Source organism: Hyperoodon ampullatus (assembly GCF_949752795.1).
Source record: "Hyperoodon ampullatus genome assembly, chromosome: 13".
NCBI lineage: Eukaryota > Metazoa > Chordata > Mammalia > Artiodactyla > Ziphiidae > Hyperoodon > Hyperoodon ampullatus.
In genome coordinates this window covers 53,614,277-53,686,365 of record NC_136926.1, presented here as the reverse complement: position 1 = coordinate 53,686,365, position 72,089 = coordinate 53,614,277, and positions in this window count along the sequence as shown.

Here is a 72,089-nt window from a genome sequence, read left to right as displayed (position 1 = left end):
AAAAGAATGAAAAGAACAGAGGACAATATCAGAGACCTCTGGGACAACATTAAACGCACCAACATTCGAATTATAGGGGTTCCAGAAGAAGAAGAGAAAAAGAAAGGGACTGAGAAAATATTTGAAGAGATTATAGTTGAAAACTTCCCTAATATGGGAAAGGAAATAGTTAATCAAGTCCAAGAAGCACAGAGAGTCCCATACAGAATAAATCCAAGGAGAAATACGCCAAGACACATATTAATCAAACTGTCAAAAATTAAACACAAAGAAATCATATTAAAAGCAGCAAGGCAAAAACAACAAATAACACACAAGGGAATCCCCATCAGGATAACAGCTGATCTCTCAGCAGAAACTCTACAAGCCAGAAGGGAGTGGCAGGACATAATTAAAGTGATGAAGGAGAGAAACCTGCAACCAAGATTACTCTACCCAGCAAGGATCTCATTCAGATTTGATGGAGAAATTAAAACCTTTACAGACAAGCAAAAGCTGAGAGAGTTCAGCACCACCAAACCAGCTTTACAACAAATGCTAAAGGAACTTCTCTAGGCAAGAAACACAACAGAAGGAAAAGACCTACAATAACGAACCCAAAACAATTAAGAAAATGGGAATAGGAACATACATATCGATAATTACCTTAAATGTAAATGGACTAAACGCTCCCACCAAAAGACACAGATTGGCTGAATGGATACAAAAACAAGACCCATATATATGCTGTCTACAAGAGACCCACTTCAGACCTAGAGACACATACAGACTGAAAGTAAGGGGATGGAAAAAGATATTCCATGCAAATGGAAACCAAAAGAAAGCTGGAGTAGCAATTCTCATATCAGACAAAATAGACTTTAAAATAAAGACTACTAGAAGAGACAAAGAAGGACACTACATAATGATCAAGGGATCGATCCAAGAAGAAGATATAACAATTGTAAATATTTATGCACCCAACATAGGAGCACCTCAATACATAAGGCAAACACTAACAGCCATAAAAGGAGAAATCGACAGTAACACAATCATAGTAGGGGACTTTAACACCCCACTTTCACCAATGGACAGATCATCCAAAATGAAAATAAATAAGGAAACACAAGCTTTAAATGATACATTAAACAAGATGGACTTAATTGATATTTATAGGACATTCCATCCAAAAACAACAGAATACACATTTTTCTCAAGTGCTCATGGAACATTCTCCAGGATAGATCATATCTTGGGTCACAAATCAAGCCTTGGTAAATTTAAGAAAATTGAAATTGTATCAAGTATCTTTTCCGACCACAATGCTATGAGACTAGATATCAATTACAGGAAAAGAGCTATAAAAAATACAAACACATGGAGGCTAAACAATACATTACTTAATAACGAAGTGATCACTGAAGAAATCAAAGAGGAAATAAAAAAATACCTAGAAACAAATGACAATGGAGACACGACGACCCAAAACCTATGGGATGCAGCAAAAGCAGTTCTAAGAGGGAAGTTTATAGCAATACAATCCCACCTTAAGAAACAGGAAATATCTCGACTAAACAACCTAACCTTGCACCTAAAGCAATTAGAGAAAGAAGAACAAAAACATCCCAAAGTTAGCAGAAGGAAAGAAATCATAAAAATCAGATCAGAAATAAATGAAAAAGAAATGAAGGAAACAATAGCAAAGATCAATAAAACTAAAAGCTGGTTCTTTGAGAAGATAAACAAAATTGATAAACCATTAGCCAGACTCATCAAGAAAAAAAGGGAGAAGACTCAAATCAATAGAATTAGAAATGAAAAAGGAGAAGTAACAACTGACACTGCAGAAATACAAAAGATCGTGAGAGATTACTATAAGCAACTCTATGCCAATAAAATGGACAACCTGGAAGAAATGGACAAATTCTTAGAAATGCACAACCTGCCAAGACTGAATCAGGAAGAAATAGAACATATGAACAGACCAATCACAAGCACTGAAATTGAAACTGTGATAAAAAATCTTCCAACAAACAAAAGCCCAGGACCAGATGGCTTCACAGGCGAATTCTATCAAGCATTTAGAGAAGAGCTAACGCCTATCCTTCTCAAACTCTTCCAAAATATAGCAGAGGGAGGAACACTCCCAAACTCATTCTACGAGGCCACCATCACCTTGATACCAAAACCAGACAAGGATGTCACAAAGAAAGAAAACTACAGGCCAATATCACTGATGAACATAGATGCAAAAATCCTCAACAAAATACTAGCAAACAGAATCCAACAGCACATTAAAAGGATCATACACCATGATCAAGTGGGGTTTATCCCAGGAATGCAAGGATTCTTCAATATACGCAAATCAATCAACGTGATACACCATATTAACAAATTGAAGGAGAAAAACCATATGATCATCTCAATAGATGCAGAGAAAGCTTTCGACAAAATTCAACACCCATTCATGATAAAAACCCTGCAGAAAGTAGGCATAGAGGGAACTTTCCTCAACATAATAAAGGCCATATATGACAAACCCACAGCCAGCATCGTCCTCAATGGTGAAAAACTGAAACCATTTCCACTAAGATCAGGAACAAGACAAGGTTGCCCACTCTCACCACTCTTATTCAACATAGTTTTGGAAGTTTTAGCCACAGCAATCAGAGAAGAAAAGCAAATAAAAGGAATCCAAATTGGAAAAGAAGAAGTAAAGCTGTCACTGTTTGCAGATGACATGATACTATACATAGAGAATCCTAAAGATGCTACCAGAAAACTACTAGAGCTAATCAATGAATTTGGTAAAGTTGCAGGATACAAAATTAATGCACAGAAATCTCTGGCATTCCTATATACTAATGATGAAAAATCTGAAAGTGAAATCAAGGAAACACTCCCATTTACCATTGCAACAAAAAGAATAAAATATCTAGGAATAAACCTACCTAAGGAGACAAAAGACCTGTATGCAGAAAATTATAAGACACTGATGAAAGAAATTAAAGATGATACAAATAGATGGAGAGATGTACCATGTTCTTGGATTGGAAGAATCAACATTGTGAAAATGACTCTACTACCCAAAGCAATCTACAGATTCAATGCAATCCCTATCAAAATACCACTGGCATTTTTCACAGAACTAGAACAAAAAATTTCACAATTTGTATGGAAACACAAAAGACCCCGAATAGCCAAAGCAATCTTGAGAACGAAAAATGGAGCTGGAGGAATCAGGCTCCCTGACTTCAGACTATACTACAAAGCTGCAGTAATCAAGACAGTATGGTACTGGCACAGAAACAGAAAGATAGATCAATGGAACAGGATAGAAAGCCCAGAGATAAACCCACGGACATATGGTCACCTTATCTTTGATAAAGGAGGCAGGAATGTACAGTGGAGAAAGGACAGTCTCTTCAATAAGTGGTGTTGGGAAAACTGGACAGGGACATGTAAAAGTATGAGATTCGATCACTCCCTAACACCATACACAAAAATAAGCTCAAAATGGATTAAAGACCTAAATGTAAGGCCAGACACTATCAAACTCTTAGAGGACAACATAGGCAGAACACTCTATGACATAAATCACAGCAAGATCCTTTTTGACCCACCTCCTAGAGAAATGGAAATAAAGACAAAAATAAACACATGGGACCTAATGAAACTTAAAAGCTTTTGCACAGCAAAGGAAACCATAAACAAGACCAAAAGACAACCCTCAGAATGGGAGAAAATATTTGCAAATGAAGCAACTGACAAAGGATTAATCTCCAAAATTTATAAGCAGCTCATGCAGCTCAATAACAAAAAAACAAACAACCCAATCCAAAAATGGGCAGAAGACCTAAATAGACATTTCTCCACAGAAGATATACAGACTGCCAACAAACACATGAAAGGATGCTCAACATCATTAATCATTAGAGAAATGCAAATCAAAACTACAATGAGATATCATCTCACACCAGTCAGAATGGCCATCATCAAAAAATCTAGAAACAATAAATGCTGGAGAGGGTGTGGAAAAAAGGGAACACTCTTGCACTGCTGGTGGGAATGTGAATTGGTACAGCCACTATGGAGAACGGTATGGAGGTTCCTTAAAAAACTACAAATAGAACTACCATATGACCCTGCAATCCCACTACTGGGCATATACCCTGAGAAAACCATAATTCAAAAAGAGACATGTACCAAAATGTTCATAGCAGCCCTATTTACAATAGCCCGGAGATGGAAACAACCTAAGTGTCCATCATTGGATGAATGGGTAAAGAAGATGTGGCACATACATACAATGGAATATTACTCAGCCATAAAAAGAAATGAAATTGAACTATTTGTAATGAGGTGGATGGACCTAGAGTCTGTCATACAGAGTGAAGTAAGTCAGAAAGAGAAAGACAAATACTGTATGCTGACACATATATATGGAATTTAAGAAAAAAAAAGGTCATGAAGAACATAGGGGTAAGACAGGAATAAAGACACAGACCTACTAGAGAATGGACTTGAGGATATGGGGAGGGGGAAGGGTAAGCTGTGACAAAGTGAAAGAGCGGCATGGACATATATACACTACCAAACGTAAGGTAGATAGCTAGTGGGAAGCAGCCGCATAGCACAGGGAGATCAGCTCGGTGCTTTGTGACCGCCTGGAGGGGTGGGATAGGGAGGGTGGGAGGGAGACGCAAAAGGGAGGGGATATGGGAACATATGTATACATATAACTGATTAAATTTGTGATAAAGCAAAAAATAAAAAAAAAAATAAATAAATAAAAAAAAATAAAAAAATAAAATGGTATATAAAACCCAGTTCAGTCTACCTCCTGAGTAGGGAAGAACCCACTTCCTCCCTACCATGTTTCTTCCTTGTCTGTCTCCTTTACCTTCACAGAGAACACTTCACTTCTGACACTTGTGGTCGCCAAATGTGTGGAAGTTTTTCCCCACACCAAGCAATTCTTTTCAACACTAGCTAGGTGTTATATAATTCAACTCAACTCTGACACTATCTACTGGAGATAGCATTAGACTCACAGGTTAAGACTCCAGTCCCACAAGGCTGCCCCCCACCACAAACACACACATACACACACACACACTTTTGACACTAGTCACAAGTCCAGGTTATCACCTGTAGTTCTTTCCAACCTGTTATAGATTGGAGGTTCCAACAACACCTTCTTTGGGGTTCAGATGGCAGTTTCAAGTCCAAGTTGTCACCTGCACTTTTGACTGACCGGCTGTAAATCAGAAGTTTCCACAACCTCCTCTTTGGGTTCCATTAATTTGTTAGAGCAGCTCAAAGAATCCAAGAAAAGTTTTACTTACTAGATCACAGGTTTGTTACAAAAGGATGTAACTCAGGAACAGCCAGATGGAAGAGATGCACAGGGCAAGATAAGGGAAAAGGGTGCAGAGCTTCCATGCTCTCTCAGAGCATGACATTCTTCCCAAATCTCCACATGTTCACAAACCAGGAAGTTCTCCAAACTCTGTTCTTCCGGGTTTTTAATGTAGACTTCACTACATAGTCATGATTGATTAAATCATTGGCTTTTGGTGATTGATTCAAACTCCAGCCTCTCTTCCCTCCCCAAAAGTTAGGGGGATAGGGAGCTGGGGGCAGTACTGAAAGTTCCAAACTTCTATTCACCTGGCTGGTTCCCCTGGAAACCAGCCCTCATCTTTAGGTCACCTAAGGACTTTCCAAAAGTCACCTCATTACCATAACAGAAGACACCTTTAACACAGGAAATTCCGAAGATTTTAGGAGCTCTTGCCAGGAACTGGGACAAAGATCAAGTACATATTTCTTATTATAAGTCACCATATCACAGTATAACATTATAGAAATTCAATTAGCTTCAAAGGCTGTAGTAGAGCTTCCCTGACCTACACTGATGAGTCACTAGGAGTATGGTGTGAACACACACACACACACACATACACACACTCTTTGACTGAAAAATCCTTAAAAAGTACAAGAGCACTGGATTAGTGAAATCTGATAGAGAAGAGTGAAGGAAAAATGAAGATAACAACAACAACAAGAAAAGGCAAACTGATGGAGTGAGGATGATACAGTGGTAAAGTCTGACCTTCTGACGAAACAATACTGTAGATCAGACCTAATTGGCACCTAAATTCCCTAAAGATAAATGGTATCAGACTGAAGAGAGGAGGCACGTTTTTACTCAATTAGAATCATAACAAATGTATGTCTGTTATGGCATCATTCATACACAATATTGGTTTTGGATGTCCTTATTTCTATATGGTTCCTATTACAGACTATGTTTCCTCAGTGATGAATAGAACTGAGCACATTCAACCAGCATGAACAAAATGTACCCAGCACCACTCTCTGTCAATTCGAGGAAACAGACCAGATTGGAAAATGACAAATGCAATTGATGTGTATAACAGAAGAAATAGCCTGATAAAGAAGGAAGCATATATACCTATATGCATGAACCTCATCTAAAGAACTCCTTCCATTCAATTATATAACACATATAGTAAGTCATTTCCTCAAATCTGTATTTCTCGTCTTAGTTCCAAACCTTACTTGGAAATACCTTCAATTACTGTGAGACTGAAATTTAAAAAGGAATATAAAAGGGTTTTCTTTGAAACCAATTAGCATACATCTACAGCATCATTTTTAATGACCACTTTATAGGGATATACCCAACTTACTGATACAACAAATTATTGTTAATCATGTCTATTTTTTATAGGTATATCTCTCATATGAATAATGGAATTTAAAAGTTTCATACATATCTTTCTTTTCTTATCTAAATATTTAATTTGGAAACAAAATCATAAAAATATTATTAATATGTCAAAAGAGTTTTTTTAAATCAACATTATTGAGGAAAATTACATAACATAAAATGCACAATTTATAAGAATATAGTACACTGCATTTTAACAAATGTATGCATCCATGAAACCACCATGACAATTAAGATACATAACATTCTATAACCCTACACAAGTTGTCTTGACCCCCTTACCAATAAATTCTCATCCCCTGCTCCTTGCCCCAGAAAATCACTGATCTGTTTTATATCACTTAAATTAAGATCTATATTTATAAATGAAAACATGCAGAAAATAAGGTTTTTCATTTAGCTTCTTTTGCTCAGGATAATATTTTTGAGATTTATCCATATTGTTAAATTTACCATGAGTCTGTTTCTTTTATTACAGACTAGAAGTCCATTGAATGGATATACCAGGGCTGCTAAGAACAAGTCTTTGGGTAGCATGTGCTTTCATTTCTCTTGGGAAAATACCAAAAATTAAAATTGTACAATCATATAGTAAATGTAGATCTTCATTAGAAACTGCTTAATTATTTCCCAGAAGAGTTGTATCAGTTAACATTTGTCACCGGCAATGTATGAGAGTTCCACTTTTGTTCCTCATCTTCAACAAAACAATATTACCAGACTTTAAAAATATGTATGTATTAGCCATTCAGCTTCATTTATAGTGGCTATCTCATTGTGGTGTAAAATTTCATTTCCCCAGTGACTAAGGTTGTTGAGCATAATTTCATATGCTTATTGGCTGTTAATAGCTTTTTCTTTGAAGTGTCTTTTAAATACCTCTGCACATTTTTAATTGAATCATTTATCTTCCTAGATTATTTGAGTTATTTACATATTCAAGATACATGTATCTTTTTAATATAATAATTGTGATTCTCTTATATCAACTATATTTCAATTTAAAAAAATAAATAAGATAAAAAAGAATTGTGGGAGGAGACTCCTTCAAGATGGCAGAGGAGTAAGATGTGGAGACCAACTTTCTCCCCACAAATACATCAAAACTACATCTACATGTGAACAATGCCTACTAAACACTGGCAGAAGACCTCAGACTTGCCAAAAGGCATGAAACTCCCCACGTATCTGGGTAGGGCAAAAGAAAAAAAAAAAAAAAACAGAGACAAAAGAATAAGGATGGGACCTGCACCTCTTAGAGGGAGCTGTGAAGGAGGAAAGCTTTCCACACACTAGGAAGTCCCTTCACTGGCAGACACGGGGGATGGGCGGGGGGAAGCTTCAGAGCCATGGAGGAGAACACAGCAACAGAGGTTCAGAGGGCAAAGTGGAGAGATTCCTGCACAGAGGATCAGTGCCGGCCAGCACTCATCAGCCTGAGAGACTTGTCTGCTTACTTGCTGGGGCGGATGGGGACTGGGATCTGAGGCTGGGGCTTTGGAGGTCAGATCCCAGGGAGAGCACAGGGGTTGGCTCTGTGAACACACCCTGAAGGGGGCTAGTGCATCACAGCTAGTCGGGAGGGAGTCTGGAGAATAGTCTGGGACTGCCTAAGAGGCAAGAGACAATTGTTTGGGGATGTACAAGGAGAGGGGATTCAGAGTATCACCTAAACGAGTTGCAGAGATGGGTGTGAGCCACGGCTATCAGTGCAAACATGAGAGACGGGCATGAGGCTAAAGATGCTTGTGCAGCCACGAAGAAACCTGAGTGCAAGCACAGGTCACTATCTACACCTCTCTTCCTGGGAGCCTGTGCAGCCTGCCACTGCCAGGGTCCCATGATCCAGAAACAATTTCCCTGAGAAAACACATGGTGCACCTCAAGCTGTTGCACAGTCATGCTGGTCTCTGCCTCTGAGGTTCGCCCCACATTGCATACCCCTCCTTCCCCACAGCATGAGTGAGTCAGAGCAACCTAATCAGCTGCTTCTTTAACACTATCCTTTCTGGGGGTGGAACAGACGCCCTCAGGTGACCTACACAGAGAGGCAGGGCCATATCTAAACCTGAACACAAGGAGCTGTGTGAACAAACAAGGGAAAGGGAAATTTCTCCCAGCAGCCTCAGGAGCAGTGGATTAAATCTCCACAATCAACTTGATGTACAATGCATATCTGGAATACCTGAATAGACAACAAATCATCCTAAAATTTGGGAACAACTGTAGACTTGGGATTTTCTCTCTGTGTCTAATTTGTTTCTGGTTTTATGTTTATCTTAGTTTAGTATTTAGAGCTGCTTATCATTGGTAGATTTGTTTATTGATTTGGTTGCTCTCTTCCATATATATATATATATATATATATATATATATATATATATATATATATAAAATTTTCCTTTTTCTCTTTTTTTTTTTTTTTCAGTACATGGGCCTCTCACTGTTGTGGCCTCTCCTGTTGCACAGCACAGGCTCCAGATGCACAGCCTCAATGGCCATGGCTCACAGGCCTAGCCACTCCACGGCATGTGGGATCTTCCTGGACCAGGGCACAAACCCGTGTCCCCTGCATCGGCAGGCGGATTCTCAACCTCTGCGCCACCAGGGAAGCCCTCCTTTTTCTCTTTTTGTGAATGTCTATGTGTATGTTTATTTGTGTGATTCTGACTGTATAGCTTTGCTTTTGCAATTTGTCTTAGGGTTCTGTCTGTCCTTTAACTTCTTTTTGTAAACTTTTTACTGCTTGTTATCATTGGTGGATTTGTTTCTTAGTTTCATTGCTTTCTTCTGTCTTTCTTCTTTATTTTTTAAATAAATTTCTATTTTTAATAATTTTTTTATTTTAATAAATTTATTTATTTTTTTCTTTCTTTTGTTTTTCTCCCTTTTCTTCTCAGATGTGTGGCTGATAGGGTCTTGGTGCTCTGGTCAGGTGTCAGGCCTGAGCCTCTGAAGTGGGAGGGACGAGTTCAGGACATTGGTCCACCAGAGACCTACTGGCCCCATGTAATATCAAATGGTGAAAGCTCTCCCAGAGATATCCATCTCAAAGCTAATACTCACTCCACTCAACAACCAGCAGGCGACAGTGCTGGACAAAAAACTAGCAAGACAGGAACACAACACACCGATTAGCAGAGAGGCTGGCTACAATCATAAAAAGTTCAAAGACACCCCAAAATACACCACTGAATGTGGTCTTACCCACCAGAAATAAAAGATCCAGCCTCATCCACCAGAACACAGGCACTAGTCCCCTGCACCAGGAAACCTACACAACCAACTGAACCAACCTTAGCCACTGGGGGCAGACACCAGAAACAATGGTAACTACGAACCTGCAACCTGAGAAAAGGAGACCCCAAACACAGTAAGTTGAGCAAAATGAGAAAAAAGAGAAATACACAGTAGATGAAGAAGCAAGGTAAAAACCCATCAGAACTAACAAACGGAAAGGAAACAGGCAGTCTACCTGAAAAACAATTCAGAGTAATGATAGTAAAGATGATCCAAAATCTTGGAAATAGAATGGAGAAAATACAAGAAATGTTCACCAAGGACATAGAAGAATTAAAGAGCAAACAAACAACCATGAACAACACAATAAATGAAATTAAAAATTCTCTAGAAGGAAACAATAGCAGAATAACTGAAGCAGAAGAAAGGGTAAGTGACCTGGAAGACAAAATAGTGTAAATAACTGCCACAGGCCAGAATAAAGAAAAAAAATGAAAAGAATTGAGGACAGTCTCAGACACGTCTGGGGCAACATTAAATGCACCAACATTAGAATTATAGGGGTCCAAGAAGAAGAAGAAGAGAAAAAGAAAGGGAATGAGAAAACATTTGAAGACATTATAGTTGAAAACTTCCGTACTATGGGAAAGAAAGTAATCAAGACCAGAAAGCACAGAGTCTCATAAAGGATAAACCCAAGGAGAAACACGCCAAGGCACATATTAATCAAGCTATCAAAAGTTAAATACAAAGAAGAAATATGAAAAGCATCAAGGGAAAAGCAACAAATAATATACAAGGGAATCCCCATAAGTTTAACAGTTAATCTTTCCGCAGAAACTCTGCAAGCCAGAGGACAGTGGCAGAACATAGTTAAAGTGATGAAAGGGAAAAACCTACAACTAAGATGACTCGACCCAGCAAGGATCTAATTCAGATTCAATGGACAAAATAAAATCTTTACAGACAAGCAAATGCTAAGGGAATTGAGCACAACCAAACCAGCTTTACAACAAATGCTAACAGAACTTCTCTAGGCAAGAAACACAAGAGAAGGAAAAGACCTACAATAACAAACCCAAAACAATTAAGAAAATGGTAATAGATACATACATATGGATAACTACCTTAAATGTAAATGGGTTAAATGCTCCAACCAAATGACATAGACTGGTTGAATGGACACAAAACCAAGACCTGTATATATGCTGTCTACAAGAGACTCACTTCAGACCTAGGGACACATGCAGACTAAATGAGGGGATGGAAAAAGATATTACATGCAAATGGAAATCAAAAGAAAGCTGGAGTAGCAATTCTCATATTAGACAGAATAGACTGTATAATAAAGACTATTACCAGAGACAAAGAAGGACACTACATAATGATCAAGGGAAGAATCCAAGAAGAAGATACAACAATTGTAAATATTTATGCATCCAGCATAGGAGCACCTCAATACATAAAGCAAATGCAAACATCCTTAAAGAGGAAATTGACAGTAACACAATAATAGTAAGGGATTTTAACACCTCACTTTCACCAACGGGCAGATCATCCAAAATGAAAATAAATAAGGAAACACAAGCATTAAAATGTACATTAAACAAGATGGACTTAATTGATATTCATAGGACATTCCCTCCCAAAACAACAGAATACACCTTCTTCTCAAGTGCTCATAGAAATTTCTCCAAGATAGTTCATATCTTGGGTCACAAATCAAGGCTTGGTAAATTTAAGAAATTGAAATCATACCAAGTATCTTTTCTGATGACAACACTATGAGACTTGATATCAATTACAGGAAAAAAAAACTGTAAAAATTACAAACACATGGACAATAAAGAGTATGCTACTAAATAACCAAGAGATCACTGAAGAAATCAAAGAGGAAATTAAAAAAAATACATAGGAACAAATGACAATGAAAACACGATGAACTGACCCAAAACTTATGGGATGCAGCAAAAGCAGTTCAAAGATGGAAGTTTACAGCAATACAATCCTACCTCAAGAAACAAGAAACATCTCAAATAAACAACCTAAATTTATGCCTAAAGCAATTAGAGAAAGAAGAACAAAAAACCCACAAAGTTATCAGAAGGAAAGAAATCATAAATTTCAGATCAGAAATAAATGAAAAATAAATGAAGGCAACAATAGCAAAGATCAATAAAACTAAAAGCTGGTTCTTTGAAAAGATAAACAAAGTTGATAAACCATTATCCAGACTCATAAAGAAAAAAAGGGAGAACACTCTACTCAACAGAATTAGAAATGAAAAATGGGAAGTAACATCTAACACTACAGAAATACAAAGGATCATGAGAGATTACTACAAGCAACTATATGCCAATAAAATGGACAACCTGGAAGAAATGGACAAATTCTTAGAAAAACACAACCCTCCAAGACTGAACCAGGAAGATATAGAAAATATAAACAGACCAATCACAAGCACTGAAATTGAAACTGTGATTAAAAATTCTTCAACAAACGAAATCTCAGGACCAGATGGCTTCACAGGCGAATTCTGTCAATCATTTAGAGAAGAGCGAACACCTATCTTTCAAAAACTCTTCCAAAATATAGCAGAGGGAGGAACATTCCCAAACTCATTCTACGAGGCCACCATCACCTTGATACCAAAACCAGAAAAAGATGTCACAAAAAGAAAACTACAGGCCAATAACATTGATGAACATAGATGCAAAAATCCTCAACAAAATACTAGCAAACAGAATCCAACAGCACATTAAAAGGATCATACATTATGATCAAGTGGTGTTTATCCCAGGAATGCTAGGATTCTTCAGTACACACACATCAATCAATATGATAAACCAAATTAACAAATTGAAGGAGAAAAACCATATGATCATCTCAATAGATGCAGAGAAAGGTTTCAACAAAATTCAACACCCATTTATTATTTTAAAAACCCTCCATAAAGTAAGCATAGAGGGAACTTAACTTAATAAAGGTCATATATGACAAACCCACAGCCAACATAATTCTCAATGGTGAAAAACTGAAATCATTTCCACTAAGAACAGGAAAAAGACAAGGTTGTCAACTCTCACCATTATTATTCAACATAGTTTTGGAAGTTTTAGCCACAGAAATCAGAGAAGAAAAAGAAATAAAAGGAATGCAAATGGGAAAAGAAGAAGTAAAACTGTCACTGTTTGCAGATGACATGTTACTATGCACAGAGAATCCTAAAGATGCTACCAGAAAACTAGTAGAGCTAATCAATGAATTTGGTAAAATAGCAGGGTACAAAATCAATGCACAGAAATCTCTGGCATTCCTGTACACTAATGATGAAAAATCTGAAAGAGAAATTAAAGAAACACTCACATTTGCCACTGCAACAAAAAGAATAAAATACCTAGAAATAAACCTACCTAAGGAGACAAAAGACCTGTATGCAGAAAATTATAAGACACAGATGAAAGAAATTAAAGATGATACTAACAAATGGAGAGTTATACCATGTCCTTGGATTGGAAGAATTTACATTGTGAAAATGACTATACTACCTAAAGCAATCTACAGATTCATTGCAATCCCTATCAAACTACCAATGGCATTTTTCACAGAATTAGAACAAAAAATTTCACAATTGGTATGGAAACACATAAAACCCCAAATAGCCACAGCAATCTTGAGAAAGAAAAATGGAGCTGGAGGAATCAGTTTCCCTGACTTCAGACTATACTACAAAGCTACAGTATTCAAGACAGTATGGCACATAAACAGAAATATAGATCAATGGAACAGGATAGAAAGCACAGAGATAAACCCATGAACTTATGGCCACCTTATCTTTGACAAAGGAGCCAAGAATATACAATAGAGAAAAGATAGCCTCTTCAACAAGTGGTGCTGGTAAAACTGGACAGCTACATGTAAAAGAATGAAATTAGAATACTCCCTAACACCATACACAAAAATAAATTCAAAATGGTTAAAGAACTAAATATAATGTCAGACACTGTAAAACTTTTATAGAAAAACATAGGCAGAACACACTATGACATCCTTTTTGACTCACATCCTAGAGAAATGGAAATAAAAAACAAAAATGAACAAATGTGATGTAATGAAACTTAAAAGCTTTTGCACAGCAAAGGAAACCATAAACAATAAGAAAAGACAAGTCTCAAAATGGGATAAAATATATGCAAATGAAGCAACTGACAAAGGATTAATCTCCAAAATATATAAGTAGCTCATGCAGCTCAATATCAAAAAAAAACCCAAAAAACAAAACAAAAACAAAATCCAATAATGGGCAGAAGACCTAAATAGACATTTCTCCAAAGAAGATATACAGATTGCTAACAAACACATGAAAGATGTTCAAAATCACTAATCATTAGAGAAATGCAAATGAAAATGGCAATGAGGTATCACCTCACACCAGTCAGAATGGCTATCATCAAAAAGTCTACAAACACTAAATGCTGGAGATGGTGTGGAGAAAAGGGAACCCTCTTGCACTGTTGGTGGGAATGTAGATTGATACAGCCACTATTGAGAACAGTATGGAGGTTCCTTAAAAAAACTAAAAATAGAGCTACCATATGACCCAGTAATCCCACTACTGGGATATACTCAGAGAAAACCATAATTCAAAAAGAGTCATATACCACAATGTTCATTGAAGCTCTATTTACAATAGACAGGACATGGAAGCAACCTAAGTGTCCATCGACAGATGAATGGATAAACAAAATGTGGCATATATATACAATGGAATATTACTCAGCCATAAAAAGGTATAAAACTGAGTTATTTGTAGTGAAGTGGATGGACCTAGCGACTGTCATACAGAGTGAAGTAAGTCAGAAAGAGAAAAACAAATACCATATGGTAACACATAGTTATGGAATCTAAAAAAAAAAAATGGTTCTGAATAACCTAGGGTCAGGACAAGAATAAAGACACAGACATAAAGAATGGACTGGAGGACATGAGGAGGGGAAAGGAGGGGAAGCTGGCACGAAGTGAGAGAGTGGCATGGACATATATATACTGTGAAATGTAAAATAGATTGCTAGTGGGAAGCCACCACATAGCACAGGGAGATCAGCTAGGTGCTCTGTGTCCACCTAGAGGGGTGGTATATGGAGTGTGGGAGGGAGATACAAGAGGGAGGAGATTTGGAGATATATGTATATGTAAAGGTGACTCACTTTGTTTTACAGCAGAAACTAAAACACCATTATAAAGCAGTTATACTCCAATAAAGACATTTAAAAAAAGAAGAAGAAGAAGAATTGTGGATCTCCTGGTCTGCAACGTACTGTTTCATACACTTGAAAGTATATTTCAAAAATCAGAATTTATATCCATAAATGATCAATAGATAGATGAATTCCATTTTATGAAATTATTCTTTTTAAGTTTCATGATTTTATGTCTTCACAAATCTTTGTTTACCATAAGTTAGCAATATTTTTCTGTTTTTTAAATAAATTTTATAACTTATATTTTCATTTACAATTCATTCAACATCAACTTTTGTGTATACCAAATCTCTTCCTGCCATAAAAGCCAGGAGTTCCAGTAAGGAAAAATATTTAGACCTAAAATTTCTATCCACCCAAGCTACCATTCAAATATAAGAGATGAAAACTATTATTAGGCATAGAAGGTAAGAAAATTTGCAACACAAAACTGCTACATGGAAAATAGTTTGAAATAAAGAATTTAAATAACAGTAAGGATTAATCCAGATAATTATATTACACACACACACATATACATAAGTGATACATTTCATATACATAATATATACATTTTATATGATATAAGTGTACAATATATTATATCATAAAAATGTAATATATTATACATCCAATATATTGATATTGGGGTGTGTTGCTTTTAGAAGTAAGTAGGATATTGAGTAGAGTATAATTCTGTAATAACCTAAATGGGAAAGGAATTTGAAAAAGAATAGATACATGTATATGCATAACTGAATCACTTTGCTGTACACCTGAAACTAACACAACATTGTTAATCAACATACTCAAATACAAAATATATTTTTTTAAATGTAACTAGGGAGAAAGAAATATATCCATAGTGATCTAGAATTAAAAGCCCTGATAACCTCAATATGATAAATGTTGAAGTAAAAAGTCTAGGAGAAGTGAAATCACACTCAAGTATTTGTCTTAGCCTTTAGAAGATACAGATAGCACTTTTAACAATAGAAGTTAACAAAAGGATGCATATCAAGAGCAAGGCATCATGAAACAACAAATAAAGATGGTAGATTTCAACACACACTATCAATTGTTGACAGGACAGGTAGATAAATAAAACAGGAATTTGAAAGTTAAAACCAATATAAATAAGAATCTTGAACTATTGGCCATCTATAGTTTTGCAAGCAACAATTAGTGTACACATTTGTCTCAAATACTAATTGAACACTTACAAAAATATGATAATATGCCAAACCATCAGAAAGCCTCAAGAAATTTCAAAGAACAGTTTTAATTCCTATAATAAGCACATGGCTATGCACACTCATGTCTTCCTCTTCCCGACTCTAGACCAGAGGTCTAAAGTACAGGTAAAGGCATTGTTTTTCTCAATGTAATGGAAAGTAGAAAAACATGAATACATTCCAACTGTTCCTTTTGTCTTGTGTCTTCCTACGACTCACTTGGCAACTAACAGGCCTATGCTTAAGCCACTGCTCTCCTTATACATCCTTATCACTCCAGGATTTCCAGCAAATCCTAGAAAAGTACAGCTAAGAGTGGGGGCAGATGAGAGATACGTCAACACTTACAAAGTCTGAAATCCGACTTTGAGTCAGCTTACACACAATTACTATCTGCTGGGAAAAAAAAAATTAAAAATAAAAGTGCCATCCTCTCTGGAGGAGGAAAACATTACCCAAAATCTCTACAATTATTTTTATATAAAAAGTCCACTATTCAATGAAAACATGCATTCCAAAAAATTGGATCAAGAGGAAAAACAGATAATAGTAACAGACCCACAGTTAGTTATTCCAGGTATTATAGTTATCAGACTTGGATATTAAAATAACTGATTAACATGTCCAGAAAAATAAAAAAAAGATGAAGCATTTCACCCTAGAACTGGAAACTGTAAGAAAGAATCAAATGGGCATTCTAAAATTAAAAATTACAATATCTGAAATTAAGAAATCAGTAGATAAGGTTAACAGCCATATTGTCACAGCTGATGAGAGGATTAATAAAGTGAAAGACAGATTAGTAGGAAACAATCACAGCAAAGAGAGAGCTGAATGGAAATTTTAAAGAGAGAAAGAGAGAGAGGAAATGGGTCCTGGTGAAAAGCTATAATACATGTGTAATTTCGGCCTATAAAGAGAAATAAGAAAGAATGAAATAAAATAAATGCAAAGAGATCATAACCAAGAATTTTCCAAAAATTGTGAAAACCTTGAAGTCACAGATTCAAAAACCTTACAAACTTCTAAGCAAGAATATTACAAATACATACACCTATCTATGTTATCAAAAAACCTCTGAAAACCAAAGACCAAAACCAGAAAACCTAAAAAGCAGCTAGAGAGAAAATGACAAACAATGAGTAATGCTCATTTCTCACCAGATGATGTAGAAGCCAGTTAATGACATCATGATATCCTTGAAGTGCCAAAAGAAAATACCTGCCAACATAACATTCTAAACTGAATGAAAATGTCCTCCAAAAGCAAAAGTGCAAAAGTAAAAAAAAAATAATAATAATAATAATAATAATAAGATGTCCAATCAAACAAAAACTGAGAGCATTGTTAATGGACACCTGCACTAAAGGAAATATTAAAGAGAGTTCCTGAGAAGAAAAATTATTAAAGTTGAACTCAAAAACAATTGGGAAAGAATGAAATGCAATAAAAAGGGTAAATATGTGGATGAATGAAACTGTCTCTCCCCAAATATTTTTCATTTTTATCATATGTATATCTTAGATGATTTCTAGTCTTTTCTTCATTCTCATGCTCATCTCTGACTGTATTTACTTGTAAATCTTGCTCTTAAAATGTGAAGCTCATTAATGGGTAAGATATGACAGATCTAAACTGTCTTGTATAACATAGAAGTTCTCCTTCACAAATATAATCTTCATCTGAATGAGCTATGTTTTAAGTCATGACATCCTGATGGTTCCTAAGCAGTCACCTAAAATACCATTTCTTTTAATGAAGTAATACCAATGTACACCTTCTCAAACCACCCAACCCCTTCTCCTCAGTCACACATTTATATTGGTATGTTTCTCATCTTAACCACCTCCTGTCAATAAATGTTCTCTTCTCAACATCAATTTATTTCAGTTTGGCATGGTCCTAAATTCCTTGGTTTGAAGAAAGAGACAAAGTTCCCAGGACTTGCGTTAGAGACTTCCCACAACCTTCCAAGGCACATTTCATTCTGTTTACTGCTCCTTCTCTGCCTATGGTACACAATAAGGAAAAGCAGGAACAACTATAAGTCACATAATGCCAAATATCATTTATTGTGTGAAAAGTAACTATGCCAATTACTTACCTAGTATCATTTTTAACACCTTTATTGGAGTATAATTGCTTTACAATGGTGTGTTAGTTTCTGCTGTATAAAAAAGTGAATCAGCTACACCTATACATACATCCCCATATCTCCTCCCTCTTGCATTTCCCTCCCACCCTCCCTATCCCACCCTTCTATGTGGACACAAAACACTGCATCGAGCTGATCTCCCTGTGCTATGTGGCTGCTTCCCACTAGCTATCTATTTTACCTTCAATAGTGTATATATTTCGATGCTACTCTCACTTCGCCCCAGCGTCCCCCTCCCCCTGCCATGTCCTCAAGTCCATTCTCTATGTCTACGTCTTTATTCAGAGGTTCTTCCTGAGTCTTTTTGGCCTTGATTTTTTCAGCTTAAAATAATCCACATGCCAAAGAGACATTTTGGGGTGGTAAATTTTGTTTCCCTATAGTACGCTTGCTGTGGTACAAGAAGTATAAATATGAGAAGGGTATTGATATTCATCAATAGGTGATTGCTGAATAGCCCAATAAATAAACTGGGGTAGTTACTGACCTACTGCCTCTTAGTCTCATATCTGGCCCTCTCAATTTTGCTTAGTAATGTCAGGGCTGGGAGTCTGTTTTTCCAGGACACCTGGCAGGTGCAGCCAGTAGGAGGTGTTGGGAGAGTGAGACACAGGGAAAGGGAAGAAGCAGCATTTCGTCCTCCCTCTCCGTTTACCTTTAGTGGCATCTCAGGAAGTTGCTGTGACCCTGGTTTCAGCCATGAAGCCCTCTTCCTCGTTCCAGTACTGACATGTGGCCTCTGCTTTGTACTCCTGAACTCTGGTAACACCACTTCCTCTCTTTGCTTTCACCAGCAGTAGAAGTGGTGAGTGTTTCCTACAATTATTAATTTCTGAGTTAGCACACTATCCCCATTCACTCTCTCTTTAAAACATGTAGAGTGTCCTTGCTGGACATAGCTTTCCTTTTATCATTCTTTCCTGGATATTTAAATATCTCAATTCACCTGAATCAGTGATTTTCACACAGGTTCTTAGAGGCTGGGGATTTCCACAAGCCCCCTAAGTGTTGCTGCTTTAAAAAAAGTAAAGGAGAGAGAGGATCTATATTGTTTGGAAAACACCTCCTCCCTTCAACCATATTATTTTTGTTTCACATTTTGTTTACATTTCTCAGAGGAATTCCATCGCAACAAAGGCTTTGCATATAATAAAATGTTTGAAATCATGGGTTTTTGCTACAAGGTAAACAAGTTGAACAGATCTTGATCAAGGATAAAAATCCAGCTATTGCCTCAGTAGAAGTTGCTGTATTCTAACCAGAAGGTGGGGGTGGGGATTGGAGGTGAGAGATGTCACCCCAAATTTACTCCCTTTCCTTTCACTCACTCCACCTCATCACCTACAATTCTGTCCCAATAGCCCTGACACTCTGCCCCTTGTTTCTAGGGTGCTCTTGCTCTCAGGAGCCTGGTTGAAAATTTTCCTGAACTCATTGTTTATCAAAAGACTGAATGCATCCATAAAGCCTGCAATAAAAATAACCCAAACAAATGACTACCCCGTCATATGTCCTATTAGCAAAGTACTTGTGTAGGAACAAAATGTTGTTGTTGGTTTTGTTTTCATTTTTTTAATGCAGTCAAGGCCCCAGTGGGGCATGAATGTGGAATATCATCCCACTTTATAATATATGCACCATAATCTTCTTAAAATGAGTTTTCACTTCAAGAAACATAAGGACTTAAATATGAACAGCCTGCTTTGTGCATTTGTGTGTTTGGCATCTCATTACACTTCAGACCATTTTGTCTTCTTAGAACAATTGAATATCATTAGTGGAGGCATATTTTGTTGCCAGAACTTGCTTGGTTGACTGTGCTTGTTAAAATGTGTCCTTTTGCCAGCTGATGGATGGGAATTCTGAAGGGTGCCTGGTGGGCGAGCATTTGAATATTAGAACTTTCATCTCTTTCTTCCAGATAGAAAAATAGCTTTGCTACCAACCAACACAAAGCATGAATTGTCCTTGACTTCTCCTCCCTCTTTTGTCTTCTTTGTGTAACACTCTGTTTAGCTCACATTTCTATCAGGCATCCAGACTATGCAAGATATAAAAGCTTCAGAGCCAGGCAAACCTTGGAACAAATCCAGACACCTCAGCTTTATTTACATCGTGACCTTGGGCAAATCACTGAACCTCTAGGGTTTTAATTTGCAAAATGGACCTCTTAATGCTTATTTTTCAGGGTCATTACAATTAAAATTCCTCACCTGGTTTGGGCACCTAGTAGATGCTTAACTATTGGTAGCTGAACAAAATAATAGACAAAAAAAATTCAAAAAGCAATTAGAGAAGAGCTGAAAAGGAAACATAATGCAGCATTAATTAGAATATAACCAGGCACTAAAATATAATGTACCCCAAGATAAATAACTTTAGAAGAAAAACCTAGAAGTTACAGGAGTTTCTTTTTACTTACAGTAGTTACTTTCTATAAAGTCACCAGGGACACTCAATTTAGTAACACTGAACCATTGCTCCTATGGTAAAAACAGGATTAGGTTCCTGTGAGCCTCTGGTCACAACATTTTCATAAACTAATCAATGAACAACCTTATGTTATGTTTGTTTCTTTTAAAGGCACCTCATTTGAAATATATTGTTGATTCATTTAACATGGCACTCACGTCCAACAGTCTCTAACTCATGGCTGAATGAAGTTTACCTAGACGTGTATTTTCTCCATGAGGTACATCCCAAACTTAAGCAGAAAGATAACCTTTCTGCTTATCTTGCTTAGGAATAAGAGACAGGAACTCAGTACGCTTAAGGGCTATGTTAAACAGGTAAAGGCACAAAATACACAAAAATGTGAAATATTTCACACAAAATAGACCATGAAGAAGAAATGTGTTTACAGTATGAGAGCTTGTCTTGTTCAGCCTCAGCAGGGATGCACACAGGGCAACTAAAATTTTTCACCACTTTGTGCACATGCATGTCTGTGGATGACCATGAATATGCCATGAATATTGATTGATTTGGGGATTACAAATAATTTTAGCAAGAGGCAAATTAGAAAAAAGAAACCTGTGAATAAGAAGGATCAACTGAAAATATCAGCTGGGACCCTTGGACCCAGGAGGGATGCCTTAAAATGAATGATGAGAGGAGAGAGTCCAGGCAGGAATTGCCAATTCAGCAAGGCCAAGATCACTGAAAGTCGGGAACAGTGCATGGGAACAAATGATAAGCCAGGAATCCTCTGGCCCAGATCCCACATGATGCTTCTGCTCACTTCCTTCAAATTGAATGTGCCCTGCTTGGAGCAGCTTTTCCCTGCCTCTTCATCAAAACAGCATCCACCTTCCATTGCTCTTTATAGACTTCCCCTACTTTATTATCCTCTGGAACACACCTGCATGACCTGACATATGTGGGGTTTTATTTGTGAATTGTCTGCCTGTCCCTGAAAGAATGCAGACTCCATGAGGTCAGGGCTTTGTGGACTTTATTCTCCAACCTTGGGGACCTACAGAACACCTGCCACAGTATGGTTGTCACTATCTGTTGAATAAGGACAGGAATTTTAATGACTCTGAAGAACACATTGAAAAGTACACTTTTTGTCTAAGAGGAAATAAACAGTCATTTGAGTGAACAGTCTTATCAGATATGAAAGATTTATAGTGCTTCTGATGCTATATGCAAAATTAAAGAAGAGAAAAATTGTTCCTATCCTCATGGGGTAAACGATATAAAAAGAGAGGAGAAATAGGCTTAAGATGGAGACTACTCTATTCTGGCATCAGGAATTACATCTAAGCATGAGTGTTTAGAGACAGGGATCTATGGGGTTGTGGAACAAAGGGATAGAGAATGTATAGATTCGATTAATGTACAGATTCGATTGCCTGCATCTAAGTGCCAGACCCAAATAAAATACAAGTTTCTCTGTCTTGAAACTTTGGGGGATGTTGACACTCAAAAGCAGCACCCCCTCCCAACTCTAAATTGCAGCATGTAAAGCATGTCTGACTATCCCATGTTAGTTCCAGGTCCTTTCTTACTCTATCTACACCTTCACAGAAATCATCCAAGCATCTGTCCTTAACAAAACAAACTTCTGGCCATTTTTCTGTCTGCCTCAGCTGGAACTGCAGCCTACATGGTATAATTTAAAGGAAACTGGAAACTTCTCTACATTGTTAATGATGTCCAAAATGAGAATATCGCAGAATCTTTGGAGTCTAAGAGCTTTCAAAATTATTCTGTACCTGGATAACTAGCAATTAAACTACTGTCAGTCATTAATTCTTCAGTGTAAGTTAGCTTATCCTGGAGTTTTAACCAGTAATCGTGTAATTTCAAACTAATTTTATAGAATGAGAAAACTGAGATTCGTAATGGGAATATAGTGTTATAACTAATTTAGTAATTTGAGACAGGACAAAAACCCAGGTCTCCTGGCATTCAATTAACTATAGCATTCTGATCTAAAACCTTTCCAGTACAGGTGGTTGAGACCATCTCTTAATGAAATTTCCAATTAGTAAATTCTTATGAGGAAAAAGTATAAAATCCCTAGTAAAATGCAAATATCTTAACTGAAATAAAGGCAAGTAACTTGAAAAGGTATTATCCTTACTTGGTTTATCAAATTAGCTGTTCCCAGAAGTCAAGTCACATCTTAGGACACACTATCCATCTATGAAGATAAACTAGACTTAAGAGTTCCCCAAAGCAGCCATCAACATTGCCACTCTTCTACATTTGACTGTGGCATATCTACAGGATTCCAGACCCCACAGAGGCTGGCAGGCAGCTATAGGGAGCTTTCTCTCTCAGCTGATTATGGTGAGTCCCTGAGCCATGTAGAAGCAACTTTGAATCCTTGTGACTGCAAATGTTAGTCAAGAAACTGATTATACGCCACTGGGACCTGAAAAATGATTCCTTAATGGAAGAGCTGGGTTTTGACTAAAATGCCTTTGGGAATGTTTCATTTCAATGCTGCCCATTTCTTTAATATATTCCTCTAATGCTTTCCCAACCAGATTTTACACACACACACACACACACACACGAAGAATTTTATAAGCAATCACACTTAGCTGTTAATGCTTGATGCTAACTTAAAATAATCTCCATGTTCTATCTTCAACCCATTTTTCCTGTAGATAAGTATTGCCTTACCTTCTCAGGAGTATTTAAGTTGTCAAAAGGAAATTTACTTTTCTTACCCCATGAGGGTGGGAACATTTTTTTTTTCTTTAGTTTTCATACAGTGTCAGGAAACATATCATTGCTATGAATTGAAGTGAAATATCAAAGGTGGAATTTCTGACATAAGAGCCTGCAAGTGAGTGAGCTACTTGGGGAAATGTGATCCCTTTCCAGTTACTTCCAAGAGAAACTACATTTGCTGCCACAGTTTTGTACACTCATATCCCAGCACTTTTATACACAGAGATTTTGAGCACCATTAATAACATTATCTGCAACACTATAGGTGATTAGAAGAAACATCTGGCTTTCTATTTTAAAGTCCTATGTTTTGCACAGCAGCATTAAGCCACTGTGTTGGGGGAAGGAATGACCTTCTTCTAAACCAGGGGTCAGGAAACCATTGTTCATGGGTCAAATCTAACATGCCACCTATTTTATAAAAAATAAAAAATATGTATTGGGACACACTAACACATGTATTCATGTATTGTATTGTGTATGGCTCTTCTTATGCTAGAACAACAGTGATGAGTAATTGTGACAGAGACCATATGGCTCACAAAGCCAAAAATACTTACTATTGGTCCTTTATACAAAAAGGGCTCTAAACCAGTAGATTTACTTGCTCTAACCAGTGGATCAGGTTTTAAACATAAGCATTCATGTTTTAACAAGGCTTCCAGGAAAGGCTGCTACCTATGGGTGTTTGAGAAATTCACATGGAACTCTATTTGTGCCAGGCTTCGAGGAGGGTCAAGACATGAATGGAGAAAGGACAGGTTCAGGACTGTTGCCCAATACTCAGTCTCTAAGGAAATTCTACATGATAGCTTCCTCTTAACTTTCTGAGTCTTGTGTTCCCTCCAGCTTTCTGACTTAGCCTCATATTTCCTGATACTGATTTTGGTACGTTTCCACTTGGTTCTTGGCATCCTCTATTTAGACAGACAGTATTTATTTTTGGCATCACTCTTTGGGACTACCCTTGCCACTAATATTGTATATGATATTTATCTGTTCCTGCTCCACTGCTGACTCCAGACATCCTTCTGGTTTTGCTCTATTCCCATCCCAATTTGAGTACACGCAAAACAACAACAGCAAACATTATTCTCAGCTGAGTGATTTATCTCTCAGGAGGTCTCCAATTCTTAATGTTTGATCCCAAAACAAACATGAGATTGCGACACCTAGACAACTGTTTTTATCCCATATCCCAAGGTCAGTCAGTGCCCAAGGAGTTGTTAAATGGGATTGCCCAAGGACACATAATTCGATAGCCTCGGGAAAAGCACTGTCACAAAGTCATGGTATGGGATTACCTGGTGTGCTGTTAAACTAATAATCAACATCATTTTCAGATTCAGGAAGGTGGCATTCTTCTCCAGCTATGTCTATTTTCCCAAAGACTGGGAGCAAAGTCTGCACTAGGTTTCACCTTTAACAGTGAAAATATGGGTGATAAGTCTCTCTGCACACATCACACCCACCTGTCTGTCCTTCTCTTGGCCATGAAGCCAAAAACAGTTTTATTTTGATGGTACAAGTTTACCAGAATTTGTAACATTAAACTAAATGCATTGACCTTTGGAGATTTAAAGACACTGAAAATTAGTGATACATCTATTTTCACAAACTAAAAAAAGTAAAGTATGGGTATGTCACTATATATTATATATATTCATACACACATAAACATATATATGGTATTATTGTGATATATATGACAATAAAACAACAAAAATTGTTTATAATATTCCAAGATTTAATGTAATATGGGGTCGTTTATAGTGACTCCAAATAGTGAAATGGGTCAGATAGCCCCATTTACCTTAAAACTTCCCAAAAATACAGCTGTTAAAAATGTAAAATTAAGCATTTTGTTATGATGACTTTGAAAATACAGTAAAAATCTGAATTATTTTCAGTATATCTTCCTAAAAAGTTAAAACATACATAAAACTTGTATAAACTTAATATCTAAAATATTTAGATAGGAAATTCTTAGCAATAGAACACAGTTCTGTTTATGTGCACTAATTTCCAGAAAGTTTGCAAAACCAGGATTCTTGCAGACAGCCATTTCGATAGAGACTGATGAAACATGACCCTCTGTGAGCTCCATAAGACCTGATCTGTGTCATATTCATCACTGTATCATCAATATCTTGTGTAATAACTGGAACCCAACTCCTTCCAAAAAATATCTGTATCTTTGTTTTCTTGGATACAGTACCCTTGGCCTCAAGTTCCAGATTGCATCAGGTAGAGTTATTATTCACCTTTGAACACTGGGCCTTAAGAAGCCAGTCTGTTCCCACTTGAGACCCTCGGGTCGACTCAACTTCTCCCAGCCCTGGTCTATCCCAGCACTGGCTTCCTTCTTATCAGTATCAAGAATGCTGTGCAGCTGTGCTCATTCACGTTCTAATGATTCTCTCCTCTGTAAAATTTGTATCACCCAATTGTTACCACCTCTGGGAAACTGTATGAGCTACTTCCAGCAGTTCTTTCTAGACCCCTGTAGTTCTTCTCAGGGAGCTAATGCAGATATGTGTCAAATTTAAATGAGAGTAAAACCCCAGGGGGTAAGAGCAAATGCATCCATTGAGAGTGATAGAAACGACAAAGGCTGTAATGTAGGGACCTGCTGCAGAGGGCACTGGATGATGTAGATATAGGGAGTATCTGGGAGGAGAAAAAAGACTAGGGCATGACAAGACTTTGATCAAAAGGAAAATAATAACAGAAAAAAGAAAACAACACAACAAAAGATGGTTATTGCCAACAGTGGTGAAGACCCCCTCCAGTCGGTGACGATGAAGGAACTACTCTGAAGGAATGCCTTGAGTGAAAAACAACGAGACAGAACATCTTGTTACAGTTACTGACCTTCCTCAAGATGGGAGGGAAGGGAGCACAGACATCAGGTTGGCTAAACCAGAAGAAAAGAGAAAAATATCGAGGTTTGAGTGAGATGGATCATGGTTGAGGATACATTTACAAGAGTAAATTTTAATTGTTTCCATTGGGTAAATCTTGTTTTCCCATCTAGACTGCCAGATCCCAAAGGGTAGAGACAATGTTTTGTAAGTGTTTTGAAAACACAGCATGTACAAAATCTTGTCCAACTCATAGACAAACTTGTCTAAAATCACAAGGCTAGTAAATGTCAGGAAACTTTGCCATTACAGTTCTATTGGCATCCCTAGATCAAATGCATGCTTTTTTTATAATGTGCATTTTTGATTTGCTTCAGTCTTAGCTTCATTTGAAATCTTTTCTGTTGTATATTCTTTTTTCTTACATATTTTTAATGTCTTATGTTGTTATATTCTATGAATCTCTATAAATCATCCTGTGTTCTTTCGAGTACAAAGCAGTTAAATGAATGAAGAAATAATATTATTTATAAGATACACACACACACATTTCCCCTTCAGTGGAAAGATTTGCACTGTGTAGTTATAGGTTGGTTAACCTGCCCTTCTACCTCTGGTAATTCTGAAAGACAAAATTCTATCTTTACATATTGTTTGATAAAGAAAGTACTTATGAACCCAAGTAAATGTAAGTCCTCTTTAAGGTCTGGGGTCCCTCTCTAGTATCCTTCTCTTTCATATCCTCTCAACGTAACAATTTTTTGATTGCCCACTTCCCCTGGGTCTCTCCTTTCCCACCAAATCTCCACTACCTCATGCCAAGTTCAAAGGACTCAGAATGAAGACAGAGGCACCCCCTTTCCTTGGGCCTTAAGCCAAGTATTTCTGTTATTTACTGCAGTTTCACTACTTTTGATCATTAGGAGAAATGTTGGCATATAGGAATGGAAATTGAGATGGAGTAACTTTCAGCAACGTGAAATGAGCTATTAGCAGAACGAAATTCTATGCTATCCTAGTTGCTCTTGGAATATGGATTTCTGTGTTTCAGCAGCACAAGATGACCTCTTGAGTTTGAGGGAAGTCTACGAATAAAAGGTTAAAAACAGGAAATAATAAAAATGACTTACTTAGGAATTTAAAATCATAAATGCATGCAAATTCATCCCAAAGAGGATTAATCAATCATTAAATAATTAATGAGGACTTAATGCTTTGCAGAACTGTCCTAGGCACAGATGGGAATGAAGAAACAGGGAAACTTTAAGTCTTAATTGTCAAAAACATGGAAGACATACAATATGTTGCATTAAAAATAGGGTGAAGTTGGGTGAAAAATAAAAGTACTAATATACATGGTAAATTTTACATACATTGATATGGATATATATATTTTATATCTATATGGATCTCATTACCTAAGTAGTACAAGATGAAAATATTAATTCCTTTGAAATGGAACACTGAAACAAGCATAGATTGGGGTATAGGAGATAAGACCAGCTCTCACTTGGCTACGAATAAGTCACAAACTTATTAATGTTAATGTCTATATTTAGCTCTTTTCTCATCTGTGAAATGAGGGTAACTGGATTATTTCTAAACTGAAAGAATACGTTAATTTATGAATATATAATACACTTCCTCATATTAAACACTAACATATTTACCAAAAGAAATTAGAAATATTTGAGATTTGCTTCTAAATTTAGAGGGTGATATCAACAGAGGCAACCGTGATCTCCCCAACCTGTCCCTCAATAAACTGAGATAGAGGCCAGGGCAGAAGAACAATGAGACCAAGTTCAAGAAAGATATTTTAAAGTGCTTGTATTTTGAAGAAGTTTGATCAAGGGTATAAGTGAAAAATCATACCATTGGATTGTTGGAGGAGGTCATCAAAGGAGATGACTGCCAGTTTACCCAAGAGCTGGACCCAGGCTCCTCACCCCCCACCCCGGCATCCTTAGAATATATGTTCCACCCACCATTTCCAAAGTGGGAACCGTTTTCTATGACACAGCCTTGAGGGAGCAATGTATTGTTGAGACCATGTGGACGGTATATGTGACTGAATCCTGCTTCGGCCTCTCCGTAAACATGTAAGATGCTGGTGGGTAGGGGCAGGATCTATTCATCTTGTGGCTCCTGAGACAAGCTTCCTTTGTAAATTGCCTTCTTCTTAACAGTGACACCTACCAATCTGGGGTGGTTTCCTATTTCTTGGTCTCTCCTTGCTCTTTGTATACAGGGGTCAGTTTCAGATTTCACCAGGGAAACCCCTAAGCTTTCCAACCAACATGGATTAAAAATTTTATAACACATTTCTCCTTTGCCTTTTGCAGGGAAGATGCAAAACACAACAACTAAGACTCCAGAATCTAAAGCTGAACCAAAACCAAGTTCTAGTATTTATTAGCTGTTTCACTGTGAGCAAGTTAAACTCTCTAGGAATCAATGACCTTACCAGAGAATCAACAGTAAGATTTTCATCAAAATAATTTTTGTAAGGGGAGCATTAAATAAAATAGGCATTTAAAAAAAGGTAAACTTTCTTATATTCTTATTTACTCAGTTCTGAAAGAATAAATAGAATGTTTATTACTGAACTGGAAGAGACATCACCACACCCAGGAAAAATTAATTGTAATAACTATATTTAAAATGCTAACATACTCATACCAGCAGGTCACCATTTAAGTGCAATCTAACCTTATTCCTAAAATTAACATTATCCAAAAGTTGGTCATTAAGAAGGACAGTGAGTTTAGTCTTCATTTTCATCTATCTTTCTGAGAGAAGTCTCCATGGTTGGTCCTAGCCACCTTCATTGTCTGGCCTATGCAATGTGCCTATGGTCTCTCCTTAATGCACAGGTGCAGGTGATTTCTTCATCTAACTGTCTGTAAGGGGTTTTTTTTGGTTTTTTCTTTTCTTTTCTTTTCCTGTCAAACTCTTTGAGGGCATTGGGCTGACAATTCTGGGTCGGACTGAGTTTAATCTTTTCCTTTCAAATCAAATTATGGGGAAGATGCCAGGGAAATGGCTCCTTAACAGCTGGCATTGTTCAGAAGTCACTGAGCTTGGTGAATTTGTAAGATAAGTGTCTAAATTGTGAGGAAAGGCAGACAGCTTCCCCTCTCAGGCTGATATCTGAGGGACTAATGACTAAATGACTCCATTTTGCTCTCCACACAATGGCCTGCCCCAGAAGACTTAAGAGGCTCTTGGGGCTCAGTGGTCTCTCCAAAAATCAGCCTGCCTAAAAGCTGGTTTGGGGTCTTCCCTACTGCCTCTGCTCCCTATTTAGTAATCTTATAACTTTTAAAACTGGTAAGGAGAGGAGAGGGTAGATTCTAGCCTTGAGTAATGTGAATCCACTGAAAACTCCCTATCATGACACTAAGAAAAATGGCTAAGGAAATAAAAAGTACTCAAGTACTCACAGGACAAAAGCCAAAAATGGAGAAGCAACTTTTAAAATATTATTAGAGAGCCACCAAATTCGCATTAAATACTAGAATATTAAAATTGATTGAGGTTGTGAAATAAGTGAATTACTTAGTCTCCCATGCATTAAAACTAATTTTTCATCTTCTCCAGGCCACTTCCCACTGGCTTTCGTTGAGCCCTCTTAATATTTTATTTGCTGTAGGGAAAAGGTTTCCTTTTGACATATTGGCATTCCTGGAGTTGGTTGACTACCTCACTGCCAACTCCATGAGCAGATTTCTCAGTCCAAGTGAAGCAACAATAAAAGATAAAAGATTTTCTATACCTCCTAAACTCAGCAGATTTTTCAACCAGTCCTCCCCCAAATGCTTTTATCCGTGAAGCCACCCCATTTGTACTTTACATTTCTACCTTTCTAATTCCCTTTCAACCTCTCCAACCATTAGCCTCGTGGTAATTCATCAAAAAAAAAAAAAAGAAGCCAAAAAAAAAAAGCCAAAAAAAAGTTGAGGTCACTGCATTTGAGCAGTCAAAACCAGCTTTTACTTTTCTTAGGTTGGAGTTCTGGGGAAAGAGTTTGCCTCTATGGAGATTTAGATTAGCCAAGGTATGGTGGTCCCTGATTTCTGGAACTCAGGAATTAATATGACAGATCCTCTTAGTTAGGAGGTGAACTCAACGCTGGTATACAGACATCAAAACAGATGCTCAAAACAGAGCAGACAAATGCTCCAAAGAAGTGCTCGAATCACTGGAGATGGGCTTTGGAGGCTTACCAGAATATTAATCACAAAAACCTCCAAGTTTCCTGTCTTATACTAACATGCTAAATCTGGACTCTTTGCTGTAAGGAAAGTTTATACATGGGAGGGCAGAGCTAAGATCAGTAACACTCAATGTCTCTTCAGAATGAAGTGGGATACCAAACTCTCCATCACTCCCTAATGTTCCCTTCTTCCAGATCATGAGATAAGAGCAATGTTTTTGTGCACTGATAAAGAGAAATTTGACACTGGTCTAGTCTAAACTTCACTTTCCCATGTCATGAAACTGCAACAAACAGAAGGGATCTGACTTGCTCTAGTCAATACTGAGAGCCTGGTTTCCAATGTGCCCAATTCAGAACCTTTGTACAGAACATTTTTAGGGCAGCTGGTGGTAGGAATGTTTTCTTGTTTTCTTAATCTTAAGGCTCATGTTTCTTTTTTCAGATCATTCAAGATTAGGGGCTAAGGCAGAAGCCATGCTGTTTCACTTCATTAGAGTCAAGAGGAAATGGTACAAAAGTATTATCTGGTTATAAAATTAATACACTCAACCTGGTTCAGAATTCAGGCTCAAACTTCAGTGTAGAAAACCAATAACTATCCTTGTATATTCAAAACTATCAATATGTTAGTTCAATCTATTCCTGTGATGCTCTTAGAAGAAAAGTCAGAAGTCATCAGCCCCACTCATCCTATGAGAAAATGTTTGTTCAGCACCATTATTCATATAAAGTCACACTGCTGGTCAGTCCTGAGGACCAGAACTTAGCTGTCCCATTGCTAGTTCTGTGCTCTTCCCACTGTCCCCTAAAGGAAGAAGATATATTGTGACATTTATTTAATAAAGGACATCAATTAAATAGAAGATTCCCAACCCTTCGACAGAAGGGAACACTAACCCATGTGATAACAGTAGTTCTTACAGGAGTCAAGGGAAATTCCATAACAATAAGCTTGGGAAGATATACTAAATAGAACTAAAAACATTTTTGTGTGGCAGAAATTTTCAAAGACTTCAATATCTTGTTGTTTTGCAAACATTTAAGACAGGGATATACTAGGCCTTTCACAAACATAGATGACCCTGGAAGTCATCAATTGAGAAGAATTTGAAGGGAATACTGAGACCCAGAATGTACCCCTGATAACATCACGTTAGTGCCGGCACAGCCCATGATTTATCCATCAGAGCTGCCAGATTAGCAGGTTGGAACAGGGAGTCAAATGAGTAGTCCTCTCCAGCACCAATTGCTTTTTCAAGACTACATTGAAGAGCCCCACAATTCTCAAGGCTTCAACCATCAACTCATTGTGAATGTGCTAAAATCACAATACATAATTTTTTTTCTCAGAGCTGACCTATCATTTTAAACCTCTTAACCTGTCCACCACTCAGCTGCTCTCTATTTTTTTCACATTAATTGCAATCATACTCCTTTGCTTTTATCACACTTGTGCATTTTCTGTTTCCATAATGACCATGGCTCTTTTAAGATCTTGTCTTTGCTTATACTGCTCTTCTTATCTGTAATGAATTATTTTCTCCTTCCTCTCGGTCTAACACAAGCCTCATTGAGATGACTTTACATCCTATCTCCTCTCTAAGTCATCAGCATCCCCAGTTCAAAAGCGAATTTCTTCTGCTATAAACATGCACTAACTGCCTAATTCTGCTAGTTATATTTTCACAGATTTGAGTTTTATCTGCTTATTTAGGTTATAATCTCTTTTACTCATCTTTGCTTCTCCATCAACATGGAGCTTGATGTCTGGCATATAAAACATTTCAAATAATTGATTGTTAAGCTTAACTGAAACAGGAGTTGAGTTCTATCAGTACGTTGAGATCAGATTCAAGAGTGCTTTTAAGCCGTATAGAGGACTTTGGACTTAATCTAATAGATGTTTGGAGTTGTTCTGGATTTCTTCTTGAAGAAAGCGATATAAAAAAAAGGTAGCATCATCCCTAGCTGGGCAAGTAATGTCCCATATGTAAGCTTGGTGGTCATAGTTAAGCATTCCGAATCATACTTCCTAGGTCTGAATTCCAGCTCAGTTTTTACTACCTATGTGAAGGTTACTAAATCTCTCTGCCTGTCAGTTTCCTCATCTGTCAAATTAGAATAGCATTACTGCATTACTCCTAGGGTCACTGTGAGGTTTGGATGAGGTAACCCATGTAAAGCCCTTAGAACAATGTCTGGCACCCAGTGATCCCTCGAGAAACATTAGCTAGTATTATAACTAACAACATGGAGAAGTGAGAAGAGAGTTTATCTTGGAATCAGGAGACCTTGGCTGTTCTGCAGTTTGAAGAAAACTTACAAATGAGGTTAAGTATTGCCAGTGAAGGCACCTGTTTGGTATTTAAGTAAAAAGAGCATGTGTTTGGTGAATTCACCATTTTCTGAATCCTAGACTTACAGGCTTGAAATCAGACTGGTAGCACAGCAAATGCATGAAACAAGCTTACAAAGACAATCTATTAAACACAGCAGCCCAATTCACTAATTTACAATGAGAAATATAACTATTAATTAGACAGAATGTCAGTGTTTATGGATAAACATGTTCTTTCCTGTGAACAAGTATGTACAGGAAACCAAATTATAATCCAAGAGTTGTTTGATGAAAGGGGAACAGAGCAGGGAGAGAAAGAGAATGACCTCGATCACATAATCAAGTTTACAACCAGATGCACCCCACTCTGTGACAGGCATATACTTACCACTCAAGAGATGCCGAAACAGACTCCTCACTTCATCTTTCCAGGGACAGAGAACATTCCATTTCTTTGGCTTCTGATACACCCCTTTATAGATGCTATGCACAACACTGTTTTCTTGATACGACGCAGTCATTTGGATGGATGTTTTTTAACTGCAATCAACATTTACCTGGAATTTTGCCTGAATGCTATGATTGAATTCTTGATGTTTAATGATAGTTTATTAGGACAGTTTTCTTTTTGTTTTGTTTTGTTTGTTTGTTTGTTTTGTTGTTGTTGTTGTTGTTTGCGGTATGCAGGCCTCTCACTGCTGCAGCCCCTCCCGTTGTGGAGCACAGGCTCCGGACGTGCAGGCTCAGCGGCCATGGCTCATAGGCCCAGCCGCTCCGTGGCATGTGGGATCTTCCTGGACCAGGGCACGAACCCGTATCCCCTGCATTGGCAGGCAGACCCTCAACCACTGCACCACCAGGGAAGCCCTATTAGGACAGTTTTAAGATAGTTATATTCTACTTAAACTTTTTCGGTGAGCCTCTGGTAACCCTGAGAGACTCAGCAGAATGGATTTCTGTATGCTTTCCATTTGGAGTCTTCCTAAATCTATCCTTAGATGATATATCAGTTAGCTGGTGTTGAGTAATAAACAACCCCAAAACCTATTGACTGAAATGTTTATTTTGAACCCATTGTTTGCTAAAGACCCTGTGCATCAGCATTTGGAGCTGGGCTCAGCTGATCCCATTTCTATCCACATGGTGTCAGCTACATTTACACACATGTCTGAGCTCAGATATGATGGAGATGACTGGGGCAATTGGGTCTCTCCATATGTCTCTCATCCTCCTTGTTCTTTTACGTTAAATCAAGTGCTAAGTCAGGGGAAATAGACTTCACTTCTTGATGGAAGAAGCTGCAAAATATCTATAGCCATATTTCCTAAAACCTGCCATGAATAGGAATAAATTATGACTGAACAACTGAATGAAAGAATGAACTAATGAATGAATGTGTTTTCAAGTAGAAAAGTCCTACCTTTTGGGTACTCTGGGCAGTTGAGTCTCTGTAACCCATGAGTCCAGAAAACCTAACTGGAGAGACCACAGTGAAAGGGGCTCAGTCCCAGGAAGAAGTTTGAAGCAGGCAGCATGAATTATTCCCTCCCGACACTCAAACTTTATGGTCCTAAGAATGTAATCAGCAGGGGAGGAGAAAGCCCCTGAATGGAGGCTGACATCGAGTGACCCTTGCTGAAGAAGCTGACGCTGACCACTTCTGCCCAGTGATGGAATTTGATGGGTTTCATCATCTTCCTCCCGTGTCCGCTCCAGTTCTATCGATTGCATCGCCTTCAATATCTCTTTTGTGGTTAAAGGCTGCTCCTGAGACTGCCCTCTCTGAGTTGCCTAGTTTTGTCAATTCCAATTGAGCCAGACATCCTTTTACCCTTTCCTAGACAACAAAGCTTTCTGGTCGATGTTAAAAAAAAAAAAAAAAACAGAAAGGAAAGACAACTCATAGAAGGCTTAGAAGCCTCAGAAATTCTTACTAAACCCTTCTTTCCTTCGGATCTATTCTCCCCTGCCTGGGTTAAGGAGGGCAATTCTCCTTCTCTGCCAAGGGCTCATATTTATCTTCTCCTCCAGCATTATACTTCTGCCTCGGGATCTCAGACAGAAATCTCCTTTTTATTTCCCCCTTTCTTTCTTCTTTCTGAAAATTAAAGATGCTTTATTGAACATAAAGATAGCCTGTACATTTTAACCTTGTACATCACTTTCATCTTTTGTTTTTTCTTTTTAGCATCTTTATTGGAGCATAATTGCTTTACAATGGTGTGTTAGTTTCTACTTTATAACAAAGTGAATCAGCTATACATATACATATATCCCCATATTTACTCCCTCTTGCGTCTCCCTCCCACACTCCATATCCCATCCATCTATGTGGTCACAATGCACCGAGCCGATCTCCCTGTGCTGTGCAACTGCTTCCCACTAGCTATCTCTTTTACATTTGGTAGTGTATATATGTACATGCCACTCTCACGTCGTGTCAGCTTACCCTTCCAGCCCCCTCCCCCGCCATGTCCGCAAGTCCATTCTCTACGTCTGTGTCTTAAATATTTTTTTCTTTTTAATTAATTAATTTATTTTTGGCTGTGTCAGGTCTTCGTCGCTGCATGTGGGCTATCTAGTTGTGGCGAGCAGGAGCTACTCTTTGTTACGGTGTGTGGGCTTCTTACTGCAGTGGCTTCCCTTCTTGCAGAGCATGGGCTCTAGGCACGCGGGCTTCAGTAGTTGTGGCTCACGGGCTCTAGAGCTCAGGCTCAGTAGTTGTGGTGCATGGGCTTAGTTGCTCTGCTGCATGTGGGATTTCCCGAACCAGGGATCGAACCCTTGTCCCCTGCATTGGCAGGCGGATTCATAACTACTGTGCCACCAGGGAAGCCCCTATGGCTGCGCCTTTATTCCTGTCCTGCTCCTAGGTTCTTCAGAATCTTTTTTTTTATTATTATTCTATATATATGTGTTAGCATACATTATTTGTTTTTCTCTTTCTGACTTATTTCACTCTGTATGAGACACTCTAGATCCATCCAACTCACTACAAATAACTCAATTTCGTTTCTTTCTATGGCTGAGTAATATTCCATTGTATATATGTGCCACATCTTCTTTATCCATTCATCTCTCGATGGACACTTAGTTTTTGTCCATGTCCTGGCTATTGTATTTCTGATTTGGGGGTTTTTTAAATATTTTTTAACATCTTCATAGGAGTATAATTGCATTACAATGGTGTGTTACTTTCTACTGTATAACAGAGTGAATCAGCCATACATATACATATATCACCATATCTCCTCCCTCTTGCATCTCCTTCCCACCCTCCCTATCCCACCACAAAGCACCGAGCTGATCTCCCTGTGCTATGCAGCTGCCTCCCACTAGCTATCTATTTTACATTGGTAGTGTATATATGTCAATTCTACTGTCTCACTTTGTCCCAGCCAGACCTTCCCCCTCACCGTGTCCTCAAGTCCATTCTCTACGTCTGCATCTTTATTCCTGTCCTGCCCCTAGGTTCATCAGAAACTTATTTTTTTAGATTTTATATATATATATATGTGTGTGTGTGTGTGTGTGTGTATGTGTGTGTGTGTGTGTGTTAGCATCGGTATATGTATTCCTCTTACTAACTTACTTCACTATGTATGACAGAATCTAGGTCCATCCACCTCACTACAGATAGTTCAATTTTGTTTCTTTTTATGGCTGAGAAATATTCCATTATATATCTGTGTAACAACTTCTTTATCCATTCATCTGTCAGTGGACACTTAGGTTGCTTCCAAGTCCTGACTATTGTAAAAAGTGCTGCAATGAATATTGTGGTACATGACTCTTTTTGAATTATGGTTTTCTCAGGGTATATGTCCAGTAGTTGAATTGCTGGGCCACATGGTAGTTCTATTTTTAGTACTTTAAGGAACCTCCATACTATTCTCCATAGTGGCTGTATCAATTAACATTACCACTAACAGTGCAAGAGGGTTCTCTTTTCTCCACACCCTCTCCAGCATTTATTATTTGTAGATTTTCTGATGATGGCCATTCTGACAAGTGTGAGGTGATACTTCATTGTAGTTTTGATTTGAATTTCTCTAATGATTAGTGATGTTGAGCATCATTTCATGTGTTTGTTGCAAATCTGTATATCTTCTTTGGAGAAATGTCTATTTAGGTGTTCTGCCCACTTTTGGATTGGGTTGTTTGTTTTTTTTAATACTGAGCTACATGAGCTTCTTGGACATTTTGGAGATTAATCCTTTGTCAGTTGCTTCTTTTACCAATTTTTTCTCCAATTCTGAGAGTTGTCTTTTTGACTTGTTTATGGTTTCCTTTGCTGTGCAAAAGCTTTGATGTTTCATTAGGTCCCATTTGTTTATTTTTGTTTTTATTTCCATTTCTCTAGGACATGGTTGAAAAAGGATCTTGCTGTGATTTATGTTATAGAGTGTTTTGCCTATGTTTTCCTCCAAGAGTTTTATAGTGTCTGAACTTAAATTTATGTCCTTATTCCATTTTGAGTTTATTTTTGTGTATAGTGTTAAGGAGTGTTCCAATATCATTTTTTTACATGTAGCTGTCCAGTTTTCCCAGCACCACTTTTTGAAGAGGCTATCTTTTCTCCATTGTATATTCTTGCCTCTTTTATCAAAAATAAGGTGACCATATGTGCATGGGTTTATCTCTGGGCTTTCTATCCTGTTCCATTGATCCATATTTCTGTTTTTGTGCCAGTACCATACTGCCTTGATTACTGTAGCTTTGTAGTATAGTCTGAAATAAGAGAGCCTGATTCCTGCAGCTTCATTTTTCTTTCTCAAGATTGCTGTGGCTATACAGGGTCTTTTGTGTTTCCAAACAAATTATGAAATTCTTTTGTAGTTCTGTGAAAAGTGCCATTGATAGTTTCACAGGGATTGCATTGAATCTGCAGATTGACTTAGGTAGTAGAGTCATTTTCACAATGTTGATTCTTCCAGCCCAAGAACATGGTATACCTCTCCATTTGTATCATCTTTAATATCTTTCATCAGTGTCTTATAGTTTTCTGTATACAGGTCTTTTGTCTCCTTAGGTAGGTTTATTCCTTGGTATTTTATTCTTTCTGTTGAAATGGTAAATGGGAGTGTTTCCTTAATTTCTCTTTCAGATTTTTCATCATTAGTATATAGGAACACAAGAGATTTCTGTGCATTGATTTTGTATCCTGCTAGTTTACCAAATTCATTGATTAGCTCTACTAGTTTTCTGTGGCATCTTTAGGATTCTCTATGTATAGTATCATGTCAGCTGCAAACAGTAACAGCTTTACTTCTTCTTTTCCATTTTGGATTCCTTTTTTTTTCTTTTTGTTCTCTGATTGCTGTGGCTAAAGCTTCCAAAACTATGTTGAATAATCATGGTGAGAGTGGGCAACCTTGTCTTGTTCCTGATCTTAGTGGAAATGGTTTCAGTTTTCCACCATTGAGGACGATATTGGCTGTGGGTTTGTCATATATGGCCTTTATTATGTTGAGGAAAGTTCCCTCTATGCCTGCTTTCTTCAGGGTTTTTATCATAAATGGGTGTTGAATTTTGTCAAAAGCTTTCTCTGTATCAACTGAGATGATCATATGGTTTCTCTCCTTCAATTTGTTAATATGGTGTATCACATTGATTGATTTGTGTATAATGAAGAATCCTTGCATTCCTGGGATAAGCCCCACTTGATCATGGTGTATGATCTTTTAATGTGTTGTTGGATTCTGTTTGCTAGTATTTTGTTGAGGATTTTTGCATCTATGTTCATTAGTGATATTGGCCTGTAGTTTTCTTTCTTTGTGACATCTTTGTCTGGTTTTGGTATCAGGGTGGTTGTGGCCTAGTAGAATGAGTTTGGGAGTGTTCCTCCCTCTGCTATATATTGGAAGAGTTTGAGAAGGATAGCTGTTACCTCTTCTCTAAATGTTTGATAGAGTTCACCTGTGAAGTCATTTGGTCCCGGGCTTTTGTTTGTTGGAAGATTTTCTATCACAGTCTCAATTTCAGTGCTTGTGATTGGTCTGCTTATATTTTCTATTTCTTCCTCATTCAGTCTCAGAAGGTTGTGCTTTTCTAAGAATTTGTCCATTTCTTCCAGGTTGTCCATGTTATTGGCATAGAGTTGCTTGTATAAATCTCTCCTGATCCTTTGTGTTTCTGAAGTGTCAGTTGTTACTTCTCCTTTTTCATTTCTAAATCTATTGATTTGAGTCTTCTCCCTTTTTTTTCTTGATGAGTCTGGCTAATTGTTTATCAATTTTGTTTATATTCTCAAAGAAACAGCTTTTAATTTTATTGATCTCTGCTATCATTTCCTTCATTTCTTTTTCATTTATTTCTGATCTGATCTTTATGATTTCTTTCCCTCTGTTAACTTTGGGGGGTTTTTTGTTCTTCTTTCTCTAATTGCTTTAGGTATAAATTTAGGTTGTTTATTTGAGATGTTTCTTGTTTCTTGAGGTAGCATTGTATTGCCATAAACTTCCCACTCAGAACTGTTTTGTTGCCTCCCATAAGTTTTTAGTCATCATATTTTCATTGTCGTTTGTTTCTAGGTATTTTTTTATTTCCTCTTTGATTTCTTCAGTGATCACTTTGTCATTTAATAGTGTATTATTTAGCCTCCATCATCACTTTCACCTTATTTCCTAGATCTACGTATATATATAGTGCATGTGTGTGTGTGTGTGTGTATATATATATATATATATATATATATATATATATATATACACACATATGTATGCTTATCCATATATAGAGAGTGAGAGAGACAGAGAATCCCCATTAGGCCTAAATTATGAAACAAGGACCTTCCGTTTTATGTTTCAAATTCTACAGATATCTTTAAGATGATGCAAAAAGACTTTCTCAAAACAGGGGACTGTTATTATTGCTTCAGAAAGAATGGTCTGGTTATCACATGTCTCACATGCTATCATGTCTGCACCATCTTGATAGACGTGAATTAGATTTTTGAAAATCATTGTTAGACAGAGGTCCCCAAACTACAGGGTAAAATCCAATCTCCTCATTCTAAGAATAAAAATGTAAAAATAAGGTATTTTCTATGCTGTTGTGTCCAGCTTCAGCCTTCCCCCACTCCCCACCCCAGCCATAATTAGTTTGCTCAGATGCCACATCAAACCACTAATCCCAACTCTGCATTGTTCACCTCTGTGAGATTGCACCTGTGAGTCTTCTGCCCAGAATTGCCTCCCCATTAGTTTGCTTGGAAAATCCCTTTCATATTTTAGTTCACATTTCAATCTTATCCTTACCTGGTAAGCCTTTCTTGAAGCACTTACATAGTTCTGAGTCCCTCATTTATATGATCACTGTATGTATTTTATCCCCAGTAACTTCATTGCCTTAAAACATTTTTCCTATCTATATGTATCTATAGATCCTCTTCTAGTAGAGGTAGCAGAATCCTTTGTCTGTGTTTTAATACATCTCTGCTTTTGTCTTAGAACTTTCCATGCTCTTCTGGGGCAGATATTTGTATTATTTGCCTTTGCTTTTGTAGTACATCTTCTCAACTCCCTTACTCTTCCTCTTAACCTTTCAATATCCCTCTCCATTAGCATGCTACTTTCAACTATAAACATGATCTTGTCTTCTTTATGTTACAAAATCTGTCTTGGTACCCCCTTGCTCCTCCACTGAACTCCTTATCCTTCTCCTTTACCTGGGCTCCTAATTCAAGAATAGTCCACACCTGCTATTTCAACTGCCTTGCCATTTAGACACTCCTTAATTATTTGTAATCTGGCCTCTAACTGCACCTCTTTGCTTATGGTTGCCTTCACAAAGATCATTATTTCTTTGCAATACGTTCACACACACACTTTCATGCACGTGCTTGCACACATGTATGTATATACACCAGTAAGCATATATAAATATAAGATTTTAAGCAACTCTTATCACCCTTCATCATTCACCACATTCCCTCCTTGAATTCTTGATCCCTCATCCTTCAGGGCCTTATACTTTCCTCCTTCTGGCTGAGAAGCAGTGTAGTGAAGGACAGGAGATGAAACTTACCTCACACTTAGGATTAATTAGTGTTCTCTCTTACTCCCAGAGCAAACTAAATACAGTTGACCAGGAGGAGATTCCCTGGTTTGCCTACATACTTCTGTTCCCACCTGTGAGTTCCATACTCACCACCAAGAGTCAGTTGTGTTTATGACCAAACAGTTTTTCCATTTGGGGCTTTTTATTATAATGACACATTTTAACTAAATAATATGTAAACCAATAAAGTATGAATGCAAAAGAAATATAATTATTTCTTTCATGGAAACTAAATCGAAAAGATTTGAGGAAGGCAGTTTTCAAGAGACAGAACACACAGATCTTATTGAATTTGAGTGAGAGTTTAGTTGTAGAGGAAAAAAATCATAAGATTCCTGACTCGACACTTGGTTGTGCTCTCTGTATTCCCATGCATCCTCTATACGCCTCCTAGAAACCCCTGCTCTGCTTGCCCTTTCTCATGACCATACCTTAACTTCGGTTCCAGTACTTCACGGTCCCTGGGCTCCTGGCCTGAGACGTTGCACACATGTCTGGAATGTTTGCACACTGTGTTGTGTCATCTGCCAGCTCTGACTGCCTTTTGAATGCCTCACCCCACCGTATACTCCACTGCTGGTAGATGCACTCCCTATGAAATGTCTTCAAGAGCCACTGCTATTACTTTGACTTTCTGGAAATATCACTACTGCCTGAAATTCCCTACTGATGATTTTTTTAAACCAGACTAGGGCTGTTCCATGAGTTGTGGTCCAAATATGCAACAGTGCCCTCTGGATGCCAGATGGAGGACTGCCTTCCCCCTTCCTTCATCTAGCTAGGTTGATACCCTACTCTACCACAAGCTTCTTCTCATCCTGTGTCTCCCTTGTTGCTGAGAGCTCAGCATGGCTTTGCCTTTATTAACTCATATGGTGACAGTTAACAGCTGCTACATTATTAATGATGAATTTGTTGATCCCATTTAATAAGCCCTGAGGGCAGGTAATATATGGGACAGCCACACTCAACAGCAGAAAGAGAGTGAAAGCAGGGCTTAGCTGCAGCTTGACATTAAAACACGGAGAAAGCCAGAGAGAGGTCATGCCCTGGGTCAGCTCATGGTGATCTTGTGGACCAAGAGGTAGGGAAGGGCAGGGTCTGCAATGGAGAGTGCCCATCATAAAGAAAGCACAGGGCTTCCCTGGTGGCTCAGTGGTTGAGAGTCCACCTGCCAATACAGGGGACACGGGTTCATACCCCAGTCCGGGAAGATCCCACATGCCACGGAGCACCTGGGCTCGTGAGCCATGGCCGCTGAGCCTGTGCATCCGGAGCCTATGCTCCGCAGTGGGAGAGGCCACAACAGTGAGAGGCCCATGTACCACAAAAAAATAAATAAATAAATAAAAACAGAACCATCAAAATCAGGCATCCCTACAACTCTAGGGTACATGAGTGTTAACATTCCCCATTAATAGGGAGACAAATAAAAAGAGGGAAGGATGAACATATGGAAAAATCAGCAGGGAAAACACAGTGATTCTTTCCTCATGAGGAGCTGAAAAATTAATAGTAGGTGGTGGCGTGTGTTGTTAATGAAGAAAATAGTAAAAGAACCTTATGGAAAGTGTCAGTGAGGTCAGTGATAGGAGCTGAAGGGACTTTATAACCAGCCAACATCCTCACAGACATTGAAGTCTGGAATAAAAGTTTAGGAACCATACAGAGTGCAATTATGTGTGATACTAATGGAAAAGGAAAAAGCAATCTTTTGGGGGTGATTCACACAGTGAGTAATTGACTCTGGGTTTGGACTGTAATTGCAGCAATGGCACCTCTGGACAAAATGATGAGGCTTTAGGGACTGCAATCAGGCAGGTCTCTGATCCAGCAGCTTCCTGGGGGATCCAGTGTAGCTTTACAGGGTAGAGCTTTGCCCCTGTCCTTATCTGTCCTCCTGAACTCTGAGCCTGAAAGCCCAACTCCCTGCCTACAGCCTCACAAAAGCAGGTCAAGACAAGAATGGGCAGAAACAAACCCCCTGTAGTGGAGATTGAAACAGTAATCTGTGTGTGTGTGTGTGTGTGTGTGTGTGTGTGTGTGTGTGATGGGGCTGGAGGGAGTATTCCGAGCAGCTCAAGAATTTGTGCACTCCTGTAAGTTTCCATAATTCCTGCTTCAAGATGGCCGCACTCCTTGTTACTCTCCAAAAGCCTCAATTTACCCACTTAGTGCCTTGGCTCACGCTATGCTTCCCAACCTGAAATGTACTCCCTTCCTCCAACAGTCCCCTCTCAAGATTATGAACAACTATGACTCCTTCAGTAAGCCTTTTCCAGCTACTCTAATCCACAGAGCACCTCTCTACCAGGGTTTCCTATAGTCCTTGGGGTCTAGTAAACAGTGGTATTACCTTGATTACAGTTTGAGTGTTATCACCCTAAAAGATCATATAAGCTTCTTAAAAGCCAGAGCCGTATCCCCAACAATTTCCAGCACACACTAGAGGCATTAATTACCCAGTGAATACATATTGATCAATTGATTATTTAACTCACTTAGCACTTTCACATTCCTTGGCTTAGGTATTTGATTGTTAGGAAAAAATTTGGTGGAAGTCAAACTGATTTTATTCTAATTAATGAGGAATAGAAATGAGACAAATGGTTTCTTTGGAGCCATAAAATAAAGACTTGAAAAAAATAAAATGGCCAATCACATAAAAAAGATGTTAAACCTCATTAGTAATCAAAAACATGTATTTTTAAACAAAATACCATTTCTCACCCATCAATTTTGCAAACAGAAAAATCGGGGATTTCCCCCAATGTGGGGAAGTGAGCATTAACACATATTATATACTTTGGTGGGATGTGAATAGAATCTTTTTGGAACTTAATCTAATAGCTTTTCTGTTTTTCAAAATTAGCAAGTCTACTTTTATGAACCTGTCCTACAGAGCAATGAATACTTGGTACAAAAGCATAAATATCAAGATGACTTTTGCCCTAGGGAAAAATTGAAAACATGCTAAATGCCCATCTGTAACATATTGGTTAACTAAATCCAGAGGTGTCCATTATTATAGGACACTGTGGAACGAAAAAGAATGAAAGCAACTGATGAGGAAAGATCATCCATGTACATGTGTAGGCAATAAATTAAGCAGCTCATAAGAATTGTATACGTATAAATGACCCCATTTAGGTTTAGAATTTGTATGAATGTATGTATATATATGAATATGTATCTGTATCTACATATATAAGTGCATAGAAAGAGAGCTGAACGGATACATAACAGTTTCAACAGTAGTTAGCATCCTCTATAGAATGGAATGAGGAGGGGAAATGGAGAAGTGCTCTGTATGCTTCCATACAAAACATAGAGTTGAACACAAAATAGAGGACTAGGTCTAAGGGACTTCAGTGCAAGCCCTCAAGACAAGTTTTCTCCCCATGCAATGAATGCATCAAGGATAGTTTGCCCAGGTGTGGTATATATTCTGCTTCAGTCAGCGTCTGCACTGCCCCCTATTGGGAGCATCACGGCACTGTGAATTCATGTCACCCAGAGGCCACCTTTGCCTTCCCACCCTCATGAGAGAGTGGCATGGACATATATACACTACCAAACGTAAAATAGATAGCTAGTGGGAAGCAGCCGCATAGCACAGGGAGATCAGCTCGGTGCTTTGTGACCACCTAGGGGGGTGGTAGAGGGAGGGTGGGAGGGAGGGAGATGCAAGAGGGAAGAGATATGGGAACATATGTATATGTATAACTGATTCACTTTGTTATAAAACAGAAACTAACACACCTTTGTAAAGCAATTATACTCCAATAAAGATGTTAAAAAAAAAAAAAAGCTGCTCCTGTCGTTTCACACTTCAGTCCTATTCTTTGTTCAGGACCCTTGTGCTGCCTCAATCCACATTGATCTCACCTCCTCAGAACTCCTACGGCATATGCTTGCATCAATCAATTGACAATTAATTATGAATGATTTTGTGACTTTGGAGGAGTAACTTTCAAACGAGCTACTAAGCAATTCCTATATTGTAAGGTTTACAGTTTTGTTGTGTGACTCTCTAGCAAGTAGCAGAAATACAGAAACTGGGTCTCTCCTTTCCCCCCTCCCCAACCCTTTGTATCCACTTTTCTTAATTCCCTTTCCCCCACCATTCTGGGATTGCCCCACTCAAAATGAGAACGCACAATACCCATTTAGGTGGAAAGCATGGATCTTTCTCCTGACTTTGGAAGTCACAGTTCCCCTGAGGTACAAAGGCGATGCGGCACTTTAATTAACATTAAGGCCTTCTCCTCTGATGGACCTCATGGCAATAGAGGAACTAAACTGAACTGCTTGTGACAAACTGAACTCGGCAAATTAGAGAGCCTAAAATCTCATAGGTGAGCTCAGCTGGAGTTAATGTAACCATATGAAAAATAAACACTGTAATAACTCCATTGTAATAATGAAGTCCCATTTCAAGTTTTAATTTGGGGTATTGTGCCTCTGAGTTTAAAAAGCTGGGAAAGTAGCTCTTGTGAGCTGGTCAGTTAGTTTGAATCCATTACTCGGTCTCCACTCAGAGGAAGGTCAGACCACCTAGGATTACAATTGGCCCCGGGGCCGTGTGGGCTCTGCTCAGTGGGACCGTTCCCCAGGGCTTCTGATTGCTGTGCTCCTGGAAAGGAAGGGGGGCTGCTACAGAGTCTCAAGGTCCTCTGGGTCCTCTCTGTTTCCTACTGTCTCTGCTTTTACTCAACCATCTTCACTCCCCCACTTCCTCCAACTCCTAGAATTTCATTATAGATGCACAATACATTTTTAATGAATTAAATTAACATTTTGGCAACATTAGAGAAATAAAATCTCTGCCTTTAGCTAAATGTGAAATAAAGAGTGACTGCCTAAAATTTAGGTGTTATGGGAGAAAGAGAGAGAGAGAGGTTGAGAGAAATGTTTGATTTGAAATCTACAAGTCTGTAGTTGAAAAGTAGAAGATAATAAACAGGTAGACATGAGGAAGATCATAAGGGTTATATATCCATGCTGAGAAATCTGAGTTGATCATTTAAAGAGCCAGTGAAAGATTTTAAATAAGGAGATGACATGACCAAAAGTTTGTTTTAGGAAGCCACCTGTTCTAAGGCAAGTCCAGGGGCTGCAAGTGAGGGGCAATTTGGAAGATGTTGGGTAGGATCCAGAGGGCCTGGAGCCCAGCCTGGGGGCTGGGATGGTGACTGTAGTGCACACAGATGGAGAGTCCAAGGGGTTGTTTGGATGGGAAAGAAGGGAGTTCTGTTTGGGACATGGTAATTTTGAGGTGCTGCTTGGGAAAATGTAAGGCAGGGCCCTGAAAGCACAAGTCCAGAAGTGTAGGCTGCAGTGAGTTGAGAGATGTAAGAGTCAGGGATTAAGAGGCAGAACTGAATCCCAGAGAGTAATGAGGCCACCAAGAGGAGAGTCAAGTAGAAAACGTTGAGGATGCACTCCTTAAACACACTCAATTTTTAAGTCAGGCAGAAAAAAGTCCCTTTTGACTTTTCCTTTCATCCCCTCATTTAATTTAAATTTAATGAATGTCCTGGCTTTCTTTACATCTGAGATGAGTCACCTCCCCTTTCGAGCGCCCATGCCACCTCACACCTTGGTGTGTTTCTCAGGCTTACTTCTCATTTCTGCCTACACCATACCTTGACACATTCATTTTTCTTTGTGCCTCCTCTGTCTTTGCATTAAATCCCTCTGAATATTTCTCATTTCCTTGGAGTGTTTGCATGTGGATGGGGTGGGGGTCTCTGAGGCAGGAGAGGTCAAGACAGGAAGTCAGTCCCATTGCTTAGAAATTGGTATCAAATAAGAAACAATTCTCCACCCCTATCCTTCCTGGTGATAGTTTATAATCTACAGCCAATGCTTTCTCCATCTTATAGGTACGATTACATCTACATCAAAGGTTCTTCATCCCAAGGAGCTGAAACCTCAGGTGTTCCCAGTATGATCAAGGCTTCTGACATAATTTCTAGGCACTCTTTAGATAAATGAATACCAATTCATCTGAATCTACAATACCAGGATTTAAAGCATTAATGAAATAAAGCAATTGAACACTTCAATATAAGGTTTTCAGATGCTTCCCCACACATTCAGAAGACACCCAGGCATGTACACAACTCAGAGATGATTTTTCCTTCAAAATTCTACCTGGAGCAGAACCAGGGCTGCCACACAAGACACAAGCACAATAGCAAACCTACCTGGGCCAACTTCCAGAGAAATAACCTGTGAACATTCTGTCTGTCTGTCTCTCTGCTTCCCTAGCTGAGAATGAGAGTAAATCTTTCTGTAGCACAGGCATCAGAAGGCAGCTGGTATCTAAATCTACTCAAGTGAAAACTTTACCCTCAGGTGGGCCCAGGAGTCAGAAAGCTGTAACTGCAGAGGCAGGGTTGGCAATCCTTTGTTCAAGTGGAGGAGGAGCGTTTCTACAGAGGAGCAGCAACACTGAAACACAAAAGTGAAGAGCAAGACGAGGAACTGCTTAGAAATCTAAACATGCCATGAAAAAGAAGAAGAACAAGAGAAAATGAGAAGGACAGCTCAGGTATCTGAAAACCCGATTTGAGAAAGCACGTTGAAAGGGACTCGGCTTAATAGTGCAAAGGGAATACATTTTCTAGTAAATGGATGTGATGAATCTTAAAACATGAGGCTGTGAGACCGAAAAGCCATCAAGTATTGGCAAGTGGTGGGGAAGTACCCACCACTCCCCTGATTGGGGGTGGAGTCCAAGTCCGGAGCCTCAGGGAGCAGCCCAGAGCCCCACCTGAGCGGTCCAGGTATGCCCAGCATCAGTGACCTAATTCCCCTTTGAGGCTGCCTGTCAATCACGCCCCCGAGGGAGCTCGACTGTGTGAGAACCATCCTTCCCAAGGCACTCCTTCCATTATCCTCACTAAACCTGCCTCCACCGTAGGGATGCACACAGATTGCTCACATTAAGAAGCAAATTGATTATGAACTGAGTTTTGTCTACCAACAATTTTTAATATGTAATCTTGTCATGAGTGAAAGAAAGTCATTAATAATACAGTAAGCAAAATGTGCTACAGTTAACCTTAAATTATAACTTACAAAGAGCATTCTTGCAGTTTCTTCTTTGATTTATGAGCTCAGTTTATTCTATGCAAATTCATGCACAGTTTCTAATAAGAGGGAGGAGGAAAGATAAAGGAGCTTTGAATATTTTATAAGCTTTTTCCACTTACCTTAATTTAGAATTATGAGGCTGAATATGTAAGTAGAGAATAATTACCTATTACTAGTCTCCACATAGTTTATCTATTTCAGCTCTGAACATCCTGAGCAATGCAAAGCATAACTGTTTTACTACGTGGACCACTGTGAATATGATAATTAGGTCTCCTTCAACGTTACTTGTTGCTGACACATGAGAAGATAGACATTGTAATATAACCAGACAGTCCTGTGCTGTTGTTTAATATCCCTTTTTAAAATAATATACTGGACAGTCAATATTTCATTCACTGCACATAAAATGAACTTTTTAAATAGGTTTGTGCCCTGAAAAATTTCCTTGCCATTCTCTTATTGCTGCATTCTGTGAGCTCCAGGAATAAGGAATTAAGTAAATGGAATTCTATTGAAAGAGGTGAGATTGATGGTCTGGCAGAGAGAGAACACATCCCAGGAGCAGGGCACAGCCCTGCTCATTCCCTCCCCCTCCTCTCCACCCACAGCGATCCCTCTTCATACACACATACTCCATGTCCCAACTTTCTACTCACTACCCACAGGCACAGGCCATGTAGATACCAGAGTAAACTTTAATTCAAAAATATACCTGCACCCTGTGTTCATTGCAGGATTATTTACAATAGCCAAGACATGGATGCAACCTAAATGTCCATAGACAGATGAATGAATAAAGAAGATGTGGTATATATCCACAATGGAATATTACTCAGCCACACAAAAAAATGAAATAATGCCATTTGCAGCCACACAGATTGACATAGAGATGAAGTCAGACAGAGAAAGACAAATATATGGTATCTCTTATATGCAGAATCAAAAAAAAATGATCCAAATGAACCTATTTACAAAACACAAGCAGACTCACAGAATTAGAAAACAAACTACTGGTTACCAAAGGGGAAAGGTGGCAGGGGAGGGATAAATTGGGAGTTTGGGATTGACATGTACACACTACTATATTTAAAATAGATAACCAACAAGGACGTACTGTATAGCACGGGGAACTCTGTTCAATATTCTGCAGTAACGTAAATGGGAAAAGAACTTGAAAAAGAATAGATACATGTATATGTATAACTGAATCACTTTGCTGTACACCTGAAACTAACACAACATTATAAATCAACTATGCATCAATTAAAAAAAGAATAAATAAATAAATAAAATGGGGGGGAAAGAAAGAAAGAAAGCACAGGGTTTAGGAGATCTGCCAAAGAAAAGCTGAAATGGATGAGGTTACTGATGCCTCCAGGTACAAAAATGGCTGCTCAATTATTAACTGACCACAAGGGAAAGGGAAGGCTATTCAGAGATCACCAGACGTTGACTAAGTCAATAGGAGGACTTGGGTGACTGGAGAACCCGAGGCAGTGAGGCGATTTTCTGTGAGAGACAGCGGGTGCTCTGGGAAGGACTCTCCAAGCACTCCTTAGATGTGTGCTTAGAATCAGCAGCCTGGACTAGGAGGCAACTGGCAGTTCCCAGACTTCTGGATTCACATACACATTCTTCAGGAAGTCTCTGACAATGGTGACTTTGTTTTTAAGAAATCTGGACCTGGAATTAATATTGAAACTGACCAGCCACTTAATTTAGGAAATGTGAGGAAACGGATGCTCAGCCCTTCAGTGCCTGTGCACACAAATGGACTCAAAGACAGAAGATCCTGGCCTCCACAGCTCATCATCTGAGTCAGCAGAGCCCCCACTTCAAGGGATACAGAATAACTGTTCTTAGCATTAGTTAGGGTTCAAGGCAAATATGGTGCCATGGTTTCCTCTTCTATCACAGTAAATGCTGATCAAATTTAAGAGAAGGAGCAGGCAGCTTCCAATAAAGAAAGAAAAAATGTTTTTCTCTCCCGGTAAATTGTATCATTGGATTTTGTGATAATTAGCACTTCATATTGTATTATAGTGATGGTGTCAGACCAACAGCCAAACAGAATTAATGAGTTAAATATCTGTCAGTAGGAAGCTTCTGGTCTGATTAAGGGCACTGCAGGTGTGTGTGTGTGTCTATTTCTTTTCTTTTTCTTTCATTGTGGTCAGTATATTGAATGTCAAAGAGACCATCATACTATTAGCATCAATTATCAATGAGTGAAGAAAATTATAATCCCTTCTCTTGATCATGGGAGAGAATAATAATTGACATAATAAGAAAAGAAGGCACAGGAAAATGAAAATTTAAAACATCCTCTTTAGTGTCGAAGTGAATGAATGAATGAGGCCTCAAATCATTCATTCCTGTCCAGCTGCTGCTGCAAAATAACTTGGTAGTTTTTTGACATAAAAATTTCCATTAGTGAGTTAATTCTGGGGAAAGTAAAATTTACTAAGTTGTGCTCTGTCTTCCACTTTACATACATTGTTCATTTCGTCCTTACCTCAGCCCTATGAGTATATCCTTTCATTCTATTTCAACTGAGGAAAGGCAACATCAAACAGACCTGCCTATCCTTTATTCTAACAACTAATATTTATGAAACACCTTCCCTGAGTCTAATTACATACTGAGCACAGATTAAGAAAAGGTGTAGCAGAAGGGGAAAGTGCCAGCCATACCATAAAGGATGTTTGAAAGAAGTTTCAGTTATAAAGAAAAATATGAGGGGAAATAGATAAAAAACGAAAAACAAAATAGGGAAATAACGATATGGCACAATGTAATATCAGAGCTGTCACAATGCATTATAGAGTTGATTGTCAAATGAGTGGCAGAGATAGAAACTGCTATTAGTTTAAAAAAGAAAGAAGATTGCAGGCTAAAGTGGTCTGAGAAGATTGTAGGAGGAGAAGAGATCTGACCTTGGTCAGGAAGGATGATCAGGATTTGGATACAACAAGAAGGTCAATAGGACAGGACAGGGCATTTCAGAGGGGCAATGGGAAAGAAACATCTGCAGGGATCAGGTACCAACTCTATTTGGGAGGCAGAGAGCCTTCAGGCTGGAGAGGAGGATTTGTACATATACACACTGGGTAGTAAGGCAGAAGAGGCTGGGGGTGTGCAGCAGAACCTTGAAGAGAAGAGAGAAGAATTTGAATTGTATTATTTTAGAAAAATTAAATCATCCCCATTTAATCAAATTTCTTTTGGCACCTGCTTACATTTAATTGCCCTAACTGATCATATGGGCTAGTAGCTTTATACTTGGCCTCTCAGATAGCATTCTCTATCATTACTACTATGCTCATACAAAATATTTTCAAAAGTAGCTTTATACTCCAAAAATCCAGTGGCTTCCAAGTTTTTGATCATATATACTTACCAGGAAAAAAAAATTGAGCTAACTGACCCCATATAAATAAATAAACAGATTAAACAGACAAGTAAACAAATATATATATATATATATACAGATATACATACTATAAATATGTACACTCATTATAAAACTTACATTAAACCACATTTTTAAATGCGAAAAAAATGAAATGACCAATATTTACATTTTAATTTTATTATGTAATTATAATTTAATGTTAGCCTTTTGCTGAAATTGAAAACGTTTTTCATGGTAATATTTTCAGCAAAAGCCTTCAGACTAAATATGCTTCCCATTTCAGAGAGTCTTGGTTTAATACATTGTGATAGAACAATTGTAAGGTCCAGCAATGATTTCAGTTTGTTTTGATCCTTGGTTTTCATAGCTGCTCTAACTGTAATAGGAATCTCATGAAGATACAGAATGCCCATCGATGAAGGCGTGATCTCGACTCTGCTGACTAGTTATGAAATCACTTTTCAATCCTATGTACCCAATGAGCAAAAGTATGGAATTTTGATACTCAACTTCTAGGTTATCTAATGTCCAAGCAGGTTAGAGAAACTTTCTTGATATTTCCAATGTTCTTATGTGAGAGGTGTTTTTTTTTAACTTTTTATTTCATATTGGAGTATAGTTGATTAACAACGTTGTGTTACTTTCAGGTGTACAGCAAAGTGACTCAGTTATACATATACATGTATCTATACTATTTCAAAATCTCTTCCCACTTAGGTCGTTACATAATATTGAGCAGACTTCCCTGTACTATACAGTAGGTCCTTGTTGGTTATCCCTTTTAAACATAGCAGTGTGTACATGTCAATCCCAAACTCCCTAACTACCCCTCCCATTTTCAAGATTTGTTTACTTCCCCACTCATTGGCTGACCAATGAGTGGGAAGATCCATTTATTTATTTATTTTTAAGTTTATTAATTTAGATCAGTTTTAGATCTTCACCTGGCAGAGGGCTGAGGAAGACTGGGGCTCTACCATGTCCTCACCAGGCAGTTCTCTGGGACTTGTACTGTTAACAAGACTTTTAGTGCACAGTATCCTCACAGGATTATTATCAGCCACTAGTCTATGAAGTGTGGTTTAGGTGAAAGAAGTTAATGTAATCCACAAATCCACTTACCTGGGCATATATAAACTAAAAGAGAATAAAACAGCAATGGTACCCAACCCAACCCTCTGAACTATGGAATGAATCCTCATCCTCCGCTCTGGATACCTCAAGGCCACTGTGAATCACATGACTGACTTAAGGACTGAGAAAGGGCTCCCATATCAAATGAAAAATTAACTGTTAGTACTTTTATCCTTTTGCTAGTATCAGTTCTGATATTCTCTTTTCACACCTCAATGAGTCATCTTATTTTGTGAGCATCTCTGATTGTGAGCATCACTCTGGAAACAATTACTCTGTACCAGTTTTCAGTGTGTGGCATCTAAAGGCAAAGAAGTTTGTGATTTGACCTAATATCACAGTGATTCTGTGCTGATGTCCACATCATTAGAAACAGGTCTCTCCACTCACAGCCCTTGTGCCCGATAGGGGATGGTTGTATATCAAGAACACACAAGACATATACGCAGATATGTCAGAATCTCCAATGAAATTTCTACTTCATTTTTAAGTGTCTTTTTCCATTCCCTGACCACCCCACTCCCACAAACTTAGCACAATAGTGTACCTTTAGTATTCATTCAATTTATATTTTAGACTGAATTTTAATCTAATGTGCTTCCCCAGAGTAATGAGTGGTTAGCTCAATCAAATGCTCACAGGCACACACACAAACCAATGTAGAAATGCAAGTTATTCTTCAGACAGAAATTTCACGTAAGGGAACCCTAGCCCAAATATAGTCAAAGAAGACACAATACACTGTCAGAAAAGTTTACTACCAGTTATTCTTATCAGGCTCTTTTTTTTTTAACATCTTTATTGGAGCATAATTGCTTTACAAAAGTGTGTTAGTTTCTGCTTTATAATGAAGTGAATCAGTTATACATATACATACGTCCCCATAACTCTTCCCTCTTGCGTCTCCCTCCCTCTCACCCTCCTTATCCCACCGCTCTCAGTGGTCACAAAGCACCGTGCTGATCACCCTGTGCTGTGCAGCTGCTTCCCACTAGCTATCTATCTTACATTTGGTAGTGTATATACGTCCATGCCACTCTCTCACTTCGTCCCAGCTTCCACTACCCTCTCCCAGGATCCTCAAGTCCATTCTCTGGTAGGTCTGTGTCTTTATTCCCATCTTGCCCTTAGGTTCTTCAAGACCTTTTTTTCTTTTCTTTTCCTTTTTTTTTTTTTTTTAAATTCCATATATATGTGTTAGCATATGGTATTTGTTTTACTCTTTCTGACTTACTTCACTCTGTATGACAGACTCTAGGTCCATCCACCTCACTACAAATAACTCAATTTTGTTTCTTCTTATGGCTGAGTAATATTCCATTGTATATATGTGCCATAATCCATCTGTTCATGGACACTTAGGTTGCTTCCATGTCCTGGCTATTGTAAATACAGAGGCAATGAACATTTTGGTACATGACTCTTTTAAAATTACGGTTTTCCCAGGGTATATGCCCAGTAGTGGTATTGCTGGGTCATATGGTAGTTATATTTTTAGGTTTTTAAGGAACCTCCATACTGTTCTCCATAGTGGCTGTCTCAATTTACATTCCAACCAACAGTGCAAGAGTGTTCTATTTCTCCACACCCTCTCCAGCATTTATCATTTGTAGACTTTTTGATGATGGCCATTCTGACCGGTGTAAGATGATATGTCATTGTAGTTTTGAGTTAAATTTATCTAATGATTAATGATGTTGAGCATTCTTTCCAATGTTTGTTAGCAATCTGTATATCTTCTTTGGCAAAATGTCTATTTAGGTCTTCTGCCCATGTTTGGATTGGGTTGTTTGTTTTTTTTTGATATTGAGCTTCATGAGCTGCTTGTAAATTTTGGAGATTAATCCTTTGTCAGTTGCTTCATTTGCAAATATTTTCTCCCATTCTGAGGGTTGTCTTTATGTCATGTTATGGCTTCCTTTGTTGGGCAAAAGCTTTTAAGTTTCATTATGTTCCATTTGTTTATTTTTGCTTTTATTTCCATTTCTCTAGGAGGTGGGTCAAAAAGGATCTTGCTGTGATTTACATCATAGAGTGTTCTGCCTATGTTTTCTTCTAAGAGTTTGATAGTGTCTGGCCTTACATTTAGGTCTTTATTTCATTTTGAGTTTATTTTTGTGTATGGTGTTAGGGAGTGTTCTAATTTCATTCTTTTACATGTAGCTGTCCAGTTTTCCCAGCACCACTTATCGAAGAGCCTGTATTTCCTCCACTGTATATTCTTGCCTCCTTTATCAAAGATTAGGTGACCATAGGTGCATGGGTTTATCTCTGGGCTTTCTATCCTGTTCTATTAATCAATATTTCTGTTGTTGTTCCAGTACCACATTATCTTTTTTTTTTTTTTAGTAAATGTTGAATGAATGAATGTTTTCTTCTTTTTTTTTGAATTTTTCAATTTTATATTATCTATTTTTTTATACAGCAAGTTCTTATTAGTCATCAATCTTATACACATCAGTGTATGCATGTCAATCCCAATCGCCCAATTCATCACACCACCATCCACACCCACTGACGACTTTCCCCCCTTGGTGTCCATACGTTTGTTCTCTACATCTGTGTCACAACTTCTGCCCTGCAAACCAGTTCATCTGTACCATTTTTCTAGGTTCCACATACATACGTTAATATACGATATTTGTTTATCTCTTTCTGACTTACTTCACTCTGTATGAGTCTCTAGATCCATCCAAGTCTCAATAAAATGCCCCAATTTCCTTCCTCTTTATGGTGGAGTAATATTCCATTGTATATATGTACCACATGTTCTTTATCCATTCGTCTGTCAATGGGCATTTAGGTTGCTTCCACGACCTGGCTATTCTAAATAGTGCTTCAATGAACATTGGGGTGCATGTGTCTTTTTGAATTATGGTTTTCTCTATTTAGGTCTTCTACCCATTTTTGCATTGGGTTGTTTGTTTTTTTAATATTGAGCTGCATAAGCTGTTTATATATTTTAGAGATTAATGCTTTGTCCATTGATTTGTTTGCAAATATTTTCTCCCATTCTGAGGGTTTTATTTTAGTATTATTTATGGTTTCCTTTGCTGTGCAAAAGCTTTTAAGTTTCATTAGGTCCTATTTGTTTCTTTCTGTTTTTGTTTCCATTACTCTAGGACATGGATCAAAAAAGTTCTTTCTGTGATTTATGTCAAAGAGTGTTCTTCCTTTTACCCTAAGAGTTTTATAGTGTCCAGTCTCACATTTAGGTCTCTAATCCATTTTGAGTTTATTTTTGTGTGTGGTGTTAGGGAGTGTTCTAATTTCATTCTTTTACATGTAGCTGTTAGTTTTCCCAGCACTACTTATAGAAGAGACTGTCTTCTCCATTGTATATCCTTGCCTCCTCTGTCATAGATTAGTTGACCACATGTGTCTGGGTTTATCTCTGGGCTTTCTATCTTGTTCCATTGATCTATGTTTCTGCTTTTGTGCCAGTACCATATTCTCTTGATTACTGTAGCTTTGTAGTACAGTCGGAAGTCAGGGAGTCTGATTCCTCCTGCTCCGTTTTTTTCCCTCAAGACTGCTTTGACTATTTGGGGTCTTTTGTGTCTCCATTCAAATTTTAAGACTTTTTGTACTAGTTCTGTAAAAAATGCCATTGGTAATTTGATAGGGATTGCATTGAATCTGTACATTGCTTTGGGTAGTATAGCCATTTTCATTATATTGATCCTTAGAATGCAAGAACATGTTATATCTCTCCATCTGTTGGTATCATTTTTAATGTCTTTCATCAGTGTCTTATAGTTTTCTGCATACAGGTCTTCATTCTCCCTAGGTAGGTTTATTCCAAGGTATTTTATTCTTTTTGTTGCAATGCTAAATGGGAGTGTTTCCTTAAATTCTCTTGCAGAGGTTTCATCATTAGTGTATAGGAATGCAAGAGATTTCTGTGCATTTATTTTGTATCCTGCAACTTTACCAAATTCATTATTAGCTCTAGTAGTTTTCTGATGGCATTTTTAGGATTCTTTATGTATAGTATCATATCATCTGCAAACAGTGACAATTTTACTTCTTCTTTTCCTATTTGTATTCCTTTTATTTCATTTGCTTCTCTAATTGCCGTAGCTAGGACTTCCAAAATTTTGTTGAATAATAGTGGTGAGAGTGGACATCCTTGTCTTTTCCTGATCTTAGAGGAAATGCTTTCAGTTTTTCACCATTGAGAATGATGTTTGTTTTGTTTTTCTGTTATATGGCCTTTATTATGTTGAGGAAGGTTCTTCTATGCCCACTTTCTGCAGAGTTTTTATCATAAATCGGTGTTGAATTTTGTCAAAAGCTTTTTCTGCATCTATTGAGTTGATCATATGGTTTTTATCATTCAGTTTGTTAATATGGTGTATCACATTGACTGATTTGCATATATTGAAGAATCATTGCATCACTGGGATAAATCCCACTTGATCATGGTGTATGATCCCTTCAATGTGTTGTTGGATTCTGTTTGCTGGTATTTTGTTGAGGATTTTTGCATCTATATTCATCAGGGATATTGGTCTGTAATTTTTTTTTTTTTTTTGTAGTATCTTTGTCTGGTTTTGGTATCAGGGTGATGGTGGCCTCATAGAATGAGTTTAGGAGTGTTCCTTCCTCTGCAATTTTTTGGAAGAGTTGAGAAGGATGGTTGTGAGCTCTTCCCTAAATGTTTGATAGAATTCACCTGTGAAACCTTCTGATCCTGGATTTTGTTTATTGGAAGATTTTTAATCACAGTTTCAACTGCATTACTTGTCATTCATCTGTTCATATTTTCTATTTCTTCCTGGTTCAGGCTTGGAAAGTTATACCTTTCTAAGAATTTGTCCATTTCTTCCAGGTTGTCCGTTTTATTGGCATAGAGTTGCTTGTACTAGTCTCTTAGGGTGTTTTGTATTTCTGTGGTGTCTGTTGTACCTTCTCCCTTTTCATTTCTAATTTTATTGATTTGAGTCCTCTCCCTCTTTTTCTGTATGAGTCTGGCTAATGGTTTATCAATTTTATTTATCTTCTGAAATAAGCACCTTTTAGTTTTATTGATCTTTGCTATTGTCTGTTTTTTCTGTTTCATTTATTTCTGCTCTGATTTTTATGATTTCTTTCCTCTTGCTAACTTTGCATTTTGTTTGTTCTTCTTTCACTAGTTCCTTTAGGTGTAAGGTTAGATTGCTTATTTGCGATTTTTCTGGTTGCTTGAGGTAGGCTTGCATAGCTATAAACTTCCCTCTGAGAACTGCTTTTGCTGCATCAAATAGGTTTTGGATCATTCTGTTTTCATTGTCATTTGTCTCTAGGTTTTTTTTTTTGATTTTGCCTTTGATTTCTTCAGTGATCTCATAGTTATTTAGTAACGTATTGTTTAGCCTCCATGTGTTTGTGTTTTTTACGTTTTTTCCCCTGTAATTCATTTCTAATCTCATAGCATTGTGGTCAGAAAAGATGCTTGACATGATTTCCATTTTCTTATATTTACTGAGGTTGTTTTGTGACCCAAGATGTGATCTATCCTGGAGAATGTTCCGTGCACACTTGAGAATAAAGTGTAATCTGCTGTTTTTGGATGGGATGTCCTATAAATATCAATTAAATCTATCTGGTCTATTGTGTCATTTAAAGCTTATGATTCCTTATTTATTTTCATTTTGGATGATCTGTCCATTGGTGTAAGTGAGGTGTTAAAGTCCCCCACTATTTTTGTGTTACTGTCGATTTCCTCTTTTATAGCTGTTAGCAGTTGCCTTATGTATGTGGTGCTCCTATGTTGGGTGCATATATATTTATAACTGTTATGTCTTCTTGGATTGATCCCTTGATCATTATGTAGTGTCCTTCCTTGTCTCTTGTAACGTTCTTTATTTTAAAGTCTATTTCATCTGATATGAGTATTACTACTCCAGCTTTCTTTTCATTTCTATTTGTGTGGAATATCTTTTTCCATCCCCTCACCTTCAGTCTGTATGTGTCCCTAGGTCTGAAGTGGTCTCTTTAGACAGCGTATGTGTCCCTAGGTCTTCTTTTTATATCCATTCAGCAAGAGTGTGTCTTTTGGTTGGAGCATTTAGTTCATTCACGTTTAAGGTAATTATCAATATGTATGTTACTATGACCATTTTCTTAATTGTTTTGGGGTTTTTTTGTAGGCCCTTTTTTTCTCTTGTGTTTCCCACTTAGAGAAGTTCCTTTAGCATTTGTTGTAGACCTGGTTTGGTGGTGATGAATTCTCTTAGCTTTTGCTTGTCTGTAAAGCTTTTGATTTCTCCATCGAATCTGAATGAGATCTGTGCCGGGTAGTGTAATCTTGGTTGTAGCTTCTTCCCTTTCATCACTTTAGTTATGTCATGCCACTCCCTTCTGTCTTATAGAGTTTCTGCTGAGAAATCAGCTCTTAACATTATAGGAGTTCACTTGTATGTTTTCATTTTTCCCGTGCTGCTTTCAATAATTTTTCTTTGTGTTTAATTTTTTTCCAATTTGATTACTATGTGTCTCTGCTTGTTGCTCCTTGGGTTTATCCTGTATGGGACTCACTGCACTTCCTGGACTTGGGTGGCTATTTCCTTTCCCCTGTTAGGGAAGTTTTTGAATATAATCTCTTCAAATATTTTCTCAGGTCGTTTTTCTCTCTCTCTTCTCCTTCTGGGACCCCTATAATGTTGTTGCATTTAATGTTGTCCCAGAGATCTCTTAGTCTGTCTTCATTTCTTTTCATTCTTTTTTCTTTATTCTGTTCTGTAGCAGTGAATTCCAACATTTTGTCTTCTAGGTCACTTATCCATTCTTCTGGCTTAGTTATTCTGCTATTGATTCCTTCTAGTGTAGTTTTCATTTCTGTTACTGTATTGTTCATGTCTGTTTTTTTGTTCTCTAATTCTTCTAGGTCTTTATTAAACATTTCTTGCATCTTCTCAATCTTTGCCTCTATTCTTTTTCTGATGTCCTGGATCATCTTCACTGTCATTATTCTGAATTCTTTTTCTCGAAGGTTACCTATTTCCACTTCATTTAGTTGTTTTTCTGGGGTTGTATCTTTTTCCTTCCTCTGTTACATAGCCCTCCAGCTTTTCATCTTGTGTATCTTTCTGTTAATGTTGTTTTCGTTCCCAGGTTGCAGGATTGTAGTTCTTCTTGCTTCTGCTCTCTGCACTCTGGTGGATGAGGCTATCTAAGAGGCTTGTGCAAATTTCCTAATGGGAGGGACTGGTGGTGGGTAGAGCTGGCTGTTTCTCTGGTGAGCAGAGCTCAGCCAAACTTTAATCCACTTGACTGCTGATGGGTGGGTCAGTGTCCCCTCCCTTTTGGTTTTTTGGCCTGAGGCATCCCAACACTGGAGCCTTCAGGCTATTTGGTTGGGCTAATGGCAGACTCTGGGAGGGCTCACACCAAGGAGTTCTTCTCAGAACTTATGCTGCCAGTGTCCTTGTCCTCACGGTTAGCCACAGCCACTCACTGCCTCTGCAGGAGATCCTCTGACTCTTGCAGGTAGGTCTGATTCGTCTCCCCTGGGGTCACTGCTCCTTCCGATGTGTCCCAATATGCACCCTACTTTGTGTTTGCCCTCCAAGAGTGGAGTCTCTGTTTCCCCCAGTTCTTTCAGAGTCCTGCAATCAAATCCCATACCCTCAAAGTCTGATTCTCCAGGAATTCCTCCTCCTGTTTCTGGGCCCCAAGGTTCAGAAGACTTCGTGGGGCTCGGAACCTTCACTCCAGTGAGTGCTCTTCTGTGGTATAAGTGTTTGCCAGTTTGTGAGTCACCCACCCATCAGTTATGAGATTTGATTTTATTGTGATTGTGTCCCTCCTACCATCTCATTGTGGCTTCTCCTTTGTCTTTGGACATGGGGTATCTTTTTTGGTGAGTTCCTGTATCTTCCTGTTGATGATCAGCAGTTAGTTGTGATTCCAGTTCTCTCACAAGAGGGAGTGAGAGCACGTCCTTCTACTCCACCATCTTGGTTCAGGCTCCCCTTATTATCTCTTTATATAATTATTCTCCTGTAGCTTTTGGCTTTCTATTTGGTCTTAGTAGAGACTGAATGTTTGGCCACAGCCCACTAAATTACCATGTGACCTGAGCTGCTCATTGCAAGTTGTGTTGTGTGATCCAACAAACCATGATGTTGAGTGTGGACAGGAGGTCTCCATTATGAAATGGAAGTGATATGTATGAGACTAGGCTTAAGCAGGCTCTGAGAGCGCTAGTGTATTGCATGTGGAGGTAGCCCAGAATCCCATGGCCTCTACTTCTGCTTCACTCTTTTCTCTCTCTCAAACTCTGGCCTCATAGGGAGCTCCCTACCATCAGTCCACTGAAGAAGAAAATCATGGGCTTGTGTTTTATAGATGGTTCTACACGATATAGTCACCATTAATAAGTGTATTGTTGCTGCACTATATCTTCGTTCCAATTGGTCCTCAAAGACAATAGTGAAGAGAAATCTTCCCAGTGGCAGAAATTTAGATAGAGTCCAGGAGAGATGGAAAGTGTTTCAGACCTATACCAGTTCATTGATTATGGATAGTTTGGCTGGCTGGTCAAGGACGTGGAAAGAACACAAGTGTCAAATTAGTGTCAACAAGGTCTGGGGAAAAGACCTATAGTTAGACTTATTGGAATGGACACCTAGTGTATTTGTGTCCCATGTGAATACTCATCATAGGGTGTTGCCAGTAATGTTGGATTTTAATAATCATGAGGATAGGCTGACCTGTTCTGTGAACACCTGGCAGCCTCCTTCTGCAGCCACTCCTGTCATTCCCTAATATGTTAATCAACAAAGTGGCCATGGTGGCAGGGATGGAAGTTATATGTAGGCTCAGCTACATGTACTGCTAGTCACCAAGGATGGATTGGCTACAGCTACTGCTAACTGCTCAGTCTGCCAGCAGCAAAAAACAACATGGACATGACACCATTCCCCAGGGTGACCAGCCAGCTACCTGGAGGCAGGTTGATTACACTGGCCTGTTTCCATTATAAAGGAGTAGTGCATTGTTCACAGTGAAAAAGGCACTCATTCTATATATGGTTTTGGTCCAACTGATACATAGGTTTAAAAAAGGAATTCTAAAAAACATCAATAACAAAAATCATAGGTTTGATGTATTTTGAAGCATTTTGCCTGTAGATGAGAGCTCACTGAAAGGTTACTTACAGCAATTAAAAAAAAATACAGGGCTTCCCTAGTGGCACTGTGGTTGAGAGTCCGCCTGCCAATGCAGGGGACACAGGTTCGTGCCCCAGTCTGGGAAGATCCCACATGCCACAGAGTGGCTGGGCCCATGAGCCATGGCCACTGAGCCTGTGCGTCTAGAGCCTGTGTTCCACAATGGGAGAGGCCACAACAGTGAGAGGCCTGCATACCGCAAAAAAAAAAAACAAAAAAAAACCAAAAAAAAACAGGTTAGTTATCTTATGTCAAGGTCCAAACTATGTTAGCATGTTCAAGTTAGAAATTGTGAAAGTAAAATTCCCAGGTTAGGGTAAGTTATGCTGTAGTAACAAATTGCCTCAAGCTCCTGATGGCTTATTGCAATGCTTTTTTCTCTTTGCTGTCATCATAGGTTGGATGAGGGCTCTGCTTCAGACCTAGTTTGATAAAGCAGGCACTTTCTAGAGTGCTCAGTCATGATGTCAGAGAGGAAAACTCATGGGGGTCTTGTACTGGTGATGAAATTGACAGGCCCAGGCCACATGCCTCAAACCTCAAGGGAGCCAGAACGTTCAAGGCTACAATAGCCAGAATGTTTTGGTGACCAGAACTAATGAGTACTCTAGAGGTGAGGGAAGGCTGTAACTGGCAGGGTATTCCACATACTGAAGAATGACAGCTGTTTGTGAGGGAAGAGACAAAGGAAAGATGAGAAGTCAAGATGCATGACTAGAGCTATTTAGTTTAGGGGCAGATGGTCAGCTACACAGCCCCAAGGTAGTCACTGCTCTCTAGTACAGCATAACAAATGATGCTCCAATCAGCTCCCAGTCAGCAAGGAAAAGTAAAATTGTATTCTGTGCAATCTGTTTAAGAGGGCTTGAGCATTTATATTACAGTTCAGAATGAGTTCTATGCAAAATCTCTAAAGTATTGATATTTTGTATGTAACAGGACACTACGTTCAGCTTATTCTGACAAGACACCTAATGGTGGCAACACAATGTGATTGCCACTGGTTTTGTTATTGTCATAGTCACTGCCCCCATACTGGACCTTATTTCTAAGTGAACTAAGTTACAAGAAGCAAGGAAAAAGAGAGAAAGTCATGTCCTCATTGGAGAACATTCACTCATTTCAATCTGTCTGTTGGCTGTTTTCAGCTGTATCAGTTGAGAACGTGTTGAGATGACATGCAGCCCTGGATAAGATTTGTTTTGAGCAATAAGAGAAATCAGTGGCATTCAGGGCAAATTAAATCTAATTTACCCTACAAATTGCCAAACTATCAGTCCTATTAAATCTGTTTATTAAAAGGAAAGAGAGTTGGCCTGGGTCGCAAGCTGTGGCTGGGATAATAAGACAAAGATGAAGCTCACTAATGTATATAAATCATGTTTGATTTCCAGGTCAGGGGTAGCCAATGGGAGGGCTTTCACCTCACCTCCCTTGTCATCCAGAGGTGTCTTTGAGCCCGTCAGAACGTCCCCAGAGTCAGGCCATACTGACTGATTTCCATAGCACTGGGAGGCCCATGTCATTGCTCCCAATCCAGGGTCATTAATAAAACCAACTCTATTTCTCTCTAGTCATCCATTCTACAAAATACAATTTATGCTGGTATTTATGATTTAGAGGTGAGTGGGATAAGAAGGGTAATAGTGGCAGGGATCAAGGGGTAGGATTGTTATACTCTTAAATCCTAAGGTGTAGAGAGGGCAGGTAAAAGTAGATCTTTACTTCCAAATTATTTGGGATGACCCTCCAAATTTAAGTTTGGGGCTGAAGTTTACACCTTAATAACTGCAGTGTGCACATAAAATAAGGAGAAAAAAGCAATGTGAATTAAGGTCTTTTTCCTTAGGAAAGATGAGTCTTTGTTCATGGTGCTCACCTGCTTGGAAGGCCCTATCTCAGGGTCTCCAGTTACTACTCATCCTTGGGGGTCAGTCTTAAACCCTCTCTTGATTAAGTAGTCCACTTTTAATATCCCAGTATTTAGTATTCCTTCTTTTGAACTCCTGTCCCAGTGAATATTAATAGCATTCACCACATTGAACTTTGATGAATCTTTCAAATGAAATATTAAAAATAAATACGTGGAGAAATTCAGTATCTTGCCCAAGATCACACAATTAGTAACTCAAGTTTGCTCCTATGTGTGCCTTCAATGTTTGATTCCATGGGGTAGTCTTATCTTGAGGGGGAAGAGACTACATTAAGGATGTGAGTTAGAGTAGGTTAGGAAATACAAGTAAGCTGTATTTTTCTTTCTGGGACCAGTAAAACCAAGGCTTTCCAGTAGGTATCAGGCAACGGTTCTCCTGCCAGTGTTGGCAGATAGGAACAACTGGATTCATTAATTCAGAAGATATCCCCATTCACTGAAATTTGGCCAGCAAGCACCTTCCACAGATCCATTTCTGTGCCTTCCAGTTTGTTCCAGGTAGCCTTCGGCTCAGACAGCCTTATAGTGGATACTTTCCTTAAACTAGGAGTAGGGATCATGTGTGAAAATAGAGAACAACGCTTGAGCATACATCCTTAAACTTTAGATCTTAATTCCATGGAATAAACTTGTGGGTTTTGGTCACCATTCCTTCAATATGATACAGTTCTAGGTTTGGGAAACCTCTGGAAGAAAGTTAAGGAGGGAGAAAGGAGGGATGAAAATTGTTCACAGTAATCCAAAGGCTTTATTAATCTGTAATTAGGAGTGATGGAAGGAAGCCAAGTGAGGGAAAATTGAAGCTGAATTACAAGGAAAAACGAGTCCCTAACAATGAAAAGTATTCAACTGTGGAGGAGGATGACAGAGACAGAGCATCGTTAGTCACTCATAATTTCTTTATTGGTAATTTGGTCTCTATATTTTGGATGAAATACATATCTGGGAACCATGCCAAGTCATGCAAGGGATGCCCTTTAATCGGCATTCAAGGTGATAGCATTAATGACCCTGGGAGAGGAAAATGAGATACTCTTGAGAACCAGCTGAGAATGAGAAGTCCAATGAACAAGGTATTCTCTTAGGTTTGGGCCCTGATGCTGTGAATCGTTTGAGCTACTCAGAGTTGGAGGCCTGCACCACAGGAGCAGAAACCAGTGATCACTCATTTATCTTGCTTCCAATATTTCTAGATGGCATCTCTTACTGCCTCCAACCTTATAGAAATCTGAATTCCCAGAATATCAATACTCTAAGAAATGAGAATTAAAATGTCACCCTGTTCCATGTAATGCATTTATTTTAGAAGTAAGAGAAGAGTAGGGATGAGGTTTTAAAAATGAACTATAACATACAGAAATGACTTTGCATCACCCTTCTGTTAAGAGTTATTTATGGAAACAAATCTTTTGTTGTTTCCTATCTAGAACACTCTATGAGTGTTTTAAACAGCAGCTCATCTGTCCTTTAGTTTCTCATTCAGGTGGATTCCACGTGCTGATATTTTCATGTCACCTCTCTGTTCACAATCTTTCCAAGGATTTCTGCAATCTGTTCTCAACTTACCATTGTAGCCACGATCTGCATTGTTCAAATCCTCTATTTTAGTTTTCCAATGTGTTTTCCCACCACACATGTACAAACAGAGGCTCAAACATGAACACATACATGCATGTGCACACAGACACATACAAACAATAAAAATAATCCATTTTTAATTTAATATCTTGAGAATCTACTGTTTCTAGAAACATAATTTAAGGAAACACCTCTTTAGTTTTTAAACTCAGTCTATTCATTCTTCAAACCCATTTCCCACCTTTGCTAAAATAGTAGGTGTAAATTTAGCCACCACTCTTTTCCCACCTGGAATTTCTTCAATCAACTCATTGTATAAGATGGCTACCTGTTTTCTAAGTCTCAAGTCCAGCACTACTAGTACAAAATATCCTTCCCAAGCTCCTCAGCAGGAAGGGATCCTAACCTTTTTCTGAAATTCTGAAGCCCAGTGAATAACCCAAGGACGCTCAACACATCCACCTTCTCCATCAGGTTTTTGGGTTCAAGCCTTATCTCCATTACTAAGATGTACTTTCTCCAAGTTGAGGGTCATGTCCCACATAGCTTCCCACTTCTCACAGTACCTAGCAAGGTCCCTTTAACCTAGTAGGTACTCAGAGGTACTCTTTTTTAGAGAATAAATAAATTGATAATCAGAAGATGAATTTTTCACAATATCACTCCTCCACTTAGAACATATTCTGCTTGATCTTTCTTCCAAGGCCCTGTGATTTCGCTAAAACTACATATAAGATCAGGCCATTAGATCACCACTGGTCACCAACACTCTTTCGCACTCCTGTTGAGTTCTTTCTTTCTACTTCTCCACTACTCAAGCTGAATCCTCCACCTAGAGAGACTGCCTTTCTCAGCTGGCACTTCAGGACTCCCCAAGCCCTGCCTTCTCCAGGAAATCTCTTCTGTCCATGACAGGTTTGATCAACACCCAGGTTCTCTGAATTTTTGTTGAAATTATAATTAAATGGCATAGCACAGCACTTAACTATTTTCTGTTTTAAGAATGTTTTTGTTTCTCCAGCTAGACCATAAATTATTTGAGGGACATATAGAATATTGGCAAAGAGCTTGACTGAACTCAAGTCCACTGCTTGGTTGGAATCTGATTCTGACATTTATTAGCTGTGGGATGTTGAGCAAGTATGTAACCCCCCATACCTAATTTTCCTCATTTCTAAAATGGGGATAATGATAGTACATACTTCATAGGATTAAAGAGAAATTAAATGAGTTCACATATGTAAAGCACATACTTCAGTGCCAGGTACATAGAAGCACTGTGTCTATATATATATATTATTATCATTATCAAAGCATAGGTTGTATTTTTGCATTATTCTCTATCTTCTCTTCCAAGTACATAATAGAGTGCCATACATGTGATATGTAACATATTCCACATAAATAATTCATTCAACAAATACTTATTAAGCACCTTCTAGGTGCCAGGTTAGTTCTAAGGGTTAAAGATATGGAAGAGAACAATAGAGATAATGCCTTGCTTTCAAAGAAATTATATTTTATTGGTAGCAGATAAATAAAAAAATATAGTAATATGTAATATATTCATGTGATTATAGTTGTATGTACCTGCTGTATATTGCATATAGTCATATGGATTATTGAAATATATGTGTGTATATATTATGTGATAACATGTAATAATACAAGTTATTAGATATATGTTATGAAGGAAAATAGAGCAATGTGAAGGGGAATGAAGTGAAGGGGGCTATTTTATGAAGGATAGCCTCTGATGAGGTGACATTTGATAATAAATCTAAAAGAGGGGGCCATGTGGGTATCTGCCTGGAAGAGTGTTTCAGGGAGAATGGCAAGTGCAAAAGCTCTGAAGTTGGAAAGTGTTTTGTCCTATTTGAGTAACAACCAAGAAACCAGAATGGCTTGAGCAGCCTACACAAGGGGGAAAAGTACCAAGAAATGAGATTAGGACCTATTGGGTGGTCAGATCATGTAGGATTACTACATCATACTAAGAATTATGGATTTTACTGAATGGGATGAGAAATTATTAACCTGTTGTTCTGGTTATCTATTGCTACATAACAAACCACCCAAACTTAGTGTCTTAAAACAATAAGCATTTCAGTATTGCCCACAAGGTTGCAGTTCAACTGGGGAGTTCTAAAGCCATCTGGCAGGTCAGCTGGGTGTGGATGGTCCCACATGGCCTTACTCACACACCTTCCAGTTAGTAGACTGGTTGGTTTAGGTGAGCTGCAGCTGGGATGATTCATCTCTGTTCCAGGTGGCTTCTCATCCTCCAGTAAATAAGCCTGGGCTTGTTTACATGGCAGCCATGGGCTGCTGATCAACTGGGTCTCTGAAAAAAATTAAAATCTCTGATTTGTAGATTTGCTGATACTTGTAGTGTAAATATTCCCACTATGGCTGACATCAAATTACCAGTGTTTAAATAACCAATGTACAAAATTCTTCAATAATTAACTGGTCTGTAGTAATTCTGAAATAAAACCAGGCACATGCTGTTGAGTTCCACTCATCTGGACAAGAGATATTCCCTAATTAGGGAATAATTCTACTTCCAGTGATAGTTTCCTTATCTATTTCTCTCCCTTATAGATAAGTTTCCCTATCTATTTTCTCTCCCAGTTTTAGCTCTTCCATCTAGGCACTTGACTTCACCTGTCCATGTTTCCTTTTACATAACAAAGACTCTATTTTTGCAAATGAGCAGCTCTTTCAAGCTGTTTCCTGCACGTACACATTGAGCAATCAGAGGTCTCTTTTTATTTTGAACTTTCTTTGTTCCATTTAGCTCAAGCTAATAAAATTCCACTAAAAGCCTTGCGGGCTTCCAAATAATATTATTTTCACACCACTAAGATATGAAAAATGCTACAACCACATTTCTTTTTGAGTCAAGTCTTCTCCATTTAAAGTATGATAAGCTAGTAACAGACACAACCTTTAGATTCCTAGATATATTTGCTCTACCTGTGAGACTTTATTGGATGCTATCCCTATCTTTCTAAAGTTTTAACAAATGATGTTACAGCCATACCCTTGATTTGATATTTACAGAGAGATCATTTCCTTTTTTGGGAATATTTGACTGGTTGGAGAGATTAGGGGTGAAAAATAGTTTTGTTTTCCAATCTGAAAAATTTTGGGCCCTTCATATGTCTTTCAAATTCACAAGAAAACAAAACAATATTTAGTTTATACCTATCTTACAGTAATCATACATAGCTAGAAATATCCAGCTGATATTTTTTAACATTCTATCCAGAGATTGTTCTAGTCAGAGTTATAAATTCATTAAGTACATTTTCTGTGTTCCAAATCTCTGCCAACAATATTTTTGTCAGTTATTCTGCTGCTATATAACATGAGCCTCTCTTTCTTTCAGATTCTAACTGCTTCCCAGTTTCAAAGCTAATGTCACATGATTTAGTATTTATTATAATAGTACTCACTCCTGGTACCAGTTTCTCTTTTGGTTATCTATTGCTGTCTAATAATATACTGCGAAGCATAATGGCTTAAAATTGCAATAGTTTCATTTACTTTTTAATAAAAAGTAAATTCTGTGCGTCAGGAATTTGGGCTGGGCTCAGGTGGATATTTCTTCTGCTAGTTTTTCTTGAGGTCACTCTTACGACTATGCTATTCTGACAACTTATCTCAGGCTGGATAAACTTAAATGGCCTCCTATGTCTGGTGGTTGTGTAAAGATGTCAGCTGGGCCATGTGTCTCTAGCAGAAGAGTCAGAAGCTTTACATGGTGGGGACAGAATTTCAAGAGAGCCATCTCCAATGCTTAAGCACTTTCAAATCTCTGCATCATGTTTATTGATATTCTATATGGCCAAGCCCAGAGTCTACGTGTGAAGGGACTACACAAGCGTGTGGTAGATACAGGGATATGATTTATTGGGGGCCATTACTAGTCTATTAAATTATCTAGAAGCAGAGTGTTGTTGTAACTAAAATCCTAAACATGTGGCATAGGCTTTGGGATTGGACAGCAGGAGAGATCTGGAAATGTGGGAAGGAATCTGTTAGTGAAGTTTGGAAAAAGAGTGAACCAAAAAGTGAAGGCAGGCAAAATAGTGAGTAAAGTGCTTTTGGAGGCTTGGAAAATGGTGATTTATGGGAGTATAAAATATTGTCTAAATGAGCACCTGTGGTAATTGGAAGATAGAAAGTGTACTTGGAACCTTGTGGATTTGGCTAAGGAGATTTCCAAACAGAATTTTAACAATGTCAATTTACTTCTTTCAATTGTATATGATAAAATATAGGAAGAAAGAGACTAACTAAAGTGTTGATTACTTAGTTTTCAAGTAAAATTCAGATAAAATGTAGAGGAGCCAGGACTGGCTGAGTTGGAAAATAAAACTTTCACATCACTGGTCTCTCTGGTTGACTAAATATTCTCAAAGTAAAAAATAACCTCAGTAAAGATCAAATAAAGGGTTTGTAAAACTCTTTGTTAAAACTTCAGAAAGATTTAAGACAGTGCTTAGTAGAGCTTCCCAGGTAACAAGGATCTTAAGAATACTGTTCTATGGTAGCCTGACACATTCAAATTGTGGAGATGCTTGCTTTGAAAAGAATTCTGGATGTGGTTTTGGGGGCATTGGGTGAACACAAATAAGATTTATAAGAAACACACAACATTTTTAAGAGGATTGCATTAGTAAAATTAGTGAAAACACTGATGGTCTGTACCTAAAGTGGTTGAGATAAGTCAAAATGAAAAGAGAACTCTAGGGCTCAAACTTCAAAGATCAGGAAGCAGTCTGAGAAAGACATTCATAGGAAACCACTTGCTATTTTTCATGGGAGAAAAAAAAGTGTTTCTCAGAAGATGTAACCAAATGTTATGGAGAAAAAAATGGAATAGGAGCCACACCTGGAAGCAGACCTGGGACTCAGTCAAGATATATTTCCTATCCTTGAAAAAATAGTTGTGTCCAGCTAGATTTCAGAATTATCTCAGTCCCTTTTAGTCCAGATTCCTTCTCACATCCCACATCAATCCTTACCTACTGCAATCATCTCTTTATTGTCCCTAGGCTTCTAGCCTTATTCCTCTATGATATGGACTCCACACAGTAGTCAGAGAGATCCTTTTATAACTTGAGTTAGCTCATGTTACTATTCTGCTTAAAATATGTGTTAGTTATCCACTGCTGTGAAATAAACTATTCTCAAAACTAGTGGTTTAAAAACAACCACCATTTTATTTGTGGGTCAGAAATTTGGGTTGGACTCAGCTGGATGGATTTCTTCTGGTCTCATCTGGTATCACTCTGTAGTTATAGTCACCTGGAAGATAACTGGGAATGGATGGTCTTAGGTGGTCTCTTATGTCTGGTGGTTTGTTTTTGATGTCTACTGTGTCATGTTATCTCCAATGAGTGATCCTGAGGGTTTTTTTTTTAAGTGGCAGTATTGCAAGAAAGCAAGTCCCACTTTGCAAGCATTTCATGCCTTTGTGCTTTTCAGAGTTGCTAATGTCCCATAGGCAAAGAAAATCACAGCTAAAATCCAAGAATAAATATGAAAGAACACTATAAAAGAACAGGAATACAGGGATGCATGGTTCATAAGAGTTTATCACAATCTACTCTCTGGCCCTAGTAATTCATAGCTCTTTTACTCTTCCTAGATAAACTCACTCTTCCTAAGATCTCAAAACCTTCATTTGATAGCAGAATATGGTTATAAATCTATGATGTCATGATCTATATTAGGTTCTGATATCTATGAGAGTCCTTAGATCCATCCTCTTAGGAGTATTTTTGATCCAAAGAACTGTGAACTAAAAAGACTAAAATTTTGCATATGCCTTTAGAATGATGCAATAGAGTGAAAGAAGAAACACAAAACAAATAAAAAACAAAAACAAATTACAGACCTTGGCTAAGAGTGAAGGTATGTGGATCAGACAGGAAGGATTCAAGGAAAATATCAAAGGGCAAGACCTTGTGTCTTAGACTGTCTAGGAGGTCTTGAATTGACTCTTGAAGAGTTTTATCAAGGAAAGGAGCATTGTATAGAGTGATTCTGAACCCATGCTTGATGTAGGAACAGAACTGAGAAGCAGAAGGACTTGTTATGACTGGAGATAAGTAGGTCTAATTATGGGTTTATGTTAGTGGTAAAATGAAAGCTATTTCACTGAGCACATTGAAGGCAGTTTCCTTTAAGTGCATTTGCCAAACTTTTCCAGCCCATATTCTTTGGACTAGGTTTTATGATGGCACAGGTTATGAGACATAGAAACTACCTTGGAAAACATTAAGACAGGTGATTGCCATGCCTATGGACATGTTGGAGGCAAGACATTTTCAAAATCTGGCTAGACCATTTTCAAAGCTGAAGAGAGGTTAAGGATATTTGCAAAAATTATGGTTTAATCACAGGGTATGAACAGAGGCCTCTGAGGATGCTATTAGTCTCCATAGGAGGCTATATTTCTTCAGT